Raw genomic sequence first — 59,627 nt, 5'->3', positions numbered from 1 at the left:
CCACAGCAGTCCCTTGGGGACTCTTAGGCAGGTACCAGTCGCCCATAGTTTATAGTTCTAGACAAGAAAGCACACGGGAGATGGGGTAAGCAGAGAACACAGTCCAATGCTGGCAGCGGCCCTGCTTAAGATGACCTGGGAATGGTTATCTTAACTGCCAACGATCTGGCCAGTGCTGGCTGCCCCAGGTTCTCGGTGATTAGCTGAAGAGGGGCTGTCACAGACTCCTGGTTTTGAACTTATTGGTGTCAGTTTAACATTCATCAGTAAGAAGGACAGCCATTCCATCCATAGCCATGCTGGAGAGTCGATACCATACACGTACCGTGTTTATGTTTAAGGCCAATGAGCTGGACTAACCTGGGAATGTAAGGTTGACAGAGGTTGGTTCCACTCTCCACACTCCTGTAAGATCCTCTGGCTTTTGCTTTTGCAGTTTTCCAAAGTGGAGAGTTGGGGGGTCAGGGGTGGGATCAGGGCCAACGCCTGGTACGTCATTGGATCTGTGCTAATACACAGATCTTTTTATAGCTTCACTAGTAAAACCCTACATTTTTTCCCTCATCTAGAGCTTGGAAAGTAAAAGTTTCTTACTTGCATCCAAGCACTTACAAAATAGTCTTGTCTTTCTGAAAATTGTTGGTGTAAAAGAATTAATTTTTGTATTTCACCGGATGTCAGTAAACTGAGTATTTTTTTTTTGGTGTGTCACTCCTCTGTTAAATTCTTCAAGCTTTTGGCTTTTCAGTAGAAATAATTCCATCTTTTAAAATGAGAGCCATATTTTGTTTATGTGTATGTGGGTTTGTGCAAACGCATGGGTGAGCCCACAGAGGCCAGAAGAAAGTGTCAGATCTGCTGGAGTTGGCATTATGGGTAGTTATGATAGGTGCTTGGGATCAAACATTGGTCCTCTGCAAGAATAGCATGTACTCTTGTGTATACCTTTAACTGCTGAGCCATCTCTCCAGCCCCATATTTTATCTTCTTATTTCTGAATTGTCACTTGCTTTGAACAATGTCCCTGCATTGGTAACCGGTCTTCGCTTCCCTGTAGCAGTGCTGGCCAGCAGCTTTTGCTGTGTGTGTTCCCGGAGCAACCCTGTATAGAACTGCTGGGTATAATATTTGGGCAGATTTCTTGTTAGTTTTGCTGTGTGTGTTCCTGGAGCAACCTTGTATAGAACTGCTGGGTATAATATTTGGGTAGATTTCTAGTTAGTTTTCTTTTCCCCTTGGGGACAATTCCCCATTCCTATCACCATTCAGCTAATGTGTTATGTTTCCCAAAGGCAAATATCCCCTCCCCCACTCAGCATACCTCCATGTCTGCATCACTCAATTTACTTCTAATGAAGACCCTCTTTACCGCTTCTATTTCATAGACCAAATACCAAGGTTAGGCGGCTTTCCTAAGGACACATGGTTAGGAAGCATGGATGTTGATCTAAGATGGAGGCCATGGTTTGAAAACTGGGTCACTGGGTATAGTGGTGGATGGCTTTAGTCCTGGCACTTTGGAGGCAGGAGCAGAAAGAATACAAACTTGAGAAGAACTTGGGCTACATAGCAAGCCCTTGCCTCAAAAAAAAAAATGGAGGGAATGTCTGTTAACTAGAATATATGTTCTTTATTTGTCCATTCATTTGCCTAGTAAAATTTGAAAGTATGTGAGTGTTTGACGGTGTATGTGTGGTATATGCTCACACATCTGTGGAGAGGCTAAAAGAGGATGTCAGGTGTCTTGCTGTATCATATTCTACGTTACTCCCCTGACACAAGCTCTCTCACTGAACCTGGACATAGGCTGGCAGCCAGAAAGCCCCAGAGACCCTTCTGTCTCTGTGCCCCACAGTGCTGGGATTATAGATGTACACCTGGCCATGTTTACCTGGCTATGTCTGTGCTAAGGACTTGAACTTGGGTCCTCATGGTTGTTCAGCAAGTGTCTCTCTCTGCCCACTGAGCCATCTCCCTAGCCTCTGATCTACAAATATGTTTGCTTGCTTGCTTGTTTATGAGACAGTCTTGCAGTGGCCCTGGTCAGCCTGGTGCCTACTTTATAGAACCTTCCTGCCTCATCCTTCCAAGTGTGTAATTACAGATATGATTTACCAGGAAATATTTACTGAGAGTCTCTTATGTGCTGTAGACATGGGGAATATGAAGGTAAACAAACTGGACAGAATCCCTATCTTGTGAAAAGTAGGGGACAATGTTAGCAAAGGACAAGGAACAAGAAATTCTGAGGAGACTAGTCACATGCATATGTCCTCCACATCTACATACACATGCATGTGCACTTACACACATTTGCATCCACAGACAAATACACACGGAGACACAAATTAGATGGATCAGGTAGTGATGACAAGAGCAATATAGACAGGAAATACTAGATAGACAAGGAAAAGAGGGGCTGGAGGGGTAGCTCAGTGGTTAGGGATGCTTGCTGCCCTTCCAGAGGACCGGAGCCCAGTTCTCAGTATCTACCTCAGCCAGCTCCCACCTGCCCGTGACTCCTGCTGACCTCTGAGGTATTTGCACACACAGACGCATACACATAAATACAAAATAAATATTGTTAAAATGTATTTTCATCTAGGTGGGGGTTCGCCTGCATATATGTCTGTACACCATGTGTATGCCTGGAGACAAGAAGAGAGCTTCTGGGGTTGGGGATTTAGCTCAGTGGTAGAGCGCTTGCCTAGGAAGTGCAAGGCCCTGGGTTCTGGTCCCCAGCTCCAAAAAAAAAAAAAAAAAAAAAAAAAAAGAAGAGAGCTTCTGGTTCCCTGGAACTAGAGTTACAAATGGCACCGATCTGCCATCTGGGTGCTGGGATCCTCTGGAAGAGCAGCGTGTACTCTTAGCTACTGAGCCATCTCCCCAGTCCCCAAGGGAAGCTTTTTTAAAAATACAAGCAGCCAGCAGTGGTGGTGAACACCTTTAAACCCAGCACTCAGGAGGCAGAGACAGGCAGATCTCTCTCAGTTCAAGGCCAGCCTGGTCTACAGACTGAGTTCAAGACAGCCAGGGCTACACAGAGAAAGCTTGTCTCAAATAGGAAGAAAGAAAGAAAGAAAACAAAAGGAAAGAAAGAAAGAAAGAAAGAAAGAAAGAAAGAAAGAAAGAAAGAAAGAAGGAAGGAAGGAAAAGGAAGGAAGGAAGGAAGAAAGGAAGAAAGAAAGATAGGAAGGAAGGAAGGAAGGAAAAGGAAGGAAGGAAGGAAGAAAGGAAGGAAGAAAGAAAGAAAGAAAGAATAATTCTTAGAAATAAGTAGCTAAGATGCTGAAAAGAGTTTATAAATCAAGCAGGAAAAACACTGAGCTATGAATCTCCTGTAACAGGCAAATACGAACGACACATGATGATGTGGCAGTGTGAGGAATCTTTTTCTTAAGATTTATTTATATTTACTTTATGTGTTATGAATATTTTTCCTGCTTATGTTCATGTGTGTGCAGTGCCTGTGCGGCCAGAAGAAGGTGTCAGGTGCCCTGGAACTGGAGTTCTGAGTAGATGTGAGCTGAGAACAAATTTCGGGTCCTCAGCACGAGCAGCAAGAACAACTGAGCCATCTCCCCAGACTGAGCAATCTTAACACATAGGTGGTTGAAACACAAATTAGTATGAAGATAATAGAATATTTTTTGTAGTGCCAGGTATGGATCCCCTCTTGTGCATGCTAGGCAAACTCCGCCACTTGACCACACACACTCTCAACCAGAATTATAGATCGTAATTTGTCATTAAAAGTTCTACTTATGACTGGCCTCTCATCTAGCCACAGGAGAGCCAGCCCCACTCCTTGATGGCCACCACAAGACAGACAGACGCACACACACACACACACACACACACACACACACACACACACAAAGGAGAGGCAGCCCCACTCCTCAACCACATAGAAGAGAGCTGGCCCTGCCCCTCACCTGGAGGAGGGGAGGCCCAGGGGAGACCTAGGCTGACAAACTCAACTACCACCCAGGCCCACGTCTATGGCCTTGAGTTGACCCACCCCTACAGCTACCCTATCTATGATCTATGAGGCATGTGAAGGGGTGGGTTCTTAGTCAGAGGATCTTCATGACTTTGGGCAACAGCAGGATGTCTGAGAGAAGTCTTAGTGAAGATCCAACATCAACAGTGTGGCAGAAGCCAGAGGCCTTAAATCAGACCAATGACTCATTGTAATGAACATTTGCACGTAAAGATGTGTGGACAAATTGGTGTACTGTGGGATACACCACAGCTCCCAATGCCACTAAGACATACAAGTACGTGACGGAGAGGCAGGAAAGACCGAGGCGTGGAGTCATATAAATATGGCATAACGACTGGAGACACCACGGGAGTGTAAGAGAAGGCTGTGATTGACCGAGCAGGTCACTGCCTGGAGGGGTCAGTGGGAGAGGTTACAAGGGTGGATATAAAAGGACTGGGGGAAAAAAAGTGGGATTAGGATACGTGATGCGAAATTGCCAAGGTTTAGAGGACTCCACGGAGCGATGGAGACAGAGCTTGGCTTGCTGATACAGCTAGCTGTGCGATGCTTGTGGACCTAGAGTCTTCGCTGATCTTTGCTTCCTTGAGAGAGGCACAGCCAAGAACTTCTCCCAGTGTCCCTCTGGGTCCCTCCTACTGACTCATGCCAAGGCTGAGGCCTGGCTGTCTCTACTAGCTTGAGTCACCACTGTTGCTAACCCGACTCTACTGAACCGGACCGCGATGGGAATTGCTCCAAAGAACCATTTCTTTTTTTTTTTTTTTTTTGGAGCTGTCGCTTTTTTTTCGACCTGTGGACTGAACTGGGCCTTTTCCAGGTAAGCAACACCACTGGGAATCCCCAGCCCCAAAGAACCATTTCTAAACAGGTCCACTTCCCCCGTATCCTTTCTTTTCCACTACCTCTGGTGGGTGGTGGGCTACAAGGTAGGTTAAAATGTTTAAGAAACATCATTAAAAATAAGGTTAGAAAAAATTAAAGTTATGCCAAAGAATCGATAACAGATTATATTTTTAAAAATTCTACAAATGGGAATTAATTTTTTAAAACCTGGGTGTGTTCATTTATGATAGTATGAAGGTAACAATTCAGATACATTTATATAGACTTAGTGGTTGTGAAAGCCACCAGAATATGACATTTAATTTGAACTCATTATTAAAGATCATTTGACTAGAGCTGACAGTAACCATGAGCCATCTCTCCCCCCCTTGGTTCAAAGAATTGAATTTTTGTGGATGTCAGTGGTAGAGCATGTGTGCATGATAGTATGAAGGCCCTGTTCAATTCAGATCAAAAAAAAAAAAAAAAAAAAAAAACCAAAGAAAAGGAAAGGAAAGAATATGACATTTAATATTAATTCATTATTAAAGATCATTTGACTAGAGACATGACAGTACCATGACAGGTCCTGAAAGTATCCCCATTCTTGGTTCAAAGAAGAAGTTGAACATCAAAACCTCCATATGGAGTTGCTCCAGTTATGGCAAAATATAGCCACTAAACAAAAACTACTGTGTTCATTTACAGACAAAAAATACTGTCCAAGAAGGGACACACAGTGTGGGATAGTCGACAGCTTAGCTCTACCAAGACAGAGTAAACACTCCTTCGTAGTTCCTGCTTTATTTCAAGGCCTGTCCGATGGCTCTGGGCCAGGAGGCTGAAGACTGATGCTCTAGCATTTTGAGGAGTGAGGGACTGTCTAGGTAGCTGTCTGTACAAATTGGTTAAGTTTTGGAAGCTATGCTCTGTGCTTCCTGGTGTCTTCAGGTAATATTTAATTCATTCTCAGATTTCTGATGGGGTTGAAGACTAATTATAGTCTCATAATCAAACTCAGGTTGTTTAACATTGAAGAAGATGATATAGAAAGGATGTTTTTCAGACGGTAATATAATTTAAAGTCAGGACGTAACTCAGATATAGAATTGTAAACTCTCTCAGTCAGGAGGAATAGTACTTTAACTAATAACTATGATGGACTAGATGTTAATTATATATCAAACTGTGTAATTTACATAATTGTTACGGTTATGCCCAAATTTTATCTGAGAGACAAACCTTTTTTAAAAATTTAGACAGAAAGATTGAGATGTTGGGAATTGGTTCTAATGCGTTCTTATTTTGTCTCCCAAAATCCGTGCTTCCAGATCTGAGGGTACCTGCTTCCAGCTGGCTCAATTGATTGGCTGGGCAGGGAGTCAGGGCGGGGCTTTTAGATTGCATGGGCAAGGGACCAAAAGAGAGGGGAATAAGAGAATCGCCATGCCATGGAGGCAAAGGGATCAGACTTAAGAGCTGCAGGAGAGAAAACATCCAGCAATGTGATGGAAAGGGGGAGGGTGGCACTGCCCAGAAGGTAACAGGGCAGCAAAGATAAAATATAAACTTAAAAGGTGTTGAGCCATAATATCGGAAGAAGACCTAGCCAAGGCGCACCAAAATTAGCTGGCGTGTGCGTGCGTGCGTGCGTGCGTGCGTGCGTGCGTGCGTGCGTGTGCGTGCACGCACGTCTTTCATTTGCGAATCCAGAGAGTTCTTGGGCGGGTTAGGAGCCAAAGTGGATTAACTAATTCACCACTACATACGATGTACGCACAGACAGGTGAGTACAGATGCCTTTGCGTGTGCTGAGGCCAAAAGAGGACATCAGATGTCCTGCTCTATCTCTCTGCCTCTACCTTACTCCTTCGCGAGAGGGTCTCTCACTGAATCTAGAACTGGGCCAGTGGCCAGCCAGCCCCAGACGTCATCCTCCCTCCACTCACCACAGTACAGCCACATCGAGCTTTTATCATGCGCGTTGGAAATCTGAATTCATGTTCTCATCCAGCGTTCTTATTGAGCCTTCTCCCTGCCCCCCCATGTGACTTTATCTTAAATAATTAGACATATAAATGCAGCTACAAGAATGCTCATAAAACATTTGCTACAGGAAGAAGTTGAAGGGGTGAAAATGTAAAATTCTTCTCAACGAGAGATTAACTGATAAAAATAAATTTGGTCCAATTCTGTGTCGCGACACTATGAGGTCCTGAATGAAGTAAAGTAAGGCCTTCAGTGTGTCTAACTGGAGTAATGCATACACTGTACTCTTTATTTTGAGATAGGGTCTCACTATATAACTCTGGATGTCTTAGAACTCACTATGTAGGACAAGCTAACCCCCAGCTCACAGTGATCTGCCTGCCTCTGCCTTACAAATGCTGGATTAAAGGCTCACCATTACGCCAGGCTGAACAGTAGACTTTTTGTCTTTTAATGTCATAAAGGTTCAAAACACCTTAGTGAGGGTCTAATCTATGCAAAATGTATAGTTTCGAGTGTCGTTAAGTTAATGACGATCCCTGTTGTGTGGTGCTGGGACTTCAACCAGAGTCTCGGCTGTGGTAGGCAGGTGATCGACCCATGAGCTATAACCCCAGATCTACAACACATTTACACTTTTATGCCGAAAAATTTAAGGTATAGAATGCAGAGGCTGAAGGGATGGCTCTGTGATTAAGAGGGCTTGGTGCTCTTTCGGAAGACCCAGGTTCAGTTCCCAGCACCCACATCAAGTGGCTTACAGCCCCTGTAACTGGAACTCCAGCTTCAAGGAATCTATTTCCCTCTCTGGGCCTCTGCAGACACTCAAAAGCACATGTGCATATTATGATATAGACACGTATGTGCACATACATTTCAAAATTAAGCTACTTTAAAAAATTAAAAATAGGGGTTGGGGATTTAGCTCAGTGGTAGAGTGCTTGCCTAGCAAACGCAAGGCCCCCAGCTCCGAAAAAAAAAATTAAAAATAATACAACTATAACAGGATACCATTTTCTCTCTCTACAGGAAAAAGCTGGAGGTGTTTGGTAGTGGAACTGAGGAATTGTTTCTTACTGTATAAACTTCAGTTGCTCAAATTCCACTAACAAATGCTGCTTCTTACACTTCACTAGATTGATTACGGAATTATGAAAGTAATACCTGTTCATTAAAATATTTAAATCATACAAAGAGTATAATCCTAGCTCTATTCACCAAGCATGACGTATTCTGTTTGATGGTTTTGCTTTTTTAAAAATTAGGATGGGGCTGGCAGGGCGGCTTAGAGGGTTTAAAGTGCTTGCCACAAAACATGACAACCAGAGTGCTGGCCCTGGACCACAGGACAGAACTGATTCCCGAAACTGTCCTCTGATCTCCTCATGCACGCAGGAAACACACACTAATAATCATAATATAATAAACAACTAAAACCTGAGATACAGACACACAGAGGCACACACAGAAGAAACCATCGCAATAAAGAAAAACTAAAACATTCACAGCTATGGTTAGACACAGAAAATTCAAAATCGTCCACAAACGAATGACTAGAACTGATGTCTGAGTTTGGCAGGGCTCTGGACCCAGGGTCAGTGCTCTCAAACAGACCGTTTATTTCTGCATACTAGCAACCATCAAAACCGATATCATAAAAAAAAAATCAAGTGAAATTAGCAACAAGTTTGTGACCTCTGCATTTAAAAACCATGGAACGTCACTGAAGTAGATGGAAAAGATAGATCTAGGATCGCAAGCATGAGTTCCCACCAAGCACAGGTTCTAGAATGTTCCTAACAGCTTTACTCAGAATTAGCCAAAGTAGTAATAAATCAACCAATACCCATCAACAGTAGCAAGGAAAGGGCACACACGCTACCAAACTGCCCAGCCCACACAGATGCCCCTGCACCCGCCCAGCCTGGGTCACACAGATGCCCCCACCACCAAGCCTGTCACACAGATGCCCCACCCAACCCAGTCCGTCACCCCCACAGAAGTCCCTAACCCAACCCAACCCAGCCCACACAGATGCCCGCACCCAACCCAGTCCGGCCACACAGATGCCCCCCACACAGTCCGGCCACACAGATGCCCACCCAACCCAGTCCGTCACACAGATGCCCCCACCCACCCAGTCCGCCACACAGATGCCCCTGCACCCGCCCAGCCTGGCATACACACAGATGCCCGCACCCAACCCAGTCCGTCACACAGATGCCCCCACCCGACCCAGTCCGTCACACAGATGCCCCGCACCCAACCCAGCCCGTCACACAGATGCCCCGCACCCAACCCAGCCCGTCACACAGATGCCCCGCACCCAACCCAGCCCGTCACACAGAAGCCCGAACCCAACCCAGCCCGTCACACAGATGCCCCGCACCCAACCCAGCCCGTCACACAGATGCCCCGCACCCAACCCCGACCCACACAGACCGCACCCAGCCCAGCCCGTCACACAGATGCCCCTCACCCAACCCAGACCGTCACACAGATGCCCCGCACCCGGCCCAGCCCGTCACACAGATGCCCGCACCCGACCCAGCCCGTCACACAGATGCCCGCACCCAACCCAGCCCACACACAGATGCCCCTGCACCCAAACCAAGCCCACACACAGATGCCCGCACCCAACCCAGCCCACACAGATGCCCCTCACCCAACCCAGCCCGTCACACAGATGCCCCGCACCCAACCCAGCCCGTCACACAGATGCTCGCCCCCACCCCAGCCCATCACACAGATGCCCTCACCCAACCCAGCCCACACACAGATGCCCTGCACCCAACCCAGCCCACACACAGATGCCCCCACCCAACCCAGCCCTCACACAGATGCCCAGCCCCAACCCAGCCCGTCACACAGATGCCCCACCAGACCCAACCCAGCCCACACAGATGCCCGTGACCTGACCCAGTCCCTCACACAGATGCCCCGCACCCAACCCAGCCCGTCACACAGATGCCCCTGCACCCAACCAAGCCCGGCCACACAGATGCCCCAGACCCAACCCAGCCCGTCACACAGATGCCCCGCACCCGGCCCAGCCCGTCACACAGATGCCCCGCACCCGGCCCAGCCCGTCACACAGATGCCCCGCACCCGGCCCAGCCCATCACACAGATGCTGGCACCCAGCCCAGTCCGTCACACAGATGCCCGCACCCAGCCCAGCCCGTCACACACAGATGCCCGCACCCGCCCAGCCTGTCACACAGATGCCCGGACCCGACCAATCCACACACAGATGCCCAGCCTCACACAGATGCCCGCACCCGCCCAGCCCGTCCACACAGATGCCCCCTTTTGCCCAGTCCGTCACACAGATGCCCCCTGCACCCGCCCAGCCCAGTCACACAGATGCTGGCACCCAGATCCGCACACAGATGCCCGCCCAGTCCGTCACACAGATGCTCGCGCCGGCCCCATTCTGTCACACAGATTCTGCACCCAGCCCAGCATATCACACAGATGCCCGCACCCGCCCCAGCCTATAATACAGATGTCTGCACAGTTGGCCATAAAAGAATGTGCTCCTGGATTCCACTTCCAGGGAACTTAAAATCTGGACAAACCAATCTGAAATGATAGGTGTGAAATAGTCACTCTTGGGGTTGCTTCTGCCTGAGAGGCAGCACAAGGGACCTCTAGGTGCCAGTTTCTACACATCGATCCAAGGGCTGATTAAACACACTAGTTCACCTTACTGTGTGTAAGGTACATCTTGACTTTTGAAGTTGTCAACTGTGCAAAAATACAAATGTAGTTGGACCAAGTGAAGCAGTAGTCCAGTGTCAGCCTGTCCGTGCCAAAGGCCAGGATGCTAGGGGCCTGTTGTGCTTTCCGCTCAGGTATTTATTGTCAGGGCATGGACCAGGGCTAGCCACTGCCTTCTGTAGTTGGATGCCCACCAGATAACCTTATTGCAGCTAGTGAACAAGAGGATGAGGCCGCCATGTTTTGGAAGGGCCTAGATCACTGCTCCTGGGCTCTGGCAAAGCATCATGTCTGGTGGAGCCTATTCTGTCTCATGCCTCTCCCTGGCTGAGCCAGCTGATCCCCTTCCCAAATGCCCGCCTTGCCCCACCTAGCTGTTCATAGCTCTGGTCACACACACAGGACCTTGGGTTCTTTGCATGACTTACTCTCTGCCCTCATCTCCCTCCCCAGGCCTGACCTAGCACCATAGCAGCTATCTGGCTTCTGAGATGAGCAGTCTGAAGGAAGAAGTTACTTCTGCCCTAAGGATACACCATGGCCCTGACCCGGAGCCCCAGCAGGCGGGTAGATCTCCCCTCCCAGCAGGAAGGTAGGTACAGCCTTTGCAGGGTGGCTTAGGTGAGACTGGGATAAGGAAATGCCAGCCTGGGGGAGAGGGCCGCAGGGAGGAGCGCCAGGGCCTAGGAGCCTGTCCATGGGGATACCGTAGCTAACATTCCCTGTGTGTAGCATTCACCAGGCTTTGCAGCAGCACCCCTAACAGAAGGCCTCCCAGGGTTACCAGTCTCAGAATGACAAGTTTTAACCAACCCCAGGGTGTGGCTAGGAGTGGCTCTGGGGGAGGGGGGACTCCTGGGACGGCTGGGAGCTGAGCCTGGGAGCTGTGTGCACCACTTCCCTTGACCTTTGAGGTAGGTGCTGGAGTTGTGAGCCCACTTGCAGGTGAGCATAAGAAGAGGGTCACCTGCTTGGGGTCCGCAGCCTGGCAGGGAGGGGGCAGGGTTCCAGTCTCACAACCTGCAGTGCATCCTGCTCCTCCCATGCCGTCACCAAGAAAAGGGAGCCTGGCCTTCTCCCCTAGAACTTGTCCTGGACCACCATCCTGGGCACATCTGAGTTTACCAGACACCGAGGCATCCAGCCCCAGGAGCGCCCGGCACCCAGGGTTCAGCATTCTGTAATCTCCTGGTGCCCTTCGTAGCTCAGGCCTTAAGAGCGTCTGTCCTCCCTACCAGCTCTTCCTGGGTCCTCCCTCGCTCCTGCACCGATGTGCTCTGGGTGCCACTTACCTTCCTGCCACTGTGGCTGCTCCAGGGTGCTAAAGGGCTCCGCCTGCATGCTCCAGTGAGCAGGAGGCCATGGTTACCGTTCAAGGCCTTGGGTAGTCAGTGGCAGGCCAGCCGAGGCAGAGACCTTGGTTTGTCCGGAGCAGAGGAAACCTTGTCTGAGAGCTCAGGGGAGTTTACCACACTGATCACGCCAGGGCGAGGAGTGACAGACCCACCACATCCTGCAGTCCCCAGGAGCCCACCCACTGTCACTGCAGCTCAGGTCTTCAGCTGTCCTCCACCTCAACCTTCCTTCCTGTCTAGTTTTAAAAGCTAACAGCCTCGCCGACAAATGGGTGAGCCGCTTGGCCCCAGGCTTGCCTCCTTGGTTTTGTCACATCCCCCAGAAGTCTAGAGAGTAGGGAAATGATGCTGGGTCTCCATGCTGGGACTGAGCATCCCACAGCATGTGGTCAGGATGGGTACAGTGCCAAAATTGTTGACATGTCACCCTCCATCCTCTGACAACAGGCTCCGTCAGTAGGTTGGGGGTGGGGAAGCAAGGGGGCAGGGAGGAAGTCAGCACCTGGTTTAGGTCACACTGCTTAAGAGGCAGCCAGTGAGGCCAGAATGCCTGTGCACTTCAGGCTTCGATACCCCATGACCTTCCTCTTATTAGACCACATTCTTCTCACCCCAAAAGTACTTCTGACCTAGCCCTATCCTATGTCTCCCTGCGAGTCAGTGGATCCTGAAACAGCAGCACGTAGCTGGTCACAGCAGGAAGGTCACACTCTGTCCCTGAGGTGGGCCTCAGTAGCGTCCTGCTCTGACAGAGACATCAAAGAGCCAAAAAGCTTGCAATAAACGGACTATTTAGAAGGTCTTCTAGCACCAGGGGGAAGCCATTTTCTGTGATGGCTCTTAGTGAGTTGTGTGACAGGGGCTCTTTAGCAGCACACAGAGTGACAGTCTACTGAGTTCCGATGTTGACAGCAGCCTGCATGCAGGGATGCAGGAGGAACCGTTAGTTCTCGTTTCCCACTGAGAAGGTAGGATTTTGGTGGTGGTGAGAAATGCTGTTTCAGGACACCCTCTACCCATCTCCTTCGCAACTGAGCACAGAGAAGCAAGCCAGGAGCTGGGACACAGTGGACCATGAGGAGCCTGACGAGGCTCTAGGCAAACAGAGCAGTCGGTGGCTGTGGTCCTGGCCAAGGAGTACAGCAAAGGTGCCTGAACCAGGTGCCTACCAGATGTTGGAAGCCACAGGGGCCTGTGGGCCTGTCACACTCACCTGTCACCTGAGGCCCAAGGGGCTCAGCCTCCTCTGGGGACCTGGCAGGAGAGGAAAGACTCCTTCCTGAGGATCTTGAGGGAATATCCTGGTGCAATAGCCACCAGCCCCATACATGGGCTATTCTGGGGTGTGTGTGTGTGTGTGTGTGTGTGTGTGTGTGTGTGTGTGTGTGTGTGTACACATACACACATGCCCGAGTACACACATTTCTCAGGGTCATCTTCACTCTGAGACTTTGTTCCCCGAGAGCAGGGCAGCAGGGCAGTTAGCAGGCTCAGTTCTTCCTAACACGGGGAGTACGAAGTTTCCAGCCTGCAGTCAGGGCCTTTCCCTGTGGTCTTTTACCCAAGCTCGACTGTGGTTCAACACAGACGGCTTTAGGTGGACCAGCCTAGGCCATGGCAAGGGCTGGACCACAGAAGTGAACAGGCTGGAGCTCTGGTCACTTTACCCAGACCATGTCCCTGTGTTCAACACACATTCTGTCGTGGGGCTAAGTACTTCTTGTGCCAACCCAACACAGGCAGGGTGTCTTCTAGAAGAGGGCCCCTCACTTACTCAGTGAGTGGTCCCAGTGCCCATGTGGCTTCAGATCACCGAAGGGTGAAGCAGCCACACATCCTGAGGGTCCCAGTGCCATCATGTGGGAGCCGGCGTGTTTGTGGGAAGGTTTAGGGGTTGAGGGATCTGTCATTGGGTACCCATGCACTTGGCTTCTAATTGCCTGCCTGCCTGGTAATCATGGGCAGGACTGGCCAGGGCACATTCCACAAACACCAAGCTTTGTTCTCACCTCCCTGGCCTCTAAGATCAGCTCATAAATCCTTCCCAGGAATCTGTCCTTGATGTCATGGCTTTCTCGTAGTGCTAGGAACTGAACCAGAACCTTAGGTATACTTTATCACCAAGCCACACTCCAGCTCCTAAAAGAATGGCCAGCTGATCTTTCTTTCGACGTGGCCTGGCACAGCTCTAGGTCAGTGTTAACAAGGCAAGCTGACTCAGTAGGTCCAACAGGCCCAGCCTGGCACTTGTGACACTCCAGGTGACACTGAGACTGTCCCTGGCCTGCTTCCCTGAGCAGCAGCAGCTGGAGTTAGTGCCTGTGAGGACCCCATTAGTGTGAGCACAGAGACAGTGACTGTGCAGACAGTAACAAGTGGCATCTGCATGTGTTCTTAGGGATGTACATCAGCGGACAGTAAGCAGTCCTGGCCCCCAAGGTCAGAACACGTGCAAAGGCGTTGGTGGGCGGCAGGGCAGAGGGCCCAGCTCACTGTGTGTTCCCCGTGGCTTTCCCAGAGAGGAGTGTCTAAGTTTATTGTTTATTTTAAATAAAGCCTTCTTTGTTTTTTATTGCACATCATATAAAACAACTTCACTGTATTTAAAACACATAAGGACATTCACAAGCTGTAGAAATCCAAACTTCTGGGTTTTTTTCTGGTCCCAGAGTCCACTGGGTCAAGGAGGCCTAACACAAATGGGCAGAGCCCACGAACATGCTTACTTTGGGGGTCTTCAAAGCTGTACTGGGCCCTACTCACAGTCCTACTTGAAGAATGCTGGTGACAGTGGCAAGTGTCTGGGCAGGCACGGGGCGGAAGAGCACCTATGACAATAGTGGTGCAGGCTGCCCATCCTGTCTGGTCCGCCGTGGTGTGCTTGGCTGTGCTGGACACAGAACGACAAGAGAGGAGGCTTGGGTCTTGGCCTGGTCAGCTGGTATGGCCCACTGCCTTTCAGGTACACATAGGATGGGGATCCTGCTTGGGCCAAAGGGGGAAAACTAGTGCTGGCTGAGGGGGAGGGTCTGCTCTGAGACCAAGGGTGACACACAGAGTTAGAGTGCAGAAGAGTTCTTGTCCTTTACACAGACAGAGGTCCACGTCCCACGACATACTGTGGAGGCCTCACTAGGTGCTCAGGCCTCTGGCAGGTCTAACTGGGTGGAGGACGGTCATTTCTGATCCTTTTTCTTTCGGCCCGAGGGCTGCCGCCTCTTCTGTCTGAGCTTCTCCTTGCGGGCGGCAGCAGTCGTGAAGGTGACACATTGAGCATCCAGGATGTCCAGCAGCTTGCCCATGGCCACAGGAATGCCGTTCTGCTTCAGCTCAGCCTGCAGCTCAGCCAGCTCCAGAGGCTGGTACATCAGGACCTTCCTGTGCAGGGCAGGCTGGGAGCAGATGTAGCGCCTCACCGCCTCCTCTGTGTCTGCGGCCTGGATCGCTACCTGTGACGCGGTGACGCCATCCTCCTCATCCTTGTCTTCGCCTACAGACTCCAAGGCAGCCCCAAACTCACCAGAGGAGCTGGAAAGAACAATGGTGTTATGTAACACCTTTTTCTCAGCTCCCAAGACCAGGAACCCCTTTGAGGGATGACTTTCCATGGTTCTGTTGGGCCTGACACGTGACAAGATTCCTTGATGGTGCCCTACAGGTCTCTGTGGTTCCTGGTTCCAGTCTAGGTGGGATCTGCCTCCCAATCCCACCCAGAAAGCGCAGGCATCTAAGGAAACTACGGGGCTCCTCAGGCCTGTGGGGACTCGGAATGAACACATAAGCCATGTGGGCTTTCTAGAGAACAGAAATCACGAGCTTTCAGACACTGGCCATTAGGCTTCCCTAATGCCCTTTCAGACCCACCATTCACAGGACACACAGTGTGACAGACCCTGCTGCATCCATTACCTCTGAGAGCTAAAGGAGTTGTCGCTGCCATCCACGGAGGTAGCCATGCACTCCTGGGAGGCTGGGAGCTGGGCGTCACCATCAGGGTGTGAAGGCTCCCCAGCTGGTGACCTGCTCGGGTGGGAAATGCTTTCACCGAGCTGCTTCTCCTGATGTTGGAGGCTCTTCCTTTTACTGGGGCCCTTGGATCGTTGAGTCCGGAGACCTGCAGTGGCCTTGAGCTGGGTGTAACTTCCTGACCTTGAAGGGCTACAGGTCTCAGTGGTAGATGCCTGGCTGCGAGCTACCCCTGGGGGTATCTGGGAGGACTGGATCTCATCCTCAGAGTCTGACTCCAGAGTCTGGTGAGTGTACTGGAAAATCTCCTTCAGTTTTAGAACCATCTGGCGTTTGGGCAGAGCACGGACTCCAAACCTGCATGTGGAAAGAGATGAACGTCAACGGCCAGCAGCAAGGCCCTACCACCACACTCTGCTGCAGAGTAACGTGTGGCTTTAGTGGACTCAAGCCTCACAAGCCCCACTTGCTTGGGTGTGCAAAGCTGACCATGTGGCCACACGCCAGCCAAGCCTCCTCTGAAGGCTACCCATGCCAGAAATGTCCCCAGTGTCCTGGGACGGTGGGAGCGCTGACTTCACCAAGTACCTGAGACTGAGGAGCACCACTGCTCGGGATGTGGCAGTTTTCACATCGTGGTACAAAATTAAGTCTCCTTACTTGGTTGGCACGGCTAGGGCTCCATTCCTACCAGCATGGAGTGGGAAGACCTACTCCCTGGAGTAACCACAGGAGTCATCTGTCAGCGCTCGGAGCTCACGTCTGGTAAGGACGTGGAAAAGCCCAGCCACTCAACCCACTCGAGTCTATGCAGAGCAAACTGCAGGAATTCCTCCCTGGGCTAAGGGTCAAGTGCTGGGTCATCCCACTTGCCCGGCCTGGTTCTCCGCAGGAGACCACCTACGAGGAAGTCAGGGTCACTACCAACCTGTCCAGTTCTCTCTTCAGCACCGGGGTCTCCATGATCGAATACCTTGGCATTGGGGTTACAGGCACTTTGGGGGGCAAGTTCTTTTTCTGGTTAGCACCTTCTGGATAAAACACAAGAAGCACAAGATTTAGTGTAAGAGGCATGGGTCTGCCACCACCTCTTGCCCCAGAAGTGTCACCATGGAAAAGGAGAGACCCCAATCAATACTGTGCCCAAGGAGACCACCCTCACTACTTGAGCTGTTTCTTCCCATTGGAAGGCAGTGTACAGCAGTTACCAAGAACCACACAGCAGTAATGCCGGTGAACAGGCTCCTGTGTTTTAGCACCACAGCCCAGCACGCGATCTGATCTCCCAGTAAAGCATACCCTGAGGTATGGCGACAGCAGAGACAGCTGGCAGCCCTGAGAACTGCCAAGCTCGCTTAGACGTCACAACTCCCTAGACCAACAACAAAGACAGCGTAGGCTGGGGAGGTGCAGGTGAGTGGGGGACCCCCAAGGAGAACCAACACCCACCGCTGCCTCCTGGCCGCTGCGTGCACCCTGTGCATGTGCATGTGCATGCGCACACACAGTAAACAAATGGAAGAAGAAAACCAATGTAATGAATAAACCAAGGACAGGGCAAGCATTTCTCCGAAGATACACAAATGGCCACTGAGTCCATAAAAAGGCGCTTAGCATGAACCTTCAGATATCAGAAACACAGTGCAGAACACTTCATAGCCACTAGACTGGAAACGTGACATGTGCTGACAGGAATGGAGGGACTGGAACTTTCACCTCACACACATCTTGGTGGGGACCTAAAATGAAGCAGTATCTTGTGGGGAAGGTGTGGTCGTTTCTCAAATTGTTAACCACAGTTACTGCATGACCCACAATCCTGGACCTAACTATACCATAAGTGAAATGTATGTCTACACAAAGCAGGATTCGTCACAAAACCAAACGTCTACTAATGGATGAATGGACACAGTATTCAGATATAATAAAGAAGCATTTGTGCTGAGTAAAGATGCCAGTTACAAAAGATCACGCAGTGTAGGTATATCCTCTTAAAAATGCTTGGGGAGGGGGGAGGATCGGTGGCACACAACATTAATCCTAGCACTTGGGAGGCAGAGGCAGGGGATCTCTGAGTTCGAGGCTAGCCTGGCCTACAGAGAGAGTCCCAGGACAGCCAAGGCTGCACAGAGAAACCCTGTCTGGAGAAAACAAACAAAAGATTACTAGAGATGCCAGGTGTGGTGGTTCAAAACTGAGTTTAGGGAAAGGGATTTCCTCAACTTCTAGGACAGCTTGAGGCAGACAGACAAGAAACCATGAGCGGGATAGACCTCACATTTGTAATTCCAGAACTTTGGAAGCTGAGACGTGGGGGCTACAATAAATTCATGCCAGCCTGGGACAGAGAGGGACACCCTGCCTCAAAACAACAAAAGCCTTAGAAACAAAAAACCAAGACTGATGGGAAGAACGGCTAGCCTGCCCTCTCCTTTTGTCTGCAGAGGCTGGAGACTGCCTCCTGTCAGTTTTCAGGGTTTCCTGAAGCCTGGAAACCTGCCTCAGACTCAGACCAAAGTCTGTGTGAGTCTCACGTCTCCTGCAGCGGTTCTGAGCCTGGGAACTGGTGTAGAATGCAAATTCTGCATTGTAGGCACCCCTGTAGCAGAAGCAGGGGTGCTAGGGCTCTCAAACCACTGAAGGGTGTCAGCAGCACGCTGGGGGATTTGGGAAGGAAGCAGCAGGTGGCTGACCTCCACTCCCGTCCAGCAAGGCTGACTGCATGGCGGAGCACATCCATATCCTCTCCTCCCGGCCACAGGCTTTTGAGCATTTCGGAAAGACTGCAATGCATGGGAAGTAACGTCCTTCCACCTGAGGCGGGGTCAGGGGTCATGCTCCCCCTCACCTTCCTCATGTGAGCTTTGGGTGCTAGGCGAGTCCACCATGCATGGTAAGTACTCACTGTGCTACACACTGTACACCGTCCCAGTCTTTAAAACACACAGGCTGTAAAAGGTTTAACGTGAACAATGCTCGACCACTGAGTGGTCACGTCACTCGGTAACCTGGCCCTGACTCCTGACCCTGGGGACCTGCCGTCTGTGCTGCAGCACTCTTCAGTCTATGTATGTATTTTATGGCAGGAAATGAGTGACGGTGTGACTAGCTTCTGTGACCTTCCCATCACATCCTAAGTCTTACGCGACACTCCGCATTGGGTTTTCTCCCCTTCTGGCTACTGTGACTATGTGAGTGGTTATGTCTGAACCCGTTTTAGTTACTTTGGGTATGTGAGAGCAGGACTTCTGGGCTCTATGAATCACCCCGTGTGAGTGTGCGTGTGATCACGACGATGCATGGAGAGGCCAGAAGCCAGCACTGGATGCTGCTCCTCGCTTGTCCTGAGGACAACTTGTCTTCTGAGAACCTAGGGCTTGTTTGACGACTCTCCTATGCTGGTGGCCAGCGAGCCCAGTGGACGGTCCTGTCTTCATCTCGTGTTGGGATCACAACCGTGTGACCAGGTCTAGCTTCTAATGTGGGGTCTGGGATTGGACTTTATGGACTGCACTTCCTCTCTAAACAATTCTCTCGTCTTCCTTCCTTTTTTCTTAGATACAGTTTTGTCATGTCGTGTACTTTAGGTGGGTAAACTCCTGATATTCCTGCTTCAATGTCCTGTACTGGGATTAGAGAGGTGCATCACCCTACCTAGAGTGATTGTGGCAATTCTATACTTAAATTTTGGGTGGGAAAAGGGTTTCTCTGTGTATCCATGAGTGTCCTAGAATTCACTCCGTAGACCAGGCTGGCCTTGAAGTCACATAGATCTGCCTGCCCCTGCCCCTGCCTCCAGGGTGCTGGGATTAAAGGTGTGTGCCAGGAATCGGCCATTTCTAAAGACAGCAGGAGTTGGCATGGAACTCACTGCTGCTGGTGACCTTGAACTTCTGACCCCTGCCTCTACCTCCTGAGTGCTGGAGTTGTAAGCATGGTCATCACACCCAGGTTTGTATATTTAACCAACTGTGTACAGTGGTGCAGGGATTGAATTTAAGGCCTCGTGTATGCTGGGTAAATGCCACCGAGCTAGCTCTTTAACATATGGCACTTAACTTTTCAAGGAGCTTCACTTTGCCCATTTTAAGGTGACATCTGCAGACAGCGCTCACCTCTGGGTGCTGAGTCAGTGGTCTGGAAGAGGGGTCCCTGACGGGACTTTGAATAGGTGCATTAGTTGAGATCTAGGCAGGCTTAGGAAATGCTGCCTTGCAGCTTATATACTTACTAGTATATCCTAGGGAGACAGCCACATCTCCTACTTTATGGGAGAATGGGGGGAGGGGAATCAAAGGGCGGTCTTGCCCAGATGAGCAAATCCTTCAGCTTTCCATCCCAACCTCCACATCCCATCAGTGTAAGCAGTATAGGACAGGCCTCTCTCGGGCCTCACAGTCACTCACTTGGTGTCTCTGGCCTGTCTGGCTTCCGAGTTCTGGCACTCAGCATTTGGGCCACAGGTGGGGGCTCTGGAGAATGTCCTTCCTCCTCATCCCAGTCATCCCACAGAGCCTGGCTAAGGACACTCAGTTTGCTGCTCTCTGGAGAGCCAGCCTGTGAGGACTGCTCTTGAGACTCTCTGAGAGCACCACAGCTTCCTCGGATGGGGGTGGTGCCAAGTCCTGGGGAGTGCCAGCCATCACTCTGTAGAGCCTCATGGACCTGACTGCCAGGACTGCTTGTGATCAAGGGGCCAGTCCGCTCCAGGTTCAAGTGGTCAATTGGAATTGGTGAGAGAGGCTCATGCCAACAGTAGTCACCCATGGGACCTGGGGGGTCACCATCTAGCACAAGGCTGCTGTTTTCTTGATGGGAAGCCACCTCCTGCTCATCATCACTGTCCCCAACTTCTACCACTTCATCGGCTGCAGGCGGATTTGGCGGGCATGGTCTAGGTGAGGAGGATTTCTGGCACCACTTGGTAAAATCAGGAACAGGACATGATGGCTGTGAAGAAGAGAGCTTGTGGCGTCTGAGGTAGGGATGGGAAGGGCTTCTGTAAGCCTGTCTTCCGGTGTCTGAGGCTCCTACAGTAACAGGCTGTGTATGTGGCGTGATCACAGAGAACTTCTGGGCTGCTTCCAGCACGGGAGGCCTGGGTGTCTGCTGAGCAGTCTCACCTGATGGGGTCCTGATCTTAAGGCTTCTGATCTGGGTCTGAGATGAGCGGTCACGACTCTTGCTGGCCCCGGGGTGGCAGGCACCAGCCAGGAGCCTCGGTAGCGCTGTCCTCACCCAGGCTGGGTGTCTGGCTGCAGAAGAGCCAGGGGATGTCTCTGCGGCCCGGCGCAGGCCGGTCTCCCAGCTGCCCCTCCTCTTCCTGCTGCAGCCCGGCCTCTCTCTTCAGTGGGCTTGGGAAATGTTCTTGATCTTCCTCTACATCAATGACTGAGAACAGTTCAGAGGACCTGGGGCTAACTTCTGGAATTCTCCCTCCTGGAGAATCTTTAGAAACGGACTCTGTCTTGATGTGCTCCAGCTCCCGCTCCTCATCTGAATCCAGTAGCAGGATGACCTCGTCCTCCTTCTTCACGTGGCGCAGAGGATCCTGGGCCCTGGGGCTCAGGGGCTCGGGTACAGACTGCGTCAGGTCAATGGGCGGAGACTTTGCTGGGGAAATCAGAATGCCCCTACTTCTGCGTCCCAGTTTGGAGCTGTTTTGTCTGCCTTTGTGGCGGCCTGCTTCTTTCCGTAATGTGAGGATGTTACTGTCCCTCCTCTGCTTAGCTGGTGTAACTGGAGACGGTGAGCTTGGGGACACCACCTTGGAAATGTGTGACTGGGACACTGGGGGTGACAAACTGCTTGTGTGGTATAGGTGAAGCCATGACTGGCTGGGACTGTCACCCACAGAAGACTGTGACGGGAGGCAGCAGGGGTGTGGAGAAGGTGCCTGGGCCATGTTTGCCTGCCTCTCCCTGACGCGGTCACGCTGCTCTCCATGACCAACTGTTATTTGTGACAGTTCCGATGGCGCTCTTTGATTTGATGGAAGGAGCTGTTTGCAGTCATGGGCCTGGGCTGGGTGCAAAGGCAAGCATTCTTTCCCTGTCTCTTGGAGGCTGTCAGAAGGGCTGCAGAAGCCAGGGCGGTCAACTGCCTCCTCCAGTGCATCCTGGACCTCTGCTTTCCCTGCCCAGTCTGGGCACTGGTCCTGCAGTGGAATGGAATCTCCTTCATGTACCTCTTCTCTTTCTAACCCAGACGCCATTTGCTCTGTATTTTCGAGCTGTGTGTCCTTCTGGACACCTGCCAGGGAAGGCTCAGAAACTGGACTGTCCTGCCCACGCTGGTTAGTGTTTCCGTCCGTCGCTGCTGCGCTTTCCCCCTGGAGAAGCTTCCTCTGCGTAGCTGCAAATTCATATATCTCTTCCATTTCCGCCTCATTCACTTTTTCTCTGTCTTCTTCACAGACCTCAGGTTTCAACAGAGTCTCCGCTTCCTCCTCTTCATCCCCCCACACGGACCTCAGGAGCTCTTGGAAGTTCTCTGCTCTGCTTTCACAATCCTCGCTGTGCTCTGGCTGCTCTCCCTCTGAGTCCGCTGTGGCAGGCACTTGTTCACACAGCTCAACGAGGTCACTCACACCAAACCTGCCAGGGAGACACGGTGTCATCGCTGCTCTACAGAGGACAGGTGGCCAGGGCAGAGCTCAGGAAGAGTGTTCCCCTAGTGGCCTTTCCCTTGCCCAGGAATGCACTTGGTCATCCCTCTGTCAGCACCATGACGCTTTAACTTTGGTGCTGACAGAGGGAAGGAGTGTCAGGCCCAGCTGGCTTCACAGGACCTGGTAGAGCTACAAAACCAGGCTGCCCGAAACTCACTCAAGCACTGTGCCTGAGGAAAAACACAGCAGACAAAACTGTCGGCAGGCCTGGCTGACCACCTATCGGAAGGCTCTGAAACCCAGGTGATGTATCACAAACCACCATCACTGAGCTTTTCCCAAAAGGCACAAGAATGTGCACACCCTGGGATGAGTGAGGAGGAAGGACGCCTAGCTGATGCTGGGTAACTTATGGGGACAATGGAGGGGCTGCATCAGGTGTGGTCTCAGGGTGCTGACACCATGGGCTACCATCCCACCCAGCTCTCGGCACCCTGCAACCATCCATTCTAGCCAACTATCAGGGAACTGTTCAGGGCTGCTGGTATACACATGGGATTAAAAGATGGAAAGACGTTTTGACGGGCTTAGCCCTGACCTTTAGGCAGCACAACCGCCTCGTGATGCCAATCCCCCAGTCCATGTCACCAACGTTAATGGCTGTGGAGTGTGTGGACAGTACCGTCCCACCTTAGGGCCAGGGAACGCAGATCAGGAGCCAGGCTGGGAGATATGTCAGTGTCTGCCGTGTAGAGGTAGTTCAGGAATGCGTGGGCGGCCTCAGAGCTCACATCACTCAGCAGGACACGCTGGGTCAGATCCCCATCCTCTACAGCAGAGAAGCCTTCCATATTTACCTGAAGTAGAGGAACAGAGTCTATCTTTAGCCTCTCAGACAGCCTGAGATCCTGAGGGGTGGGGAGCAGTCTTGGCCAGATTCTGTAGTCTGAACCTTTGTTTACAAAATCATACTGGGCTGGATGTTTAAGGTCAGTTTCCACTTGACTCTAAGCATATCCGATGTGGGTCTGTGGGTTGCATGAGTATAGCGAGAATTTTGGTTTCTTTAAAAACACAGTAATATAAGATGCTTTTGTTTTAATCCCAGGTGTGGGATATGGGGCTGCTTTAGACTGTCCACAGTAGGTGACTATGATTTGCCTCCTGCTCTGGCAAGGGCGTGGTTTTTGTGGCGTTTGGAATTCCGAGGACTTCTTAGAGGATATATAAATGCTAGAGCCATGACAGAAGGGTTTGTGGTTTGTCGTTGTGAAGAGATGGAAAGAAGAAATGAGATGCTGACAGTGAAGATCAAACCTGCCCCAAGGAACTTGAGTGCCCCAATCAGCAGGAAGTAATCTAACGATAGTCACCCCCTTTCCCCTCTACCTTTTTTTCTCTCCTATCTAGTGTTCAGGGTGTTGCAAGGTAGAAGTGAGGGTGAAAGAAAGAAGAACCCACAAAGCAAATAAAAGCCCAGCCCCACAGGGTACTAGGAGAGATGACTACGGCCCCGTACGACTGCAGATGACGTCCTACTGCAGGACTGAAAGATAGGACGCTCCTGTGACTGAGCGCTCACTGCACTCCTCCACGGGGGCTCGAGCCTGCAACATGAGACTGAAGCAAGAGCATGACATCCCAACAGAGAGAGGGAGGGAGGGAGAGAGAGAGGGAGAGAGAGAAAGAGAGAGAGAGGCTCGAGCCTATAACATGAGACTGAACCAAGAGCATGATATCCCAACAGAGGGAAAGAGAGAGAGTGATCAGGAGACTCAAAACGATGCAAATACAAATGGAAAGGAGAAAAGGGAGGGGGGTGGTAGGCGTCCAGCCCCCTGCGTACTTACATACTGAATAAGAAGTGGGCACCGAGCATACAGAACAAACTTGTGGGCATACAGCACCTCTCCGCTGTCAAGCTGGAACTGGACATCACTCAGGTGCGGATTATTGACCATGGCCCCAAAGTCTGTTGCCAATAACCCAAGAGAGAGCTGTAAGAGGAGGAGGAAGAGAGATGTGTGAGCTCCTCCGTTGCTGTGCTGACTTCCCATGCAGGGGAGACCATGAGCCAGGACTCAGCTTTCCTCTCGGGACATCCCCAGATGAGGCACGAGGTTATGCCTCTGGGTTACCCGAAGACAAGGACCCAGCACGGCAAATGCTCTTTCCTTCCCAGGCTCTCTACTGCAGTGTTCCCTGGCCCGTGTGAGGGACAGTGGAGGATAAAGATGCCCTCACAGCTCCTAAGCGTTGCATGCACAGGACTCGGGGCCTGAGCTATGCAGGAACCCAATACTTCCAACCTCCATGCAAGAACATCACCAAGACGGCCCTTTGCATAGCAGGATCCTCACAGATACCCATCTTCCAGTGTCATTCATTACCAACACAGTCCACTGGATTGGGAGCTGGAGCTCACCCCATAATCCATGCACAGAAGGGGCACAGCGAGTCCTTAGCGATGAAGGAAATCACTAAGAAACGAGCACACGGAGCAGAAGCCTGAGGGAGGCGGTCTCTTGGAAAGGCTCTGCAGACTGGCTGCTGAGGACACCTGAAGTGCCCAAGCACAGCAGTGGCAGAGACGTTGTGACAGTGACCCCAGAAATGAGACAGGAGGCCTGGGACTGTACGCTCCACCACGGGTGTCAAGGCATACATTTGGCGAACACCAGAGCCCGAGCAGAGCCCACAGGGCAGCTGTGGCAGACGCCTCTGTACTTACTGCGACACTGTCGTCCTTCCTAAGGGTCTTCTGACATGGTAGGACAAATCCCGTCAGTGGAAGGCTGCTAGGTACCAGGTCCAACCCTAAGAGAAGGACTCGCAGATCAGGAGGATGCCACCTCTCAAGCTGGCAGTATCAACCCTGGGTTTGGCTGGACACATGTTATTCAAGGACACCTTTACTTAAAGCAACCCTTTAACTGCTTTTACCCATCTCCTTACAGGGAAGTAGGAAGACTGTAGGACAGACAAACTAGCCTAGGAAGTCTGTCTTGGGCTAAAGTTTAGGGATGATTGTGAAAAGACCGGAATGTTCTGCATCATCCTCTCCCCTGAGGAAGGTACAAAAGCACCTTCATCCACGCTCTCCACTGAGAGCTGCAGAGCCTCCCAGCTGCCCACACTGGAGTTCCTCCTGACCTCACATTGCACAGGGCAGGCCCAACAACCTGCCCAGTGTCCCACCTGTGGGCATGCCCGCACTCCTGGAGCATGGACTAGAGCTCAGCCCCTCTACCGCCAAGTCCACAAGGTCCTGAAGAGCTTGGCGCTCCCTCTGGCTGGAGGACAGCAGCTGGCTCCTGGGGCTGTGGCTCACGGGGAGGCTGCTCTGGGAAGCAGGTGGCCTCTGTGTGCTTGGCTCTTGTTGCTTGGGCAGCTCCAGGGGTAGCTCGGGCTCCTGAAAGAAGTTGAAAAGCTAGTGACTATATGGTTACTGTCACCGACACTACTATACTCTGCCATAGCCACCCTACACATGCACGGCTAGGACAGGCCTACCCCCAAGGGAGGCCAGTCACAACCAGGAGCAGCCTAGGAAAACTCAACTGCGTCGGCAGGTTCTGTAATAGCTCAGGTCCACATGATGCCTCCAAGTGTACAGAAGGGCCACTTAACAGAAGGGTCCCCAGGAACCAGTTGCCCACTTAATGTCATTTAAATGGCCAAGGCTGGTGAATATCAACTTAGGACCACACCTAGCAGAGCTGTGTGAAGTGCGTATGCAGGACATGGGTTCCAAGGCTCTATCTCAGACAGACTTTAAGACTTGTGCCAGGTTGGCTGGGCCTGGACTTTGCATTTTAATTAAGGACTGTGCTGAATTTGGGGACCAAAGTCATTTTCTTAGAAGTGCTAATGAGTTGCCACAGAGAGAATGAGGTACACCAAGAGCCCGTCTCTTCCTCCATAGCCCGCTTACTGGACGCCTCCCCATCAGCCCTGCTGTCTGGTGCATTTCTAGACTACCCAAGCCTGTCCGCTTATGTGCTTGGAGGACACTGCTCACCTTGGGAGGGCACTGGGACACAAGTGGAGGAAGCAGGCCCACTGTGTAGAAGGACTCCTTAACCCAGGCTCCTGTAAGGGCACTGAGTTCCCACAGAAAGCCCCGCCTCCCTTCAGGCAGCCGCACTCGCCAGCTTGCGTGTTCCCGTTCTTCCTTAGAAATCTTGCTGGCAGGAAGTGGTGGCGTACAAGCCAGTTCTGTTTCCTCTGACAGGAGCTGGGCGACACGATCCTCGATCTGTCTACTTGTGGTCTCAGAGTCTTGGGTTACCAACTGTGGGGGACACACCGGGGGTCTCTTCCTGCGACTTTTCTTCTCTACAGATAAACAGAAGTGACTCAGTCAGAAGTGGCTCTGACTGCTTATCCCAGGGGTGGCCATGGTCACTCTCAGCCAGCCACTGGTCGCCAAGCCCTCCCCCGGCCTGCCTCGGCCACATGTACCTGCTCCTGGCCCCTTCTTCTCAGAATAAGCATTTTCCAGTCTGAGTGGGGGCACAACTGGACAGTGCTCCATCTCAGAACGAGACAGAGCCATGGCCACCAGCAGGTCTTCGGACGGAGCCTCAGGCTTACTGACTTTCCACCTCCTCTGTGGCTCCCTCTTATTGGTGGTTCCTTTCCGTTTCAGATCTCCAACATGGTTGCTGAAACCAAAGGGCAGCCACAGAGAGAGGTCAGTGAGCGCCTCTTTTTTGGGGCCTGTTCTATGTTACAGGGAACAAGAGGGACAGAACCACAGCACTGAGCCAACAACTTCCCGGGCTTTCCATGCACTGATCTGAGTCCCGATGCTCATTCCATCCAAACCTAGAAAGTTAGCGCAATGCAGACACTCGAGGGCCTGGCACTTTCTTGGCCATTGGTGTACCTGAATACCTAGATGTGGCCAAACCCTAGTAGTCTATAGCTCCAAGTCGGCTCTCTGTAGCCAACAAGTTCTGCCCACTGAACCTTCAGAACCACCCCTCCCCAACCCCCACAAGGCAGTCCTGGCCACAAAGGATCCTTTTCTTCCTCCAGGAGGACTCCAGCAGCACCTCTATATAAGGCCCAAAAGGCAAGGTCTCCCAGACAACCAGCTGCCCTAAGCTAGCCTGCCTCTGCCTTACAGGCGTGCATGAAGGGCTCCGGCTGGAAAGACAGACCTACTTCCCAGTCAGTCCCAGCAGCTGGACAAATAGGATGTGTGGTAAGAAGCAGCTCTGCGAGCCTGCCCTGCAGCTGCTGTCCTAACCCAGGCTTTCACCAAAAGTGCATGTTCTTTCTCTGCAACACAGGGAAAGCTGGGATATTTTAGTGTCACCCTAACTCAGCTACCCTAAGTGAGAGGGGCGAGGGAGCATGGGGGAGCCAGTCAGCAGCCAGGAGCCATGTGTGAAGGGCAGCGCTGGCACTGTGCCCTGTGCACAGCAGGGCTGGCGCTGTGAGAAAGCAGGTGAGGAGCAGGGCGGGCAAGAAGGCCCTCAGATCAGGTCGTCGTGTGTGCTCTGTCCAGGAAACGCTGACTATTCCAAAGCCCAAAGCCAAGGCGTGGTCTCAGTAGAGGAATATTTAAAGCCCACTTAAAGAAAATCCAAAGTTATTGAGAAAGGGGCTTTCTACTTAACTTTCTGCTCACCAACCTTCTAGAAGAACCGGGTACATGTTTCGCTATTTGGAGGTATTTTTAAAGTATACATGTGAGACAAGTAATAGGTAAAATGTCTATTCAAAGGCCTCATGGCTTCCTGCCCAAACTGCTAGGATGGATGTCCTAATATACACAGACTCCCTGGCTTGAGGAATCTGCTCTGCCCTGTGACCTCGACTGTGGTTCAGCCCAGTGGCTGATAACCCATGAGAGGTTATCAGGTAGTGATTAGGAGAAACGGCTCCCACACGTCCGCTGCCCAGGCTACCTCTGTTCCCTGGAAACTGTGGTCAACTAGTTGTTCCCAGGTCTGGGACAGTGAACAGAGCTGACCCTCTGCTTGCCTGCCTGGTGTCTACATGCTGAGGGCCACTTCCCAGCTTTAGGGGAGCCTCCGGTTTTAATACACAGGCATTAATTTGTGCAATTAAAAATACATTCTTGGGGGCTGGAGAGATGGTTCAGCAGTTAAGAGCACTGATTGCTCTTCCAGAGGTCCTGAGTTCAATTCCCAGCAACCACATGGTGGCTCACAACCATCTGTAAGAGATCCGATGCCCTCTTCTGGTGTGTCTGAAGACAGCTACAGTGTACTTATATATAATAAATGAATAAATCTTTTAAAAAATACATTCTTGGGGGGAAAGTAGGGGAGAATATGAAGAAAAGACACTGTACAGGATTCTCAAAGAGTAATAGACAGTCCTATAGTTCTGCCCAGTTAATTCTCTCAATGATCTGACGTTGATAGCATGAGAGCGAAGCTGCCCTAAAGCAGAAACACAGAGCACAGCTAAGACAAAAGTGGAGCAGGTGCCAAATTCTCGGATGCATCAGAGTAGCCACTGCAGGATCATGGGGCGAGCAACATCGCAGAAAGGACTTCAAGGAAGCGCAGCAACTCTCTGGGGGATGGCCGCCTCATGCCAGAATCCCAGAGAGAGCTCGTTCTTACTAACACCATACGAACTGTCTAAGGAGTGTCTAACGGGGTGGAAACACCATTACGTGGTCCCCTTCATTGTCTTACCTGGGTACCTGAGGGCTGCTGCCCACCTCCGGCTGAGCTGTCTGCAGCCTCACAGCCTGAAGCAGGAGCTGGGGACCCACTTCCATCCTCACTGCACACTGCTTCAAGTGACTGATTCGGCTCTTAGCGGTGAGGAATTGTTTACCACATATTGGGCAATCAGGGATCTGAGGTGGAGCAGGTCTCAGTGCCTTCTCTGCCTCGTCCAGGCATCTGTAGGAAGTCAGTAAACAGAACCACCCTCTCAGGTAACAAGGGCTGTAGCTATTACCTGATCCACACTGACATGTAAACACGGTCCCCAAAAGCTGACCCCTCATACCACCCACATGTCTCCTGGCAGTCAGCCTCCGACACTAAATTTAGGTCTGTATTAGCAAAGGTGGTTAAAGAATAAAGGACAGACCAGCCCAGCCACCTTCCAGTCCAGCAGCCCACTAAGTATGCGCCACAGGGCAACGAGAGCAGGTGCTCTGACAGGAATCGCATGCTCACAGCAGCTCCACTGCAAACCCACAGTGGAAGCCCCAGTCAACGGAGGGAGGAGCAGGCACGTGCTCTATCCACTCCATGGGTTTCATTTTAGCCGTGAGAGTGTGGGGGGATGACACACTGACACACAACATACAGATGAGCTCTGGAAAGACGTCCCATGGAGGACGGACACAAAGGACAAATGATGACACAGTTGGGAGGTCGTGGTCTGCAGCAAGAAGGGGTAACAGTGACTTCCAGCGGGTAAGAGATGTTCCCTTTGGAGGGGATGAAGGTAATCCAGAACTGCTGTGGTGACAGGTCCACAGGGCTGAGGCCTGCTGCCCTGTGAGGGCCGAGCTCGACCGTGAGGGATCCGTCTCAGTGGGCTGTCTGGGGAAGCTGGTACTGATGACACTGAGCTGCTACCACCGTGCAAGACAGCGAGATGCCCGTGGTGCTGGCAGTGTCCTGGTCACTGACAGACAAGGGGACAAGCCTTGCTGCCCCTACCTGTTCACATGTTGCTCCCTCCGGGTCACATTCATTGCTGAGAGGTTTTTCTGACATATTTGACAGAAGAACAAGCCCTTCTCCTCCAGGCTGTCAGGACGTGAGGAAGCTTCCTCCTTTCTAAACTCCTGCTGTAAGGCCAGGGCCATTGCAGCATCGCTGTCTGTGTTGTGAAGCTTGGGTTTATACTCTGTAGAGTGGAGAAGCATCCAAGACCCATGAGGACAGACAGCCTCCACCATCTTGTACCTCTGTCTTGTCTATAGGTCTTGCATCCTGGACACGAGGAACAGCACAGACTAAAACCTAGCCCCGCTCGGCAGGGGGCTCTGAGGACAGCTCCTTCCCCAGTCCGCGCACACACTCGTTACCAGGAGAGCTTCTTAAAGGGTAGTCCTCCACCTGTGGAGCCCAGCCTGGGGCTCTGCCTACCTGGGAGTTTAGCCTCCTATAATGCTGACCTCCTACTGAGTCAGGACAGTGTGAGATGCCTCTGACAGTTAAGAGTCTATTCAGCAGCAGCACAAAGGACGGAGTGGTTCTGACTCTCTGAACAGACCCTGGCCTCACACAGAATGTGCCCTACGGACTTTCTGACTCATACGTTTAGTCTACAACCCTTGTCATGAGCTCAAAAAAACAGCACAACTTCATTTTGGTGCCTACTTCTTTGTGGTACTGGAGCTCAAACCCAGGACTTGTGTGTGCGTGTACATGTGCACGTGCGTGTGTGTAGGCCACAGGTTGATAATGGGTGGTGTGATGGTTTGTATAGGCTTGGCCCAGGGAGTGGCACTATTAGGAAGTATAGCCTTGTTGGAGTAGGTGTGTCACTGTGGGTGTGAACTTTAATACTCTGTCCTAGCTGCTTGAAAGCCGTATTCTGCTAGCAGCCTTCAGATGACGCTATAGATCTCTCAGCTCCTCCTGCACCATGCCTGCCTGGATGCTGCCATGCTCCTGCCTTGAGGATAATGGACTGAACCTCTGAACCTGTAAGCCAGCCCCAGTTAAATGTTGTCCTTTATAAGACTTGCCTTGGACATGGTGTCTGCTCACAGCAGTAAGACCCTAAGACATGTGTCTTCATTGATTGCTCTCCACTTAATTTACCGGGGCCGGGTTTCTTCTGAATCCAGTGCTCATCAATCCAGCCACTATTGCTAGCCAGTTTGCCCCAGGGATCTCCTGTATCTGTCTCCCAAGCCTTGGGATCACAGGGGATCCTTCATACCTGCTCAGCTTTTGTGTAGGTACTGAGGATCCAACTCCAGTCCAGGGCTTGTGTGGCTCCAGGGAGCCTTTCCCCAAACCCTTCTTTTCCTTTGTACATTTTCATAGGGATGAAGACCCATGCTGCTCATAGGACCCCTGACATTGTACCCTCTAGGCATCCACAGTACATGACCCCTTTTAAGAATGGTTGCCAGGGGTTGGGGATTTAGCTCAGTGGTAGAGCGCTTGCCTAGCAAGCGCAAGGCACTGGGTTCGGTCCCCAGCTCCAAAAATAGAAAAAAAAAAAAAAAAAAAGAATGGTTGCCAAAATGTTTAGCCCAGAGCAGGTCAGCCTTCACCTTTCCTAATGCTGCAACTCTTTAACACTGTCCCGCACACTGTGGTGACCCCCTACCATAAAATAATTTTGTTATTTCATAACTATAATCTTGCTGCTGCTATGTATCATAATGTAAATGTCTGATCTGCGGGATATCTGTTATGTCTGTCTCTCCACGGTTAGAATTAGTGTGCACCACCATGCCCAGCTGTAGATGCCAGGGATTTGAACTCAAGTCCTTGGCTTGCACAAAACACTTTGCTCACTAAGCAATTTCCTCAGGCCTTACTGTAGTTTAAAAACCAGACACACACACAAAAGCCCAACTCTGTAGAAGCATAACTTGATAATAAGCAGTGTGGGGGGATGAGAAGGGAGACAGGTCAAAAAGGAGCAAGACTGTGTGAGGAAGTCCAGGAAGAAATCAGGACAAAGAGACAGCTCGGTGGGTATGAGTGTGTGGTGCTCCTGCGGAGGACCAGAGTTGGTTCCCAGGACCCATGTCAAACAGCTCGCAGGGATCCGACACACTCTCCCAGCCTCCATAGGCACTCCATAGGTACTCCCATGTACACGCCCTACGCAGACACGTAATGTACACGTAATAAAAAATAACATAAATAGTTTTTATAGGGACACTCCATTCTTTGGCTAGCTCCAAGGAGGTCACCACCTCATTGAGGTAGAGATCAGACAGAGAAGCTGTATACAGAAGTGAAGCCAGCGGCTTCTTCCGAGGCCTTTCCTACACAGTGTACCTTCTCCTCGAAGGCAGAGTGTGCTCACCGTACCGTTTCCCGCCACTATCTCCTGTTGCAGGCTCCTTGGGACACTTTCTCCCGGTGCAGTCTTGAGGGAGGATTCTTCTGAGGTATGTCTCAAGCGCTCAGGGTCCGCTCTCTTGAACTGTTTCATCCGTTGGAGAACCAGCTCCGAGGCTCTGGGCTTGGAGGGGCTTGGCACACCAGTCGTCGTGGAGTCGCCATTGGGAGCATTCTCTGGAGGAAGAAAATATTCACAGCTTCTATTCTGTAGGTTAGACTCGAACTTCCAAAAGGTCTTATACCCGCCAGTTCAGGTTTGACCTGACTTGTGTGAACAGGACCTGACCATTCCCTCATTGTGGCAATGGGAACACATCAGTGGCGAAGGATACTGGATGCAGTGACTACAGATGAGCTTGTGGTTCATTAGGGGGGATGAAAAATGCTCTCAAGTCATGTAGTAGTGGCGGTGGTTGCCCAGCTCTGAATGTACTAAAACCACGAAACTGTGCTTTAAAATTATGTAATGAGCAATATCTTAATAGAGCAATTATTAAAGAAATACTAATGACAAATATTTATCTCTTATGCTTTTGAGATCCATGCTTTAACCTGAGACCCATCTACAGCCCTCAGTGGAGTCCAGGAACCCATGAAGCTACATGCCAACTGTGCAGGTGTGCATGTGTGAGCAGGTGTGCATGTGTGAGCAGGTGTGCATGTGTGAGCAGGTGTGCATGTGTGAGCAGGTGTGCATGTGTGAGCAGGTGTGCATGCGTGAACCAGGGCTTTCGCCAGCTGCAGGAGGGAGCAGGATGCTCAGTACGCCTGCGCAGTGCTGTGGGATCCTTCAGCAGCCTCAGGGGCCCAGGCTTTAACACCACTGAAGAAAGACGCTGCACCCACACTAGAAATGCTCTCTACAGCCAGGAAGAGACGGTGAAGGAAGCTTAGAAACAGAAACCAGGAGCTGCAGAGCACATCTTACACTCAAGTCTGTTTTCAGATCTGTGTGAAGGCTTACGTCAAGCAAGTGGCTGAGCATGCAAAGGGTGTCAGGAACACGCAGTGCACACTCTGAAAGCCTCCTCAACCTAACCAAAGGCCTGGCTGGTCCTTTCCAACGTACCTACCTTAAAATTAATTCACACATATACTGAGGACACCATTATTTTTATGCTGACATGACTGCTGTTAACTGCATGAACAGTCACAGAAAGGTCTCAGAGCAAACCTCTACACATACTCATTGAACACACACACACAAAGGGCTGGGCAAACTATGGTTCTAGGGCTAGGCGTATTTCTGTAAACTGTTTCATTGGCACACGGCTGCCCCATTCACTTCCGCATCACCTACGGCTGCCATTAGAACAGTTGACCCGCTGTAGCTAGAAGAGATCAGTTCTACGAGTTCCTGAAACTTTCAAAACCTGCAGATCACTTTTTCTAGTCAGTATACCACCTATCTATATGGAACCTGTGTAACCTGTGTGCTTTAACCCCGCTATGCATTAAGATGATATCCAATATAAAGGCTATATAAATAGTGCCTACACTGTGTTCTTAGGGAATGAAAACAAGAAAAACCGTCTGGACATATTAAGTATAGGTTATTTTTTTTTCTCAAATGTTTACCTTCTGACAGAGTTGCAACCCCATAATTAAGGAGAGTCAATTGTTGCAACATAAACTATGTGATCTGTAACAACAAAATATTTGCTCTCTGGCCTTTTTTGATGATCTCTCTACATAGCCATGGCTATCCCGAACTCAGTATGTGGATACCAGGCTGCCCTCTAACTCCCAGGGATTCACCTGCTTCTGCCTCCCGATGCTAGCCTTAGAGGTGTGCACCACCACACCCGGCTATCTGGCCTTTTTTAGCAGGTTTTCTGAGCCCTCATTTACAACAGCATACATCAGTTTGGTTCCTCTCTGGAACCAAATCTGGCAGTGGGTCCTGCCTGGTTACCTGTCTGAATGCTCTGTGGTCTTTCACACAACACAGGCTGATCTGGGGTAGGAGCAAGAACACCTCCCTTTCCATTCACAGGGAGAACGGGGTCCCCTTCTTGAGATTTGGGTGCCCTTTGCTTTTTAGTCCTAGAGGTCTGGCTGCCTAATCGAGGTTTCTTCTCTGAAGGGCCTTGAAGGGCTTTGCTCCTGGCGACAGCTTGGCTGGCTTCTTTCCGTTTGCCTCTTTCCTGAGTGTGCCCAGAGGCCTTCCGCCTCGTCCTCTCTCCTGACGCTTCTTTGGTCGCATTTTTTTTCACCCTTTGGAAAAAGCTGGCACAGAGTTCTTTGAAATCATCATCTGACTCATCCATCACTTGACCTGTTTTAAGGTTTCTTGTTTGTCTTTAGGGGAGTGAGGACCGGACTGGCAACATGTCCACAGATGCGGCGCTCGTGCGTGAGCCCACTGAGGTTGTACCACACCTCTGGCCTCACTACAGCTGTCTTCTCTCTGATTTACTTGGAGACTTTGCACAATTGCAAACCAAGTACTGTACTCCTCTCCATATCTTTCTTCTTTCTTCAATTTGGACCCGTAGTTAAACAACTTGTTTAAAAACTTCCCTCTTTTGTTGTCCAACAGCTGCCTCTGGGATAGAACACATGTGAACTCTGTGATCAGGTGATTCTCCAAGGTCTCCACAGTGATAAAGGACATAGGTTCATCTAACTTTGTATCTGTGGAAAACCAAAAGCATCTAAGTGTAGTTAGACAGCTAATGCTATTTTATGTCATTTCTTCCAGGATGTACAAGAGGATGTCGTTATGGGGAAAGTCTCCAAATACAGCCTGGTTACAAGTATACTTGTTCCATAGTATATCCCAGTGCAGCACACATGACATGCAAGACATATCACACACCACACACGCATGCACACACACAACCTCCCTATATAACCCAATACATACACACACACATCTCCCTATATAACCCAATACATACATACATACACACACCTCCCTATATAACCCAATACATACATACATACACACACACCTCCCTATATAACCCAATACACACACACACACATACACACCTCCCTATATAACCTAATACATACATACATACATACACACACACACCTCCCTATATAACCCAATATGTATATACATATATACACACACACACCTCCCTATATAACCCAATGGCAGAAATCTATTCATTACAAATATAGCAATACAATAATATTATAAAACTTTCCCCTACTCCTTCACATGGGCTCTGTCCCCCTCCTTACTGTGTCGTCGCACATGGTTGTCACAGTGACATCTGCCACAGCTTGTAATCATTTGCAGTGTATAACACTTATTGAATGTTTATGTGTCCAGTGCTATGCTAATTGCTTTTCAAATCTTTAGCTCATTAATCCTTACAGCAATCCTATACAATACAGTCTATTGTCACCTTTTCATCACAGTGAGGAATCAGTCACAAGCAGTGTAAAAGGAACCGTTCTGAAGTAGCAGGGTAAAGATTTTAGGCAGTGTGGTTCCAGGGTATCAGATTCTATGTTTCTATTCACTGAATTATCTGTTAGTGAAGTTCAGCATATCAGTTAGATATACATTTATTTACTTTTATTTTCTTTGGGCTATCTGGTTTCCAACTTACAATAAATGCTAGGCAGCTATCTGTTGACTTCACGAACTGCAAAGTTTGATACAGTGGGAGGAGACTGAAGAGAAATAGTAGCAAGGAGAGGCCTGCAGTGAGAGAGAAGTCGGTTCAGTTCCCAAAGGCCGGGAACATCAGGCAAAAGCAACCTGAATTGTACGGTGCTAGATGTGTACATTTCTACGATACGTTAGTGTTGAGTCCCCACATCTCTTCTGACAATCCAGTCATAAGACTGTCTTCTCTGGTAGATGCTCCACCAATATCTGCTAAACGACATAACGGATTCCACCAGGCTTCCAGCTTCCATAGAGTAGGGAACTCCTGCCTCCTCAGCGTCCTACTTGCCTACCAGCTCCTAGCAGGCGTCAAGGGAATGAATGGATTAAGGCGGGGTGAACCCTCCCGCCTATCCTTACGGGTGCCCACGGAAGAGGACTGGGCCTGCCTGGGGAAACGTTCGACGGCCCTAAAGTCAGACAGAAGGTTCTGATCGCTGGGCTGTCCCTATCTCCCTCCGGGGAGGCGCTGCCCCTTTCTACCGAGCGCAGCTCCTGCCACCCCACCGCGGGCCGGTCAAGATCGAGGGACGTCCGGCAGAGGCTGACAGATAGACGCCTTCCGGCCTCGCAGGAGAGGGGACACCGCGGGAAGTGACAATCCCCACCACTACCACTACCACCGGGCCACTCTAGGCCTACGCCGAGCCCCTCCTACCTCCCGCTCTGCAGCCGCACCTTCTTAACGGAGAGCCGCGGGGCTGCGCTTGCGCCCTGAGGCCTGCGAGCGAAGAATGACGAGTGCGCAGGAGCAGGGTCTGCGCGTGCGCAAAACTATGTACATGGTCCGAGTGTGGGAAGCGGGATGAGGGTCGCCTTCCGGTGTTCCACAGTGGCTAGGGCGTTTCCGGTCGGTGTGAGGCCGCACGAGCCAGGACTATAATCTTGCTCTGTACGCGGTGATAGCGCTCGCTGCATAAATTCTGTTAAGTGCAGAGGAAGCTTGGGATGAGGGTAGTGATGGTCGCTTTTAAAGAAGTGCGGTAACGGGGAATGGCTCATCGTTTAAGAGCAGTGGCTGCTCGTCTGGAGGTCCTGAATTCAATTCCCAGTAACTACATGGTGGCTCACAGCCATCTCTAACTGTAGTCCCATAGGAATCTGATGCCCTCTTCTGGTTTGTAAATGTATTTGCAGACATATGCATAAATAAATGGGAAAAAAAAGTGTGGCGGCAACCCCTAATGGGATGTGTATGTGTGGAAGAAGCGCCAGATTCAGTGAGGACATTGTTCGATAATAGAATTGGGAACTGAGAGTTTGATCAGTCACTGAAATAACACTGGGATCATTCGAAGGAGTAGACCTGGAGAGACGACCACACGTTTTGTATTCTTAAAGATATAAATTAAGGTAGTTTTGTTTGTTTGTTTGTTTGTTTGTTTGTTTTAAGCCAAGGATAAGATTTCTAGGGTGCGGCTGGTCCATGCTGAGGCATCCCTTCCCCTGAGCTACCAGCCGTATGACGGATATCGTAATAGAGTTTATTTGGAGGCATGGAAAGGGGAATTGAGAAGGGAGTAGAGGCAGAGAAAGGGGGAGGGGAGAGGAAAGCCAGCCAGGAACACATGGAGAAAGAGGGGGAAGGAGGGGAAAGAAAATCAGGGAGAGAAGAGAGTTAAAGAAAGAGGGAAGGGGCAGAGAGAACGAGGGGGGTGGCAAACAATCCCTTTTATAACAAACCAATCCTACCTGGCTTTGCCAGGTAACTTCTGGGCAGAGCCTAGAAAGAAAGCCAACAATTGTGAAATCCTTTTAAAGTGTGTTTCAGTAGATCCTTATCCACAAGACTACCACTGTCATCGATATCAAATTCTAGATTATTTTATAGTTTCAAATAGAAACTGCTTGTTCTTGTTAACAGTCAGCTGTATTTCCCCCCACCCCCACCCCCTAGCCCCTTGGGAATCCAAGTTTGTGTGTTTTGTGTGTTTATATAAATAGAATCATAAAATATGTGGCCTCTTTTGTTTGTCCTGCATGAGTGAATCTTTCACTTGTTTTTGTGGCTGAGTAACTTGTCGTAGCATATTCTACACGTGTGAGGAATGTATCTGCTCTGGGGTGACAGGGATGAAGGTTCCTTGCAATCAGAACTCCAGTGTCCACAAGGCCTTCTGGCAGTTGTATTAGGAACGAAAGGAGCTGCTGTGGAGAAAGCACTTACATCAGAACATCCTTTTTCAGATATAAGGGAAGTAGATCTGGTAAGTAAAACATTTTAAAAGACAGGGTAAAAAGCGTAAGGATGAGGAAAAGAGGGAAGAAAGGAAAGATCTGTTGTGCGTGTTCTCAAGCCCCAAGAGACCAACCAGGAGTTGAATCTGATGTACTCACATGAGGGTTTTTTTTTTTTAAAGATTTATTTATTATATATAAGTAAATTGTCACTGTCTTCAGACACACCAGAAGAGGGCATCTGACCTTATTACAGATGGTTGTGAGCCCCCATGTGGTTGCTGGGATTTGAACTCAGGACCTCTGGAAGAGCAGTCAGTGCTCTTAACCACTGAGCCATCTCTCCAGCCCCGAGGGTTTTTATTATAAACTCTAGTTTGGCCCTACTCACCTCCCACTGTGCTGCTGATGCAGCGGGTCAGAGATTTGGTGGAGAAGCCCCAAACCTTTGTTGTGCCAGGAAACATTTGTGAACCTCAATGACCACCAAGGAGCTAATTCCGATGCAACTGCATTAGCATCTCTTTATTCAAGCTCAAGTTTGGGCACAGCAGGAAGGTGGAGCCCTGAGCCTAATTTTAGGCAAGCATTTATAGAGCCAAGAAGGGGTACCTAGCCTGGGCCACACCTGATTGGGAGGCCATTATGGCCTGTGACACAGTTGGCTGGTACTGGGAGCCAAACTATAAACTTAACTTCTCTTTTCCAACTGATTGGTGGTGGTTAGGAAGTGAAGTGTCGGGCAGGATTGTAACCTGGGGGTGTAGACTTGTTGGGAGGAATAGGGTGCTAGGTACCAAGTGGCCTGTTGGCTAACTTGAGTTCAATCTTAGGTCAGGTTCTCTAAGATGGAGTCTGAACCCAAAAGATTTGGTCTCTTGCCTTCACTGGGGCAGTGTTTTATAGATGAGAGTAAGTGGGGGGTAGGGAGGGGTGTTCAGCCTGGGAAGCGTCTAACAGGCTGACTATTGTAAGCCAACAGGTGGGTGCTCTGAGGCAAGACCATGAACAATCAAATGGTCTGAAAGTACATCTGACATAATTAGACTAATCTTTGATGGACTATTGTTAGGAGAAGTTAGGGAGTAGTGCTTGAGTGTGGGTCAAGGACAAGCCATGGGGTCCTTTCTGGTGCTTGGGTGTAACTATAGATCAAGTTTTTAGGTTCTTTTTTTTTGTTTTGTTTTGTTTTTGTTTTTGTTTTTTTGATGATGGGGTTTGGTCTCAAAATAAAGTAGGTTTGGCCTCTCAGAACCATGTGGATGCATTGGTGTGGAAGCAGCACCGTTCTGAGAGGAGAGTGCAGAGCCCATCCTTAGCAGGGGTCAGAGAACCCTCTCAATTATGGAAGACTGCAGCAGCCAAGAAGTCAAGTCGGTTCCGAAGGACAGTGTGCTGATCTGAAATTTTTTTTTTTTAAGGTTTTCTGAGAGCTGGTGAAACAGAGGTTAATTGATGGAAGAAAAGTCTTGTGAGAGTAACTTTTGTTCTCTTGATGTAACTGTCCTCATGCAGGCTCACTGCCTCAGTCTACTGACTTAGGCCTGGTCCTGGAAGCTTCTACCCTCTGTACGGTCTTATCTAGGCCTAGAATGTTTTCAGTCTCTCAGACTTACTGCTGAATAAGCTCAATCTTTCTAGTTCTTTCTGAGCTCTGGCTGGCTGGTTTAACTCGGCTGTTCTGGTTCGAACTCCTCTCCACACTGACTGATTAAACCTGGCTTCTCTCGGCGTCTCCTGAATTGCTCTGCTTGGCCTCAAACCAACTCTGGCAATCTGTTCTAATCGTCTGTCTCCTTCTCATTCTCTGGATTGGTCTGTCTCCATCTGGACCTAGCCGCCTCTCTGCAACCTGCCTCTGCAACTGTCCTAACAAAACTGCCTCCTCTCTCTGCACTGCCCTCAGTAGCTTCGCTTTCCTCTCTCTCTCCTCTTGAGAGTTGGGCAGATCCTGTTCTGTCGAATCTTTCTCTGATTTCTCGCTATGTCTGCCACTCAATTAGACGTCACTTTCAAACATCGTGCAACTTTACCTTCATTGTTTAGGATGAAAGGTGTATGCTAAGAGCATGTCTGTATTTCAGCCAGAGGTTGTGTGCTGAGGGCTGAACCACACCACAACTAGAAAGAGGGTTTTTGTTTTTGTTTTTGTTTTTAAGCAAATAACACAATTTCAGGATTCACTGAAGTGGAATGTTCTGGTTGTGTCATGTAATGCAGACTCATGTGGTATCTTACTAAGGCATACTCACATGGAGTTTTGCTGAGGCAAGGCCTGTGAGCGGACACATGATGTTTAAAGAGAGTATAAATAGGACTCAACAGACAGTGACGGGGGCACTTGCATAGCTAGCCTTGCAACACTCGGTTGGTCCCAAATCTTCACTGATCTTCACTTTGTTGAGAGAGGGACAGCAGAGAGCTTCTCAAGGCATTCTGGCTGGACCTGGTGGCTCCCACCAACTCCTGCCGATTCAGCGGAGGCCTGGCAGTTTCTGCTGGATTGTGCCACAGCTGCTGATCTGTGTTTGGTATCCTGATACTACTGAACTAGACTGCTGGTATCCTGACAGCAGTTTTAAAAGATCTAAGCCTACAACTCACAATGTAATCAAATATTCTGCAACCAAGTTGTCAGTCTAGCTTAGAGCTGATTAAAAGGGGTGGTGTAAGTCAGACAGTGGAGGCACGTGTCTTGAACTCAGCAGGTGGATCTCTGAGTTCAAGGCCAACCTGGTCTACAAAGTGACTTCCAGGACTGCCAGGACTACAGAGAAACCTTGTGTCAAAAAACCAAGGGTTGGGGATTTAGCCTAGGGGTAGAGCGCTTGCCTAGGAAGCGCAAGGCCCTGGGTTCGGTCCCCAGCTCCAAAAAAAAGAACCAAAAAAAAAAAAAAAAAAAAAAAAAAAAAACCAAAAGGGTGTGTAGAGGAAATCTTTACCATGTAGTGACTCTCTTTGTAGACTGGGTGCTGGTTAGAGTTCACTGAGGTGACTTTCCACAGTTCCAGAGATCGTCCACAATCCCCTGGGGCCTCATTGACCTTGGAGAGCAAGGGGAAATTTTCTCCGTTTTAGTCCTCTGACAGCATTAGAACAACCTGGTTACTGAACACCCAGAAGATCAGCTACGCCAGTCTGGTACTTTACTGTATGATGTTTAATAGCCAGGTATTTCTAAATAAATTTGTATTTGACATACATTTTAGCCAGTTTTTGTAACTGTTGATCTTAAACCATATACATTATCTTTACCTTTCGTCCTTTGTGCACTTTAAATAACTTATTCAAATCTCTAGAACTTGCAAAAACTTTCTAGGTTTTTTGTTTGTTTGTTTTGTTTTTTTGCCTTTCTATTCTAGAAACACTCATCCATCTTAGTCTTCACATGAGAGTCCTTCTTTACAAAACAGTTTCTACAGGGCTGGAGAGATGGCTCAGTGGGTAAGAGCACTGACTGTTCTTCCAAAGGTCCCAAGTTCAATTCCTAGCAACCCATGGGAGCTCACAAGCATGCATAATGAGACCTGGTGCTCTCTTCTGACTCATGCAGGCAGAACACTGTATATATAATAAATAAATCTTAAAAAAAAAGAAAAGAAAAAGAAGAAAAAAACAGTTTCTACAGGGCTGGAGAGATGGCTCAGTGGTTAAGAGCATTGACTGCTCTTCCAGAGGTCCTGAGTTCAATTTCCAGCAACCACATGGTGGCTCACAACCATCTGTAATGGGATTTGATGCCCTTTTCTGACTTGTTGATGTACATGCAGGCAGAGCACTGTATACATAATAAATAAATAATAAGTCTCTTTAATTAAAAAAAACAAAAAACAAAAACAGTTTCTACCTGCTCTCCTCAAACACACACATGTATTTGCACACATGTGCACATACCCACAGAAACATGTTCATACCTACTCCACCCCCAAAAGAATCTGTGTAACTCGACAAAAGGCAATCCAACTAGAAAATAGTCCTAAGATTGGAATGAATTTGTCAAAATACAAAATATGGATGGCTAAAGTGTACAAGGTCAACCTTATTAATCATTAGGAGAATTGAAATCAAGCCCACAAATACCATTTGATAGTCAGCAGGAGAACCTGTCAAGGAAAGAATTAGAACTGAAAATACTCCTCGCCCTTGGGCTGGGATGGTGGGTAGGTGGGTTAGCGTGCATGCTGCACAAGCATGAGGACTTGCGTTTGAGTTGTAAGCATACATGTAAAAAGCCAGGCGTGACTGTGTGCTTGTAACTCCAGCACAGCCAAGACAGGGGGATCACTGGGGCTGTGCACCTTCTGCCTAGCTCCAGGTCCAAGAGAGACCCTATGTCACAGCGCTAGATTGGGTAAGACACCCACCATTCTAGGCACACCCGTCCTCCATTTGCACACACACACACACACACACACACACACACACACACACACACACACACACACTAGGAAAGAGCAAAGGTAAAGAGAAAAACTTCACCCTTTGACCCAGAAAGTTATGTTGAAACATTCTACAGATATAGGTGCATTAAAATATATAGAAACTGATAGCGTGACTGCTCCATGGTGTGGCTAAGGCGAGGTTTTTAATGTAGATATGAGGTCAAGGACATCGAGAGAAAGCAGTAGACTGGACCTGGCCAAGAGAAGCAGGAACAGACTAGGAGAAGACGGGTGAGAGAAGGAGAAAAAGAGAGGGCCAAAGACAGAGCATAGCCCAGATAGCAGGGTTATAGAATGAGTAACGGGAAGGAAGCTGTGACCTAGGGGAGTCAGGGTCGGGGAGCAAGGTGGGAAGAAGAGCTAGAAGACTGGACTCTGGGTGTGTAACAGGCACTTGTGTGTGACACTGAGGGAGCCTGGCTACGGTATGCTAATAGGCACCTCAGACAGCCCCTTGACCCTCTGCCAGTGCTAAGGGAAATAGCTCCTTTTGGCTTTGCGAGTTCCTGGAGAATGCTGACTTTTGTCTAGCCACCAGAATTTGGGGGAAATGGAGTTTTGAGGAAAATGACAGTGTATACCAAGGATATTGATTGTGGCCATATTGCTTGTTCAAAAACCAAACCTCAAAACCGAAAGCAATCTTAATGCCATGAACAAGGGTACACAAAGGTAATAATATATGATATTATGGTTAGGTAAATATAAGGGATTGTTTTAGGTTTATTATTTGAAAGAGAAGGTGTGCGTGTGGTGTCCAGAAGAGGCTGTCCTGATGTGCTTTCTGCTGCTGTGGTGTGTAGTTTCTACTACTCCACTTTAAGTTCTGGGCGGACCGTGCTAACAGCCATCAGCCTGGTTCCCTTGGATCCTCAGTGAAAGGCACACACACATTAACTTATTTTTTAAAGATTATTTATTTATTTATTTGAGCACACTGTCACTGTCTTTAGACACACCAGAAGAGGGCATAGGATCCCATTACAGATGGTTGTGAGCCACCATGTAGTTGCTGGGATTTGAACTCAGGAACTCTGGAAGAGCGGTCAGTGCTCTTAACCGCTGAGCCATCTCTCCAGCCCAACTTATTTTTCCTTTTTTTTTTTTCCGGAGCTGAGAACCGAACCCAGGGCCTTGCGCTTGCTAGGCAAGTACTCTACCACTGAGCTAAATCCCCAACCCCTCCAACTTATTTTTAATATTTTTTTTAGTTCAATGGCCAGACACTTCTAAGCCTCCCGCCGCTAACACGCCCTTACCTTCACTCCCAGCTCAACAACTGTAAATCTGCCAACTTAGTTGCCCTGGTACCTTGTCCTTGCTCAGCACCCTAACTCTGTCCTCAGCTTAGTTGCATTTCTGATCTCTCGCCTGCTACCCAAGGCTCAGTCAGGAAAGTAGCCACTCCCCACGAGATCTCACATGCATGGTAAATTCTCTTTCCTCCTCTTGCGTCCCACAGCCTGCCTGTGGGAACCTGGAAGTCCTGCCTCTTCCACCCAGCCATTGGCTGCTACAATCTTAACTGATCGATCAAGAACCAACTGGGGAACAAGACCTTCGGTGTTCACAGATCAGAACCACCCCCTACATTGCTGTGACAAACACTGTGACTAAAAGCAGCCTTCAGTTCATCATGAAGGGAAGTCAGGGCAGGAACCTGGAGGCAGGAACTGAAGCAAGGGTCCCCAGGGGTGCTGCTTACTGGCTTGCTTCCCATGGCTTACTCAGTTTGCTTTCTTACACAACCCAGGGCCACTTACATAGGTGTGGCACTGCCTATGTACACTTGTCCCTCACACATTAATCATTAATCAAGACATTGACCCACAAACGTTCCTACAGGGCAACCTGATAGAAGCATTTTCTCAATTGAGGTCACCTCTCTCTAGATGACTCTAGCTCGTGTCAAGTTGACAAAAACCTAGCCAACTGTCTTTTTTTTTTTTTTTTTTTTTTCGGAGCTGGGGACCGAACCCAGGGCCTTGCACTTCCTAGGCAAGCGCTCTACCACTGAGCTAAATCCCCAACCCCTGTCTTTTTTTTTTTTAAGATTTATTTATTCATTTATTATATATAAGTACACTATAGCTGTCTTCAGACACACCAGAAGAGGGCATCGGATCTCTTTACAGATGGTTGTGAGCCACCATGTGGTTGCTGGGATTTGAACTCAGGACCTCTGGAAGAGCAGTCGGTGCTCTTAACCACTGAGCCATCTCTCCAGCCCCTAGCCAGCTGTCTTAGTTGGGGTTTCATTGCTGTGGAGAGACACCATGACCATGGCAACTCTTATAAAGGACATTTAATTGGGGCTGGCTTTCATGCTGGGAGGTTCAGTTGATTATCATTATCGAGGGAAGCATGGCAGCATCCAGGCAGGCATGGCGCTGGAGGAGCTGAGAGTTCTACTTCTTGTACAAAGGCAGCCCTGAGAAGACTCACTTCCAGGAAGCTAGGAGAAAGGTTTCAAAGCCCACCCCCACAGTGACACACTTCCTCCAACAAGGCCACACCCCCCTAACAGTGCCATTCCTTGGGCCAAGCATCTTCAAACCACCACACCAGCATAGCATCATATCCTTTGGAGCTGGAGTCACAGGCCTTTGTGATCTGCTCAGCATGGGTGCTGGGATGGGAACACTGGTCCTCATGATAGAACAGTAGGTGAATCAGGCATTCTTAATCACTGATTAATCGTTGATCTGGCCCCAACAGCATTTTCATTGTTACTAAATTTTACCCTCTCAAGAGGCTGAATCAATTTCTATTATTTTGACAACAATTAGTAGGCCATTTTGCTCATATTTTGCTTTGATACAGAACATATTGTTTAACATTTCACTTTCGGACTATTTGAATAGTGAAAATTGGTCTTTCAGTTTTGTTTTGTTTCTTTTATTGAGGAAATGTCCCATCTATTATCTTGTAATATCCCCCTATTACTGACAATTGTCTTTGTTAATGTAGCCCGCTTTACTCGTTTGCTTGTAATGCCTTAATGATGCCAGTCCGGCACCTGTTGCTACACACTCTGAACTATATTGAGGATTGTAGACAGCAGGGGGCTCTTAAGGCCTCCCCTTCTTCTACAGGTCTGGGATGGAAACTACTCAGTGTGTTGAGGTTTGAGTTGGAGCAGGGACAGCAGTTGAAGGCCTCAGTGCTATGTTCTTGCTGGGGTGAACACTTCAGGGATTCTCGCTCCTTGGAGTCAGGGTGGACCATGAGGTTCTATTATACTACTGCTCTAGCAGAATTTGTTGTCATACCAGGAAATGAGTTTGACAAAGTGGTTACTGAGGGCAATGCCAGCCCCAACATCAAAGGTGGTAGTGGGTATCACAGGAGACAACCAGACCCTCTGATGCCTGCATCACTACCTTCTTGATGTTATTGTGGTGGTTTGAGTAAAAATGGCTCACATGGGCTCCTAAGGAGTGGCACTGTTTGGAGTAGGCCTTGTTGGAAGAAGTATGTCACTGGTGGGTGGGCTTTGAAGTTAGGGCCACATTGTCACCTAATCCATGGCTACTTCTCCACTCCTTCTCTGTCCCTTGTGGTTCCCTCTGAGGCCTAGGCCTGGGACCCCTAAACCCCACTATTGGCTATCAGCATCTTTATTTACCAATCAGAAATAACAGGGTGGGGCAGGTCACATGGTTGCAATCTCTGGGGCAACCAGGTCCAGGGGCCTGCACTTAACATTATAATACACAGCAAAAGGCCAGAGCTCAACAGGCACAAAGAAAGGCTACTGTGGTCGCTCCATGCTGCGGTCGTATTCTACTGCTTTAATGAAAGGTTTTCCAGATCCAAGTGTTTTCTTCTTAAGAGCCTATCATCTCGTGCAAGTTGAGGTCATGGGCTTTGTGTTTTGTTTTGTCTTCCTATTTGTATTCCTCTCACTTTGTCGTTCCGGTTAATAATTCTGAACCGAACACCTTATGTAACCAGGCAAGGTTTCTCGTGGGGCGACTGGGACAAGAACACAGCCACAAACCTTCGACCTAAAATTTGTCCTGCCTGCACAGTGTGCTGTGGTGCATGCAGAACTTGTGGGAGTAGCCAACCCACGACAGCTGGAACTTGAGACCCCGGCCACAAGAGGGAGCCCATGCCTGACACTGCCTGGATGGCTAGGAACCAGAGGCCGGAGAGCCCAGAGACCTAGGATACAGCCAAAGACAACAGCAAGCAAGCAAGGGGGGAAAGTCAGAGAAATGATTCCTAACGATACTCTGCTATATGCCGAGATTGGAGCCCAGTCATCATCAGAGAGGCTTCGCCCAGCAACTGATGGGAGCAGAGACCACAGCCAAACATTAGGTGGAGCTTGGGGAATCACAGGAAGAGGGGGAGGAAGGATTGTAGAGGTCAGAGAGATCAAGGGCACCCCAAGAACACAGCCCACAGAATCAACTAAGCAGGGCTCACAGAGGCTCACAGAGACGAAAGTGACAATCACAGGCCCTGCACGAGTCTGTGCTAGGTCCTCTACGTATGTTATGGTTGTGTAGCTTGCTGTTCCTGGGTCTCCTAACAGCAGGGGCTGTCTCTGACTTTTTTTCCTGTGCTTGGGACCCTTTCCCTCCTACCAGGTTACCTCGTCCAGCCGTGATAGGAGGGTTTGTGCCTATAATAACTTGTTGTCCCATGTTTGGTTGATATCCCCGGGATGCCTGCTCTTTTCTGAAGGGAAATGGAGGAGGAGTGGATATGAGGTGAGGAGGGCTGGGAAGAGAAGAGGGAGAGGAAACGGTAGTCAGAATGAAAGATATGACCGAAGAATAAAACAAACGCTTCGGCCACTAAATTGAATAAGAGTAGAGAGAGTTAATAGGCTGTTGTGTTAATAATCTTAGAAAAGACACTTGCCATTTTTCCCATCTAGTAGACTGTTGGCCGTAGGTTGGGTTCCTCAGTGAAGACAGTAGAAGAGATGATTTATTTATTATGTGTATACATAACTCGTTCTGGGAGCAGTGTGATGGGCCTCTCAGGGGAGTCTCAGCTAAAACGTGGTGATGGCAGATGGAGCTCCACTGAGAGAGAAGTTGGACAGCAGCTGCAGGCCTCCGAGGGTGGCCTCCGTGGCCTTTACTCTACCCTGAGGGCTGCCCTGGCACAGGCTTCTCAGCTTATCTCGCCTCCCTGCGCTCCTGGGTTTGGTGTGCACACTTGGTTTTCCCACTTGGCAGAGGTCTCTAAGCGTAAGGACTAGAATTGAACAGGTGCCTTAGAGATTTCTCTGGTGCAGTTGACCTCGGGTCTGTGAGTTTATAAAGTTTTCTGATGTCTCTTCAGATGTGTTCAGTTCCCTTTTGTGTGGCGGTGTCAACTATGCACACGTTCCGTGGCTTGGCGTGAGTGACCCTGTCTGTGCTCGTTTGGACAGTGAGCTGGGTCTTCAAATCACCGATCTCTTCTTTTTCTGTGTTTATTTGCTGTTAACCCATCTGGCTTACTGCTTAAAAAAATTCAATATCTATATTTTTTTGTATAAATATTTTGCCTGCATGCGTGTTTATTTACCACATGTGTACCTGGTCCCTGTGGAGGTCAGGAGAGGGCATCATATCTCCAGGAACAGGAGTTACAGGGGCCTGTGAGCACCTGGATGGGTGCTGGGAATTGAACCCCAGACCTCTGCGAGAGCAGCCAGCGCTCTTGACTCTGACCCATCTCTTCAGCCCCTGTTCCTCTTTTTTCATTTCAGATATTTTCCCTCTGAAGGAGTCTTTTCACTCTTCTGTTCCCTCCTTGTACACTCGTGGCTTCCTGACTGTATGAAGTGCAGTTACAGTCGCTCACTATGCCTTTATCTGCCACTTCCTTTAACTCTCGTTTCTGCATCAGCTTTCCGTGAGGTTTTAAAAATGTTTTGCGATTCTAGGTTGTGTCCTCTTAAAATTTATAATAGCGGCTCTTAATTGGTCGCCTCTCAGCTCTGATTGCTCCCTGCCCTTGGAAAGGCTGGGCACACAAAAACCTTCTCCCTTGCCGATGCTAATCTTTATCCGAGAGTGGCTTTTGAGGAGAAATGGTTCCTTTCGGTTCTGTGTTGGTGCTCTCCTCCGGTTCAGGCTGGCATGAGGGTCCGACGGCTGCCTTAGGTGTGCTCCATTTGGTTCGGTTGGTTTCTGGCAATGCCCTGGTGAGTTCAGTGTTTTGGACCAGCCTCCTAACGGTGGAGGAAGCTGGAAAATCAAAGACAGAGGCAGATGGATGTAGGATTTCACAAAGTCTTACTTATTATTTGATTTAATCGTTTTGAGACAGGGTCTGGATTTGGAGCTATGGCTGGCCAGACTTGAGGCAACCCTCCTATGTCACCCCCTCAGGTGCTGGAGGTTATAGGTTACACCACCATATCCAACTTACCAAGTCCAACTTACCAGAGACTTTAAGTGGAAGTGTATCCTGGATATTGGCAAGACCAGTGTCCCCATACCCTAAGGCAGGGAAAGGAGCATATATGCCAGGCTAGACGAAGGACCTGCAGCCAACTGAAATACCTTCGGCTTTTCTCCGCTCTTGACATAGTCAAGGGTCAGTTAAAAGGCTAGGGCCAGCTAGGCAGTTCAGTGGGTAAAGGTGCCCGCTGCAACTCTAATGAGAGGAAGACCCAGCACTTAGACCCGTGTGCCGAGAGGAGAGACTCAACTCCTGTGAGCTGTGCTCTGACACCCACATGTTCGCCGAGACCCACCCACGCCTGCACCTTACACCAATAATAATAAGTCATTTTAGATGATTTGAAGGGCGTTAGAGAAGTGGTTCAGCAGTTAAGAGAGCGCTGCTTTCCAGAGGTTCTAGACTTGTTTCTCAGCATGACGTCAGGTGCCCACATCTGCCTGTCAATTCCAACTGCAGGGGATCTGATGCCTTCTTCTGGCCTCTGAGGGCACCTGGATGCGCTGGTGTACAAACGTACAAATATGTGTACGGGCACCAAATAAGTAGACACACGGATGTCAAGGGGAAGGAGAAGCAGCAGTTTAGGTGTTGCGGATGACTGTTGTAACCGTGTTCATCCTTAGGGGGTAGACTGAGGGACAGCATCAGGCTAGGCATGACGGCCAAGATGGCTGTGGTCGCATCAAGTTGGATCCCTGTAAGTGACCTCCACCCCCCATACCAGGGTGCCTTTGTCTTCCCAACACTTCCACTGGCATCATTCTAGCTGACTTTGTCACCATCTTTGCAGGTAGCTCTTGGCCACCAGCCTGGAACAGTCGAGGGTCTCTACCGTCCTGTGTGGTGGGGGTAGGGGGAGCGATGGCCACCCACTTCGCCAGATCTGAATCCTTCCCTTGTTCCCATCCTGAGGTGTTGTATGGCATTTTCTTTTGCTTCCGCCTAGTCGACTCCCTGCTGATATTTAATAGTCCTCTACGCGAAAGTTCTGTTGCTTGAAACCCTGCACGGCTTCCGTTTCCTGAGAGGATGCTCGCTGCTGGCCTGCTCCTTTCACTGGGCATCAGGAGTTTTAACCGTGGGTGGCGTCTGTTGTAGTCCTTTCAGTGGTGTTGGACTTTGGCTGTGCAGGCAGAGTTCCTTGGTCTTCAGAAGCTTCTAAGCTTGGGTCAAGTAGTCCAGAGCGGCCTTGGTCCTGCAGTTAACATCCTATTTCTAAGGCGATGCCCCTCAGAGTATTCTAGCCAACACTCGCGAGTTGGTAAGGTGGCTTGTGGGTGCCCAAAGTGTTCTTACCCTGCTCTGGGCCCTGGAGACTGTTCACCTGTTGCTTTACATACAGATGTATATGCACACACATGCGCACACACATACGATATATATGTAATTACTCTGACATTTTCCTCGCTTTCACGTAGTTTCCCAATCTTGAAGCCGTAGGCCAAGAGAGTTTTCCTCACCCTGGAGGCTAAGCTGCGCGTCCACTTCCTCTCCAACTTCACACTGTTAATTGTAGCCACTTCGGCTGCCCCGAGCCCTGTCTTCTGAACTCAAGGGTTCTCTGCTTCCTACGCCGCCATCTGGGCTCTCCTTCCAGCTGGGGTTGGTGTAGTCAAGAGCTCTCTTAGCTCATTTTTCACATCCCTGCGCTCTGTCCTGCTCTGTTGAAGCTGCTGCATCGTGTATGCCTCTGGTGTCTATTTCAGGTTCTCTCTTGAATGCAAACAGAACAAACGAGCCGGCGTGTCAGGATTGTGATAAAACTAAAAAACAAGTAGTGCTATTGGTTAAGAAACTGAGCCCACGGGGTTGGGGATTTAGCTCAGTGGTAGAGCACTTGCCTAGCAAGTGCAAGGCCCTGGGTTCGGTCCCCAGCTCCAAAAAAAGAATAAAAAAGAAAGAAAGAAAGAAACTGAGCCCACTGACACTCCCTTTTCTTCTTCCATAACCAGCTACAATGTAAATGTGAATATCAAGGAGTCTGTAGAGGGTGGTGGCCTCCCAGCCAGCCCGTCTTTCCATCTTGCTGCTGTGGTGTCTTTAGTGAGCTGAGATGCCTCTGTAGATTGATGCCTTCTCTCAAGGAGTCCAAGAAAGGAACCGAGCTCTTAAAGACAGGGCTACTGCCTTACCCCAGCAGCCCCACAGGCCCCACAAATCTACACGTCTGGCCAATCCTGGCTTTGGGTTGACCAGAGACAAAAGGCTAACCCTACCTTAACTCTTAGGAACGCTTCCTGTTTCTGCCCAAGCTGGAAGAGAAGTGCTAACCTCTGATGGTCATAAAGTTGAGAGTCCAGATGCTACCCTCGCATGGTGAGTGGGCATGGGTGTACACTGAGGAGACCTCTGCTGCTTCTCAGAGTTGTGTGACTTCATCTAAGGGTTAACATCAGGCAGCTACCCTTCCCGTTTCCCCCTTGGGGTGCCTTCCCATTCCACAGCCAGTACCCTGTGCTTCAACTCCACTTGCCCCTAAGAGTTGTACCCAGACCTGTGACCGGAGCATGGCATCGGGGCTACGTCTGACTATTCAGGCACCTCAGAGACGGTAGGTAGGTGGATGGCTTTCTGATGTAAGCTTTGGGTGATGAATGTCTAGGAGGGCAGCACTGTGCTTTGTTCTTGTGAATGCTGACTCTCCCTGGTCTTGTGTGCATGTCCTCACCCCAGAGAAAGGTCCAGTTAAGAGAAGAGAGCATGGGGTGTGGGAGAAGCCCTCCCAGGAACCATGTTCTCACAACTGAGGCAGGACTGCCTGGGCTGGGGCTGCCTTGCCTCACTCTTGTTGCACAGAGCAGAGAGAACCTGGTGTGCTGCAGTCTCAATCTTTGGGAGGCAGAGCAGGTGGATCTTTGTGAGTTCAAGGCCAGCCTCATCTACATGGCAAACTCCAGGCAGTCTAGGACTACATAGAGAAACCTTGTCTTATTTTTGAAACAGAACAAAAGTGGAGACAGGCACAGCCACAAGGCCAGGACCAGGGTTGGGAAGTCTGAGAGAGCAGCTCCCAGGAAAGACTGAGCAGAGCTGGACAAACAGTGGTTATTATACAGAGGGGGCGCTGGCTGCAGTGCCATTGGCCTGAGCTGCTGGCTCGTATAAGACTCCAGGTTGGGTGCAGGAAGCTACCTCTCCATGGAGACAACACGTGACTCCTCTCTGAGAGCAGTTACCCGACAGTTCTCTGGCTTTTGCCCACCACACTATGTAGGGTTTCTCAGAGTATCTTCTTCTGCGAAGTGGCCCAGGGCCTCCTTCACCCTCTCTCATATTAGAGGTGTGCTTTGCAGCTCCATAGGTCACTTGTCACCCACCTGGACCGGGGATGTGGAGGCCGGAGGACAGAGGCCTGACCTGGCAAGCCTCATGCCAGGTGCTTGTGCTGTGGGCTGTGCCGGAGCCCAGGAAAGGTCTACTGACCTCCCCTTCACCCAGCGGGCTCTTGGTATGCTGTGGTATTCCAGGCTCACTACCCATGACCCAGCTCTGGTGGAGTTTAGATTGCCCTCTGTCCTATTGCTATAAAGAGACACAATGGCCAAGGCAATTGTGACCAAAGAAAGCATTCGATTGGGGCTGGCTTGCAGGTTCAGAGGTCGAATCCATTGTGGGCAGCATGGCGGCATGCAAGCAGGCACTGGAGCTACATCTGGGATCCGCAGGCTAAGTGGGAGCCTGGGCCTGGCATGAGCTTTGGTGACCTCAAAGCCTACCCTCAGTGATGCACTTCCTCCAACAAAGTCACACCTACTCCAGCAACACCACCATTCCTAGTCCTTCTAATCCCTTCAAACCGTTCCACTCCCTTATAACTACACATCCAAATATACGGGTCTCTGGGGGCCGTTCTTATTCAAACCACCACTCCACTGAGTATGAGACTGGCCACAAGCGTGTGCCAGAGGCCATTAGTGGAGAGAAACTGGAGTGGAACAAGGTGTGCAACGAGAACTGGATGGTACAAACGTAACATTACACCCAGCGGCTTTGCGTCATGTACCCACTGAGAACACGGGCTCTCTTCTCGCCCGTGGCTTAGGCTGCAAGGGCACTGACTTCTACAGCAGTTTTTCTATAACCTTTTTTCCATTTACATGACCCCTAAAGACAGAACACAGAAAGGACATCAGTAGCAGAAGCAGCAAGGGTTGGGGCATGTGGAGGAGGGGCCTCAGCAGGGCCTGCCCGGGGTGGGGGTGGGGCGGCTCTGATCTCACGTGCCATGCAGGTGAACATCAACTGTTCACTGGTGCACTGGGCTCGGCATGACTGGCCAAGTGTGCCGGTGTGGCAGCTGTGGGACTGAGCAACCCAGGTGCTGTCGTTCTGAGGAATTTTCCACTCCGGGTTAATGGCATCTTTCCAGTGAGTAGGGCTGGTGAGCTTAGACTGGGTCCTGGGCCAAGGGCAGCTTGCTGAGCTGAGGACTCCCTGGGGTCTGCTCTGGAAACAAGGCAATGTCATGGCAAAGATATGGCCACTGCCCTTGTCCCCAGGATGCTGTGTCTATGGGACCAGTGGACACTGACTCTGAGAAGTACCCAGTGGTTGAGAGGAAACAGTCCTGTGGCTATAGTAGCTACCAAACCCGTGGGACCATCTGGCCAGTGCCACCGGTGTAGTGGGTGATATTTGGGTGTCCCTATTGCTCTCTGCTGTGTCTCTGCAGGGTCCCCAGACAAAGGATGCCTGTCAGGAGGTGGTAGCTCTGGAAGGAGCAGAGTGGGCGAGCTTGCAGCTCAGCCACCCCACAGCTTTGTCTGTGTGATGGGCTGAAGGCACCAGAGACTTTCACAGACAGGAGAAACATGGTCTCTGCCTCAGGAAGCTGGTCTTGACGAGAGGTCGGCTGGGAACAAGGGCAAACGCTGTTTGGCAAGCACCTTAAAATAAACAGGTGACATGGCTAAGAGAAAATGGAAGCAGAGCTGTTGTTGGGCGTTGGGACCACAGGGAAATGAGGCTTTGCTAGGAGAGGTCACATTTAAACCAAACCTGGAATGACAATAGAGGACTCAGTACTCAAGGGGAAATGAAAGGCTTTGCTCTGGTGCCTTTGGCCCTCATGGTCCGCATTGGATTTCATGGGAAGAGCAATGAGAACCGGACGACAGATGTTAAGTAGGAGAAGAATGCGGTCAAAGATCTGATTACAAAGTTATGAGGTGTTCTGAAGCCCCGGGGACTGTGGGGAGTCCTGAGGAGCAAGGAGGCCATAGGAGCATTGCTAAGGGAGTCCGTGTAGAGACTGCACTACAAGGAGAGCTAGGGAATCCGGGTGCATCGGGAGAAGCTGAGGGGAACAGGCTCCTAGGACTAGTCTCCGTGAGTTAAAAACCTGGAGGTGGGTAGGGCCACCATGACTGATGGGTAGGGAAGGCAGGACTGCTACTTGTGGCCTGCTATGACTGGAAGGTTAGGATGCCCATCTGAGGCTAGGGGTGGCAGCCTGAGATGAGGTCCCTACCTCAGAGGAGCTCTCTGAGACTGTATCAAAACCAGGGAAGAAATCCCCTTCCCCTTGGTCCACAGACTCTCCCTCCCACACCACAGACCCAAACCCCACCCGCTCATTGTTTGCATGAGCAGGAGTCTCCCTCCCCGTCACGTCACAGTTAGATAATTCTGAGTTTTCATTCTTAAGTCTATTCTTGGACGCCACACTGTGTCTTCTGCCTGTGTGGTGACTCAGAGCTTTCTGTTTTAAGGAAATTTTTTTAAAAAGGTTTTTGTTTTGTTTTGTTTTGTTTTTTTGTGACATATGAGTGACCATGTCCCAGAAACACAGATTTGGGTCTCCCATATTTTTGTTGTTGTTGTTTTTTGATTTACAAAATTTAAAAACTAATTATGGGACATTTCAACACATTCAGACCATAAAAATTGATCATCTTCCATGCATCTGTCCCCCTGCCTCTGGGGCTCCTGCCTCTGGGGCTACCTTGCCAAACTCATCTTGACACACAGTAGCTTATGGCTGGCAGTGTAACCCCAGCACCATTAACCAAACTTGGATACTGTTCATCCTTCGCCACCCCCCATTCTCTCAAAATTAATTTTGAACACTAGTGGGACTTAAATTTAAAATGACTTGATTGCCTCTTTTGTGTGTATTGGGGGCACCTACATCCTTAAACATGCCAGGCACGCACTCTACCCCTGAGCCGAATTATTTTTAATTTGAGACAGGCTCTCAGTAAGTTGTTCAGGCTGGTACTGAACTTGTACAGCCCAGGCTGGCCTGACATTTGATACTCCTGTGTCATCCTCCTGAGCAGCTGGGGTTACACGCCTGTCCCTCTAGGTTTGGTACTTGTCTCAGATGGTTGGTTTGTTAGATGTTTATAAGATGAAAAGATTGCTGTTTTAGCCCAGCATGTTGGCACAGGCCATTAATAGCAGCACTCAGGAGGCAAAGGCAGGCTGATCTCTGTGAGTTCAAGGTCAGTCTGATCTACAAAGTGAGCTATAGGACAGCCAGGACTATTACACAGAAAAACCCTGTCCCAAACGGAAAGAAAGGAAGGAAGGAAAGAAGGAGGGAGGGAGGAAGGTCACTGACTTTGGGATCTAAATAAATGTCAACATTGCAGTCATCGAGTCTAATTTTTGGTGACACTGTGTCCCCATCTGGTTCAGCTGTGTCTTCACAGTAGCACTGGTAAGCTGTGTCTCCTCTGGTTGCTGGAGGCTGGCACTAGATACAGGCACAGGTGTGTCCAACACACATCCAGGACAGCTATGAGTGCAGCCACAACACAGTTAAAGACCAAGTCCTGTCAGTGTGTAACAGGGTTAGGTGTTCCTGATAGAGGTCGAACCAGACTCAAGATCGTCTGGGCCTGAATCCCTCCCACATGCCGCTGTATTCTTTAACGAGGAAGCACAGAACACTGGCTGCCGCCTTCTGTGGTATCAGTGACCCCTGACCCTAGGCTTTCACTGGGGACTGTGGAACCTGGGTTCAAAGTCTCCCTCCTTATCTTTTTACCTGTGGGCAGCCTTTCCCTATAGATAATGGTGCCCGGCTGGGCCACTCTTATGAGGATGGGAGGGTCAGCTGCTGAGTCTCAGACTTCGTTGTTTTAGAGAAAAGTTGGTTCCCTACCATCCCAGGGGAAGCTGATATCCCCTCCCCCCTTATCACTCTGTGTGTGTGTGTGTGTGTGTGTGTGTGTGTGTGTGTGTGTGTGTGTGTCTGTGGGCAAGCATGCACAATTTTGAGAGTCAGTCCTTTTCCAAGCCTTTATATGGATTGCAGAAATTGAACCGTTTGTCACGTTAGTGAGACAAGTCCATCTCCTCTCCTGTTGCTGATCTCATAGCAATATAAACTCGTATTTAAATGCAGGTAAAATGTTTGATGCACGACAAGGGTTGTTAGAAGAGTTTATGAAACAGAGTGTCTCTATGAGATGTTCAAGCTAAGACTAAGACTCAGACTCAGACACAGACACAGAGCACACAGACTCAGACACAGACACAGACTCAGACACAGACACAGACTCAGACTCAGACACAGACACAGACACAGACACAGACTCAGACTCAGACACAGACTCAGACACAGACACAGACTCAGACACAGACTCAGACACAGACACAGACACAGACTCAGACACAGACACAGACACAGACTCAGACACAGACACAGACACAGACACAGACACAGACTCAGACTCAGACACAGACACAGACTCAGACACAGACACAGACACAGACTCAGACACAGACACAGACACAGACACAGACTCAGACTCAGACACAGACACAGACTCAGACACAGACACAGACTCAGACTCAGACACAGACACAGACACAGACTCAGACTCAGACACAGACTCAGACACAGACACAGACACAGACTCAGACACAGACACAGACACAGACTCAGACTCAGACACAGACACAGACTCACAGACACAGACAGACTCAGACACAGACTCAGACACAGACACAGACACAGACACAGACTCAGACTCAGACACAGACACAGACTCAGACACAGACTCAGACTCAGATTCAGACACAGACTCAGACACAGAGTCAGACTCAGACACAGACACAGACTCAGACTCAGACTCAGACACAGACACAGACTCAGACACAGACACAGACACAGACACAGACACAGACACAGACACAGACACAGACACAGACACAGACACAGACTCAGACACAGACACAGACACAGACTCAGACACAGACACAGACACAGACACAGACACACACACAGACACAGACACAGACTCAGACACAGACACAGACTCAGACTCAGACACAGACACAGACTCAGACACAGACTCAGACACAGACACAGACACAGACACAGACTCAGACACAGACACAGACACAGACACAGACTCAGACTCAGACACAGACTCAGACACAGACTCAGACACAGACTCAGACTCAGACAGACACAGACTCAGACACAGACACAGACACAGACTCAGACACAGACACAGACTCAGACTCAGACACAGACACAGACACAGACTCAGACACAGACTCAGACTCAGACTCAGACACAGACACAGACTCAGACACAGACACAGACTCAGACACAGACACTCAGACTCAGACACTGACACAGACAGAGACACAGACTCAGACACAGACTCAGACTCAGATTCAGACACAGACACAGACTCAGACACAGACACAGACTCAGACTCAGACACAGACTCAGACACAGACTCAGACACAGACTCAGACTCAGACACAGACACAGACACAGACACAGACTCAGACACAGACACAGACTCAGACACAGACTCAGACACAGACTCAGACTCAGACTCAGACACAGACTCAGACACAGACTCAGACTCAGACACAGACTCAGACACAGAGCACACAGACACAGACACAGACTCAGACACAGACACAGACTCAGACTCAGACCCAGACTCAGACACAGACTAAGAGACAGACACAGACACAGATACAGACACAGACTCAGACACAGACACAGACACAGACACAGACACAGGCACAGACTCAGACACAGACACAGACTCAGACACAGACACAGACACAGCCCAATATGAGGGAATAGTAAGGAGAGCAGAATGCATGACCCCTCTCCAGGCCATGCCTAGCTCGTCAGCGCCCAGCTTCCCAGGCTTCCTCAGTGCACATATCTTCAAGGTTGGTAATAACACTTCAAGAGGCCCCTAGGTCACAGGAAATCACCCATGGATGTTTTCTGTAGGTAGGCAAACCAGTCAGGATTTATGGCCTCACAATTTATAGTAGACATTTGGAAAAGGTAGCACGCATACATTTTTATGTTTTGTTTCATTTTGAGACAGGGTTTCCGTGTGCAGCCCTGGCTGTCCTGAAACTCACGGAGACCCACCTTTCTCTGCTCCCCGAGCCATGGGATTAAAGGCACTGCCACTGCCTGTCTGGGTTTTGTTGTTGTGTTTTGTTTCAAGACAGGGGCTCACTATGTAGCTCTGTGAGACTATATAGCCCAGGCTGGTTTGAAACTCACAGACACTTGCCTGCCTCTGCCTCCTGAATGCTGGGATTAAAGGTGTGCACCACCACGCATACTTTAGATTTTTTTTTTTTTTTTTTTTTTTTTTTTTTTTTTTTTTTTTTTTTTTTTGGGGCTGGGGATTGAACCCAGGACCTTGCGCTTTAGGCATATCACTGAGCCAAACCCCAACCCCTACTTTAGATTTTATATGCATTTATTGTGTGCATGGATGTGCCAAAGCACGCATGTCAAAATCAAAGGACAACTTAGAGGAGTTGGTTCTCTCTCCACCACTTGGATCCTGAGGATTAGACTCAGCTCCTCAGGACCGCAGCAAGTACCCTAACCACTGACCACACATAAAATCTAAGGAAAAACTTTATTTTTAACCATAATTATTCCTGGGCTATATCTGCTTGCGAGAGACGTTGAAACTACCATCCTTGTTTTGGCCTACATCAATTTCACAGTAATGCTTTCCCAGTAACTGCCACACCCGAGGCCACAAATAGGAGCAGGACACGATAGAGATGAAGCCGTGGCCATGCTGTGTCTGACGTGCAGACTTGCCCGCTTCACCACTTGCTGAGTTACTTTGTGCTCCTTCTCCGTGTGGAGGGAGGTGGGGCACCAGCTGTGGCACAAAGCCCCACCACAGCCTGCCCTACCGTGACCTGCACCACCTGCCTCCCTGGGATCACTTGGTTTTGGTCACAGTGCTTAAGAGGATTTTTTCCATATCCTTTGACTTGGCTCACACGTCAGTAATCCATTGCTCTGTGTTGTTCCCCTATTTGGTATCCGTGACAAGAGTAATTTAAAAAGAGGACACTGTCAATCATGAGCGCTGACCTTTAAGAAGCTCACCTGATCTGCAGAGGTGGCCAGCTTCCCCTAGGGCCACCGGCTGTCAGCACATCACATACTTCCTTGATGTG

The 59,627-nt window shown here is 49.7% G+C and overlaps 1 protein-coding gene across 1 annotated transcript; it reads right to left on the bottom strand.

Annotated features, from left to right (window-relative positions):
* Positions 1-14,441: 14,441 nt before the first annotated feature.
* On the bottom strand, positions 14,442-35,139 carry Slx4 (SLX4 structure-specific endonuclease subunit). The gene is given in 17 exon segments (XM_032912840.1): positions 14,442-15,425; positions 15,807-16,220; positions 16,792-16,894; positions 20,270-21,052; positions 21,055-21,081; positions 21,084-22,459; positions 23,164-23,330; positions 24,324-24,470; positions 25,205-25,290; positions 25,672-25,885; positions 26,495-26,811; positions 26,938-27,146; positions 29,157-29,369; positions 30,144-30,333; positions 32,490-32,696; positions 34,438-34,823; positions 34,979-35,139. Coding segments are annotated over 17 exon segments (5,352 nt in total). The 3' UTR covers positions 14,442-15,073.
* Positions 35,140-59,627: the final 24,488 nt, after the last annotated feature.

The sequence above is a fragment of the Rattus rattus genome, chromosome 9, assembly GCF_011064425.1.
Source record: "Rattus rattus isolate New Zealand chromosome 9, Rrattus_CSIRO_v1, whole genome shotgun sequence".
Taxonomy (NCBI): domain Eukaryota; kingdom Metazoa; phylum Chordata; class Mammalia; order Rodentia; family Muridae; genus Rattus; species Rattus rattus.
Note: the sequence above shows the minus strand (reverse complement) of the source record. Positions and strands in the feature narration are given on the sequence as shown.